At 37.4% G+C, this 72,089-nt stretch overlaps 4 protein-coding genes and 1 long non-coding RNA gene across 12 annotated transcripts; 3 read left to right on the top strand and 2 right to left on the bottom strand.

Annotated features, from left to right (window-relative positions):
• The first annotated feature begins 24,634 nt into the window (after positions 1-24,634).
• Positions 24,635-28,227, top strand: LOC111878109 (uncharacterized). Of its 4 annotated transcripts, none has more exons than XM_023874629.3 (11): positions 24,635-25,051; positions 25,290-25,350; positions 25,439-25,504; positions 25,571-25,687; positions 25,763-26,008; positions 26,232-26,581; positions 26,669-26,768; positions 26,851-26,910; positions 27,167-27,253; positions 27,335-27,463; positions 27,789-28,227. In XM_023874629.3, exons 1-11 carry the CDS (start codon positions 25,014-25,016, stop codon positions 28,086-28,088), a joined length of 1,554 nt encoding a protein of 517 aa, XP_023730397.1. In that variant the 5' UTR covers positions 24,635-25,013; the 3' UTR covers positions 28,089-28,227. The 4 variants fall into 4 exon arrangements, with proteins under 4 accessions (XP_023730397.1, XP_023730393.1, XP_023730408.1 ...); XM_023874625.3 differs by having other exon boundaries at positions 24,636-25,051; positions 25,427-25,504; XM_023874640.3 differs by having other exon boundaries at positions 25,050-25,188.
• A 5,085-nt stretch (positions 28,228-33,312) lies between these two features.
• LOC111878089 (plastid division protein PDV2) lies at positions 33,313-34,982 on the top strand. Its single transcript, XM_023874609.3, has 2 exons — positions 33,313-33,943; positions 34,275-34,982. Exons 1-2 carry the CDS (start codon positions 33,725-33,727, stop codon positions 34,896-34,898), a joined length of 843 nt encoding a protein of 280 aa, XP_023730377.1. The 5' UTR covers positions 33,313-33,724; the 3' UTR covers positions 34,899-34,982.
• Positions 34,983-35,086: 104 nt separating this feature from the next.
• LOC111878101 (uncharacterized) lies at positions 35,087-35,903 on the bottom strand. Its single transcript, XM_023874619.3, has one exon. The coding sequence runs from the start codon at positions 35,858-35,860 to the stop codon at positions 35,111-35,113; it is 750 nt and encodes a 249-aa protein (XP_023730387.1). The 5' UTR covers positions 35,861-35,903; the 3' UTR covers positions 35,087-35,110.
• Positions 35,904-43,352: 7,449 nt separating this feature from the next.
• Positions 43,353-48,124, bottom strand: LOC111878076 (uncharacterized). 5 transcript variants are annotated; one of them, XM_023874599.2, is made up of 3 exons: positions 47,941-48,124; positions 46,041-47,260; positions 43,353-44,637 (listed from the first exon to the last, which is right to left on the bottom strand). In XM_023874599.2, the coding sequence occupies exons 2-3, from the start codon at positions 47,251-47,253 to the stop codon at positions 44,591-44,593; spliced, it is 1,260 nt and encodes a 419-aa protein (XP_023730367.2). In that variant the 5' UTR covers positions 47,254-47,260; positions 47,941-48,124; the 3' UTR covers positions 43,353-44,590. The 5 variants fall into 5 exon arrangements, with proteins under 5 accessions (XP_023730367.2, XP_042758797.1, XP_042758798.1 ...); XM_042902863.2 differs by having other exon boundaries at positions 47,905-48,123; XM_042902864.2 differs by lacking the exon at positions 43,353-44,637 and adding an exon at positions 45,302-45,640 and having other exon boundaries at positions 47,905-48,123.
• Positions 48,125-69,858: 21,734 nt separating this feature from the next.
• Positions 69,859-71,416, top strand: LOC128126297 (uncharacterized). Its single transcript, XR_008224092.1, has 3 exons — positions 69,859-70,702; positions 70,782-70,912; positions 71,057-71,416. It is a non-coding gene; the product is annotated as an uncharacterized LOC128126297 (long non-coding RNA).
• Positions 71,417-72,089: the final 673 nt, after the last annotated feature.

Here is a 72,089-nt window from a genome sequence, read left to right as displayed (position 1 = left end):
CAACTACTCAAAGCTGAATTCAAATACACAAATTCAACAATTGAAAACATAGTTAAATGTACCAACTTAAAGTAAAAGTTATGATCTTCAATCACTTCTTCTTCCTTGGATGCTTAATGCTCGAATTCTTCGACTTGTTTTCCTTCAGAACTCGTTTTCTAAGCCCTCCAATCTCCTGAAGAACTCCCAAAATCATAAGTGCCAAGGATTTATATAGTTTTCGTAATTTTTCACTTCACGTCGTGAATTAGGGTGAATCCTTATCGGGCAAGGACTCTGACTTCCTATGCACTTATCTTCTAGAATCAACCACCCTACGTCGTGTAGGTGAAGTCCACGTCGTGAATTGAGCTTTTTGTTGGGATTTTCTTATTTTAATTCATCCAACCTTCAAAGTTTCGCTTCCTGTCGCTTTTGGCCCTTATTCTTCAAGATTGCTCCTTTTGACTACAAAATACCATTTATCTTTGCAAATAACCAGAATATGTATAAAAATGTATTCAAATATTGCCTAAAAATATGTATAAATATGACAATATCAGTAAGAGGTACTCCAAAGCCTTTAAGGTGTCCTTTAAGACGTTTTAAGGCATTTTAAGTCATAAAAATGCAAGGTTGGATCTAGATTTGTCCCTATGCAAGAGTTATGGTGTAGAAAAGGTTTGAGTAAGGTAGGTTTTTAGTGTTGGGCTTCTTGTAGCCATGAAAAGGCATAAAGTTTGCAACCATATGGCCTTAGGGGTCTTAAGGCATTAAGACCTTATCACAAGTTTTGCCTTAGGGGTGCATACACTGGGAGTAATTCCCAATACGTCGTGCGTACTACACCTCAGTCGCAATTCCTTCTGCTTCGATCGAGTACGTTGTGCGTACACTAGGAGTAAGTCCCATGCCTTTTCGGTTTAGGTTCTTAATGAATTAAGGTGTTGGACTTTGAGCGAACTCAGCGAGTTTATAGATAAACTCAACGAGTTGACTAGGTTTTCCGCAATATTTTCAGATGGATAGAGGAACTCGACTGTAACACTCTAAAAATTCCAACCAATTTAAACTTTTCAAAAACCACCTCAATTTCATTAAGTTATTACAAAAAGGTTTTCAATACATTTATTATCAGAGTATTCCCAGAACCATATCATAAAACATAAACATGAGGAGCGGTACGATCACGCATTTGCCTTGCCACGGTCTCCTGAAGTACCTAAAACGTTAAACCACAACCGTAAGCACGAAAGCTTAGTGAGATACCCCCAAAATACCAACCACATAACATGTCATATCATAATAGAACAGAACAGCCATGCACTTCGGGTCTACTGTGTGACTGTCCGCCGCACCGGGCCTACAGTACACCTGGTCCACCCTCCGAGTCTAGCCATATACATCGAGTGTACAATGTGATTGGTCCGCCCGCACCGGGACTTCAATCCAACTGGTCCACTCTCTGAGTCTACAGTATGACTGGTCCGCCCGCACCGGGCCTTCAGTCGGCCTGGTCCACTCTCCGAGCCTCGGCACGTCTGGTCCACCCTTTTGGGGCCTACAGTCTATCCGGGCCGCTCGTTGGGCCTTCGGGATAACCGGTCCGCCCTGGGTATGTTGGCCTACAGCACAAAGCAGGACCCGCCTCAACCCAACCCCAGTCCAACAACCATGTGCACATAAACATATAATCATATATCAATTCACAACTAATCAAACCGATCTTAGCAGATCACATACATAGCATATCCCTACCAGGATTCCGACCTAACCGGTCACTAGCATAGCATCATCCTATAAACCAGGATACCGACCCTAACCAGGTCTTTAACATACCCCATCCTAACTACCAGGATGCAAACATAACAAAGCAATAACATAACAAACAACTACCCAAATTTCCATCCGATAAAGGGTCGGCCTTGGTGCCTTAGACCCTGTTGATATAGTGAGGATAACTCACCTTGCAACTGCTGACTGAAAAGATAAGATCACGCTGCTCTAATCTCCGACACGAACTCCACCACTGTTCAATACCAAAAGACTGAACTCAATGAATACCAATAATTACCAAAATACCCCTGGAAGTCAACTGGTCAACTCTTGGTCAAATTCAAAGTCCTCAGTCAAAGTTAACCTTCCTGACTGACTCTACTCGCCGAGTCAACCCGCTGACTCGTCGAGTCCCTATACTCAGAAGCTCCCAATCCACGACTCAACTCGCCGAGTCACCCTAAGACTCGCCGAGTCCAACAAACTCTGAGTCCTTTCTCGCTCAACTCACCGAGTCGTCCTTCGACTCACCGATTCATAGCTCAACCAGAAAAGGTTAGGACCTCACGACCAGAATCGTCGAGTCCAAGAACAGACTCGCAGAGTCCAAGGCAATCATCAACAGACTCGCCGAGTTGTTCTTCCAACTCGCCGAGTCCATGCACATATTCATACAACTCGTCGAGTGCACCCATGTGACTCGTCGAGTCCAGACGTGACATCTTCATCCAGATGATTTCAGGCCATTCCAATGCTTCTAATACATAGATTTGGACTCCTAGGGCCATATTCACACGTAAAGTTTCCAACTTTACGTGCATGCAAGGCTCAACAAGCTCCAACAAGCTAAAAATGAAGGTTTAAGACAAGGACACTCTCAATCACGCCTCAAAGCTATCACTTTCTGATCTCATGGCTCCAAACCAATCTAGATCTGAAGTTGCAACCTCAGATCTAGTCTCTATACCCGAAATAGATCCCAACCTTTCTAAAGAACCCCAAATCACACACCATGGAAGAAATAACAAGGAAATAGCTTAAGGTAAGGTCCTCTTACCTTAGGGATGAGTCTAAACAGATGTAGACTTCAGACCCACAAGCTCTCTTGATGCTATCCTCAACTTCCTCCAACTTTCTCTTCACTAATTCCTTCTTCAAAGCTTCAATCTTCTCAACAATGGAGGCACACACGAGATGAGGGTTTCTGGATCTCAAATGGGTAGCAAAGAGGCTAAGGGTGGCTATAATGTGCTTTATATAGGGAAAAACTCCCGGAATTAGGGTTTTCTCCTTTCAGCACCAACTCGCCGAGTCCAGCCGCCGACTCGTCGAGTTGGTCACTTAACACTTGAACAGAACCGCGACTCGACTCGCCGAGTCTATCCATCGACTCGCCGAGTCGATCTCCCATATTTACACTAAGAACCCTGAACTTGCACCTCTGAACTCGGGGTGTTACAATTCGACGAGTTGATGGGTAAACTCGGCGAGTTGACTTAGGTTTTCTCGATCTGTGTAGATTGATGGAGAAACTCGATGAGTGGAAGGACAACTCGACGAGTTGGGTCAACTTGGACTGTTGACTTTGACTTTTGACTTATGTCTTTGACCAAGTTTGTCTCAAGGGGGTGTTTGTGGTAATCTGAATGTATTTAAGAAAATTATGGGATTAGGATAAGACCCATATGGGGTTGGGCCCAATTTGGAAATTTAGGCCATTAGTGGGCCTTAAAGGATCTTTTGGTTTTGGGCCTCAGTTTTGGTATATGTTGGGCCAGGGTTTAAATGGTCATTTTAACCCAAGTTTGGATATTGGTTTATGGCATGGAACCTAATTGATAATTGGGTGTGTTGTTGGTATCGATAGCTTGAGAAATCGACAGGGTAGCAGCTAGGGATCTCTTTTGGGGAGCTTTTGCATTCGAGGTGAGTCTTCATCACTGTGCTTATGGGTCGAAGGCACCAATGTCGACCCTTTTGGATTGTTATCCTGGTATATCGTATGCTTGTAGGCTATAGTGATCTGTTAGATCGGTATCCTGGTAGATAGGATGTTACTATGCTGTAATGATCTGTTAGATCTGCCTGTTTGTTTGTTTGGTTGGTTATATGTTTATTGTTATGTATATGTCGACATGTGTGTGTGGTTGGGTTGAGGCGATCCTGCTTTGTGCTGAAGGCCAACAAACCCAGGGTGGTCCGAATAGGCTGTAGGCCCTGCGAGGCGGTCCAGTTAGGCCGAAGGCCTGACGAGCGGTCCAGACAGGCTATAGGCCCGGTGAGGTGGTCCATACATGCTGAAGGCTCTGTATGCATGTTGTTATTTGTATATGTTATCTGTTTGGGTGTTGGTACTTTGGGGGAACTCACTAAGCTTCGAGTTTACAGTTTTGGTTTATGGTTTCATGTACTTCAGTGAATCATGGCAAGGTGAAGGCGTGGCGTGACCGTACACATCCTCGCATTTTAGACTTATGATTTATGGGAAAATTTAATAATGTGAATGTTTTGAAAACTATGTTGAAAGAGATTCTGGTTTTTAAATAATATGTTGGGAATAACGGTTTTTGTAAACCCTTCTATAGAAAAAGGGTTGTTTTGTAAAGTTTAAATTTTATGAAATTTTAGGGATTTTACAGAATGAGAGGATGTGATGTTCGAATTGTGCAATAGCAAATGATAAAAGAGAGTGACACAATTGTTTACAAGGAAAGCTCTCGATCCTTGCTAGGATATCCGACACAAAACCTTGGGAGGTGATAATGATCACCTGCCTTGATGATTTTATTAATGTAAAATGGTGATTATAGAGAATATCTTAGTAAGAACAAGTGAATAATTTCATAGAGTAATCTTAGAGTAAAAAATTGTGTGTTGTGTGCAAAGTACAAATGTCAATTTATAGTCTAAACTAGCTAACAAGATGTTCGATATATTCGGGATCCTCCATGACCAGCTTCATGAACGTTATTTGACTTAGTATTCTTGGTCTTTAGCATAGTTGAGACGAAACTCTATTGAGAATAAGTCTTCTCTTGACTAATTCTGCACATGTGTCAATTAATAACAAAATATAACCATTATAAATATTAGTCAAATAATGATAACGATAATAATCAAGATCCTAAGATAGTTAAGGATCCTGAATATCTGATGAGGGTTGAGGATCCTGGCCCTAACACTTATAATTTCAAATATAAAGTTATTAATCACTACAACTTAAAAGTTTTGTAACTTATGGTTAGTAATGGGTAGTGACTTTTTATTTTCCTCTCATTTATATACATTTTATCCGTATCATATCATATCTTATCATATCATATCATAAAGGAAACATTTTTTTCTTTCACCACATTCATTTGAAACTCTCATGAATTTTCCTTTCATCACATTCATTTGAAACTCCCATGACTTTTTAATTTCTTTCTAATAGTAATTATAAGTTTGATAATAAGATTAAATAAATATCAAACCAAAAGTGTAATCATATATAAACTAGATTTCAATATTAAAAGAATATCTTTATTTCTACTTATAAAGTTATGTTTTTTTTTTTTAACTTTTTACATATTATAGTTAATTTATTAGTTTTAATATATTGTTGGATGTAAACCATTATCATTTTAAAGCTACAACTTTTGAAAAATTTGTATAAAATATTTAAATTATAAACTTATATATAACATTACAGAACCAACTTAAATATAAATTTTAGTTTAACTTAAACAACTCAAATAATATTTTGTAAATAGTTAAAAATAAGTAGTTTACAAATAACTTACAATACCAATAGTTAAAAATAACTCTATATAAATGATTATATTGTTACCTTTAAAATCAAAAAACAATATATGATGTTTTAAATAATTATAATGATAGAAATTAAAACGTTAAGAAAGAAAATTAAAAAAATTAATTAACAATAACAAAAACTATAAATAACATTAAACCATATATTATATTTATTTTTATTCATGGGTAACTTGCGGAAAAAAGTCATTCAAACGGTTGAAATTATACAGTTATAATAGATGTATATATATTATCATATAATTCAAAATAATCAATATATTATATCAATTTAGTATGCAAATTATTATATCAAATTTAACAACAACGTTATTGTTATATTTAAAAAACATATATTTTTAAAGATTTCAACTATATAAGAGTTTCTGCGCAACGCGCGAGCATCCGCCTAGTTAGTAATATATAAATAAGTTTTTTCACAAGCAATTACGTGTTTTAAGATATTTTTAATTAAATATGAAAAGTTAAAAAAAAAGAATGTTTTGCCGGATCATGGTTATAACAATGCAAATTTTTTCTTGAAACAACAAGTATTCTTTCATAATTAGTTTAATGTTATTAATACTTTTTTGTTGTATGTCTTAAAGACATCAAACATGCTATAATGAGTTTTATATCAAATTCGTATAAATATAATTATTTCAAAGTTAATAATAACGATATGATTATTTCAATAACATGTATGTATGTGTGTGTGTGTATATATATATATATATATATATATATATATATATATATATATATAATATGTGTCTTCTATATATTTTTTGTATGATTTATCAGTGTTTAATAAGATTTTTTTGTTACAAAATGGTATAATAGACATTGTAATGTTTTTATGTTATTAAAAGTTGTAGTATTTATGTTTTTCATATATTTGTTATTCATTAAATACATAAATTAGCGTACAATTTATATACAATTTAGAAATCTTAAAATGATCAATAACATCATAAAATATTTATTTTTTATATTATTTGTTATTCGTTATATAGAAATCATTATATGTTTTATATACATTTATTAACATTGTTTTTTCATTTATAAATATTAAATCACAATCTATAGAATTAGGAGAAGGATTATATAATTGTGTGGATGTGTGTGGTTGCTGTTAAAAAAAACTATATAAATGTATTCTGACGTAACACGTGAGGATTCGTCTAGTTTATATATAACCACATGAGTTTTAATGGCCTCCTTCGTAGGGCTAACAATTCTCGACACGATCCGTGACACGACACGAAATAAATGGGTTTGGGTTGGGTTTTTCAACCTGCCAACCTGCCAACCCGCCAACCCGTTTATTAAACGGGTTATATATGAGTTTCTCAAAAAATAAACGGGTTAACCCGCCAACCCGTTTATATTTTTAATAAAAAACTATTTAAATAATTAGTTAAAAAATTATAATCATAAAAAAAAATATTCATCCAAAACTGAAGTGTTTTTATATAGAGTCTTAAGAATTAAATGACAATAAGACTAACCAACACTAAATTTAACATCATATTTATTTCACTATATAAATATTATTAGTTATAAATCTTTTGGGTTGTACTATAATAAACAAGTTGAAAATCATAGTAGTTTTTAACGAATAAGGTTTAAAATATGAATTTATCTTAACCACATAAGTATTAACGATTATAAATATATATAAATTTATACTTGGTTTCTTTGATTTATCAATATATTTTTATTAATGTTTATGTTTGCAATATTTGATTTAAGGGGAAAATACTAATCTAGCCAAATACACTAATTACCTATCTAAAATTAGCAAAAAAAAAAAACACATTAGCCAAAGTTAGCCCACAAAATAGTAGATAGGTTAGGGTTGACTACGGTCAACGAAGGTTGACTACGATCAACCTTCGAAAACTACTCTTTCGTCGCAATGGACTACTCTTTCGTAACCCGTCTACTGTTTTGTAACCAATTGACCCATAATATATAATGTCTTATTTGTCAGTTTATGTTACTTTTTCCTTATTTTTTCTTCCATTTTCTATTATTTTTTTCTCAATGGAGCACCCAAAGAACAACGAGGTACGTCCATTTTTAATCAAAATTTTACTGTATTGTTGATTAGTAGTAGTTTTGTATATGAGGATAAAATGTTTTTTTTATAAAAACCGAAAGAAAAATTAAAACCATAGGTTTCTTACGAAACCTATGGTTTTATTTTTATTTCGGTTTTTTCAAAAAAAGAAGTTATCTTCATATACAAAAACTACTCATAATCAACAATACGGTAAAATTTTGATTAAAATGGACAAACCTCGTTGTTCTTCGGGTGCTCCATTGAGAAAAATAGTTGACAATGGAAGAAATAGTGGGGATGTCAACGGGGGCAAACGGGGTGGGGAATGTATCTCCCGCCCCCGCCCCCGAAATTTTCTCGTTCCCCCACCCCCACCCCCGCCCCCGGAATGTTTAGCCTTCCTACTCAAACCCCCGCCCCCGAATCCCCTTTATTACCCCCGATCGTCGAGGTACATATGATGCAATCCGTCGACTTCTGGAAGAATAAGACCGGAGCTCTCAAGGGTGAGAAGCATGGTCTTCCAATTCTATTGCTGAGTAGTTCGCTGAGTTGTCCGGGTTGTTCTTGTGTCTCTGTAGGTGTTTAGACTGTAAGGCGATCTAGTTATAAGAGTCATATTGGGTTCTAAGTTTGTTCATATGCCAATGCAATTACTCGTACACTTGGGCAGTCTCCGTCCTGAAGTTCATATTAGAATTCATACATGGTTCAACGATCACAATCTCGTGTATACGAGTCGTATATAATTAAGATTGAAAAGGTAGTCGAATAACTGATTCTTCCTTCAGCTCACATCCCGTCGAGGGAAAAGAAGTTAAAGTGGAATCATCAATTCTAAATCTGTAGAACATTGATTATATATCACTCTCATGTATACATTCTTCAGTGATAGATCAGCCGTATGAATCTTTGGATTGAACTTGACGTACTGCACGAGTGATACTGCGGGGATTCCTTCGGAAAGGAAAAGAACTATAAGGTACTTCATGCATGAGTACTTCGGTGTTCTAATATGACGGCTTCGCTAAAAGACGTTTACTGAGAAAGAGATGTACTTATGAAGCTGGTATTGCGAGGATCGAATTTACTCGAGTCGTATGATAAAGTCGGAATCATATGGAAACTAAAGACATTAGATTTGAACATAAGGTGTTACAGACAAAACACAACAGTGCAATCTCTAACAGAGTTATTGTACTTTTAGATTTACTACAAGACTATTGATGCGAACAAGGTATACTACAAAATACAAGTATACGCAGCACGAGCATCCCTAAACGGACGGGATCTCGCAAAAGATAAGACTATGGTTGCACTAGTTTTGGATAGTTTATAAGTCTGTTACAACGAAACGCCTTAATTACATTAACGTGGGTCCGGAGTAGTCTCTCTTGCGGCGGTGGTCGGTAGCATACTTCCGTCTGTGCCAGCATTTGCTGCCTCTGGGCAGTTCCTTCTGTAGTGACCTACCTTGCCACAACCGTAGCAAGCATGGTTTACACTGGTGCTGGGCACTTGGTTGTTCGGCCTTGTTAGGCTCTTGCAGTAACGCATGGTGTGCCCCTTTCTGTTGCAGTTTGAGCACTGCATCTCCCCACAAGGTCCATGGTGGTGATAACTACATTGGATGCATTTTGGGAGATTTCCATCATATTGTATGGCTGGGTTAGGGACAATTGGGATACCTGAAGGGATGGCAGTAGGAGGTACCGATGTCGTGGCTGTGAAGGTTGTTACTGATGGTTGTTTCCTGTTCGCCCTTCGAAGCGATTTGTCCTTAGATTTAGCCCAAGACTTTCGTTTGTTACACTTGGTCTTGGGACTCGGGGTGTCGTGATAGTTTGCTGCTTGTTGAGGTGCTTGATTGTTATTTGAATTGGAATTTGTGTTAACAATCCCGCCAACATTTGCGTTGTTAGTGTTAAGGTGGGTCAGAATAGCTGACACGGCAGCCGAGACTGTAGCTTGAAAGGTAGCTGCATCAATCTGAAGAGTTGGTGTTCGGTTGAGGGGTTGATTGTCTTTCTTTGGCGACATGATTCTGTTACACGGAAAGAAAAATGAATTTGTCAGCGAGAATGGTTGAACCTAGACGTAGTTCGATCGCTCATGTAAAGTATAGAAGTATGTTCTCTAAGGTTTGACCTACATCCCTATGATGCAGTCCTAGTACAGAATGGAAGTATGTTCACGAAGGTTTGACCTACATCCCTATGATGCAGTCCTAGCAAAGATCGGAAGTAAGTTCGTACAATGGTCTCAAGATGTTTGTCGTTCTAGCCGAGGTATCGTTGGTTGGTGAATAACATGATCCAACCATTAAAAGAGACTTGGAGATGTCTCCGGAGTCAAATTACTATAGTCCAATGACTTGACTAGAGCATGTTTCAAATAGACTCTAATGAAAGTATGATAAGAGTATTTGAATAAAGAATGACATAGAAGTTAGCCGACTGTCAATATCTTTGATATTCATGACGTACAAGTTCGGGAAAATGACCTTGTAAAAAGCTCTTTCATCATATCCAGAGAAGATAGTTCTTGACAGCATAAAGACCTAACCAAAAGTACATACAGTACAAGATAGTTTCATAGAAAATGCCACATCAGGCATAGACAGAAAAAAAAAACGATTCCTTTCTAACAAGGAAAATAAAGTAAGTCATCTACTACTGGCGACGGTCATCCCTCTGGTGAACTCTCAGTTCAGCCAGTTGGCGTTCCACATCAAGTAGGTGTCTTTCGTACACCCTCTGGCGTACTTGAAGTTCTATGACTCCGGCTCGTGATTCAACCAGTGCTTGTAGCAGGGTTTCATGGTTTCTCTCAGATCTCTTACGAGCATCTTCTAGACGAATGGTGCATAGGGCATGCATTCTCGCATCGGCGACTACTTCAGTGATCTGATGTAGGGCTGTCTTGCCTTGAATCTCATTTCGGGCCACTCTGCGGACCAAGATTGGCAAGATTATGTCTGTTAAGCCCCCATTGCTCAGGTCATAGAAGCTTCGGTCATCATTAAATGGCATGGGCTGATCTTGTCATTGGCTCCACGTTTCCAAGCATTCCACCCACTCAGGCGTCGGGCCATGAAAAGTCGGACGAGGGTTAGGAATTTGAAAGGGAGCTGCCTGGGGTAGGTTCTCAACCTCGGGTTCGGAGTTAGCACCGTCCGAAAGGTCTTCATCATGGTGATCATTCACAGGGATAGGATGATCATTCTCTGGCTCTTCTTCAAACCATCCAACAATGACCTCGTTCGGAAGGTACGGGTTGCCGTGGGGATGGAGTCCAACCATGTTATCGACGCGAGAATTTGGGTAAGGAAATAACTATTAGACGAACTATCTAGTGTCATTGTCTTGTTTTGGAAAGCTGTTATGAATGCCATGTAAATCTTTAAATGAAACAGTTGATATAAGTATGAAAAACCCTAGAAAATCCCATATTTCCTACTAGTATGAAATATAGTCTTCTACTAAGACCCGAGTGTTTTGTTATGACAATGATAGTTTTTCCTTCTTTTTGACTATTACAAACAGTACTTAGTCTAACTCATCGTTTATGTGAATATATCACAAAATAAAGTAAATAGGAAAAGAATATAATCGTCTTCTACCAAGACCCGAATGTTTTGCTATGATAATGATAGTTTTTCCTTCTTTTTGACTATTACAAACAGTACTTAGTCTAGCTCATCGTTTATGTGAATGTATCACAAAATAAAGTAATAGGAAAAATATAATCATGTAAGTGTTATCCTTTTGTATTAGGATTAACACGACATCGCGATTTGCGAAATGTATAACCTTTGAACATCCGTAGATTTTTCAATTTTCCTCTGTAGCTACAGCAGGTGGGAGGAAGGGTTAGTCCCGTAAAAGTAGTCCTAATATAAGTATTAACCATAGGCATCCGTAGATGTTCATGAACCTCTGTAGCGAACAGTAGGCCCAAGGAATGGTTAGTCCCGTAAAGGTACTCATAGTATAAGTAATAACCGTAGGCATCCGTAGATGTTCATCAACCACTGGTGCTAACAGGTGGGTTTCGGAATGGTTAGTCCTGTCTAGACATCTCGTTGAATTGGGATAGGCAGGACAATTTACACAGAAGGTACTAATAAATCATCCTAGTGAATCGAGGTACAAGTATCCATGTAAATGTATACAGGAAAATGTATCTACGTAAAAGTACTCATGTAATGTATTCATGTAAGTGTATCCATGTAAGCGTACTCATGTAAGTGTATTCATGTAACATGTAATGTATAGTATAAACTCATGAATGAACTGACTTTGATGTAATTCCTTGTAATAGGAATAATGTTTTGTATCTTCTAACTATCCCTATAATAGTTAACTGGAAGGTAATTGGTTGTCCAAGCAGGTTTATACACCCTTGCTACACAAGAGTGTGAGAAATTGAATGAAGGATGAAAACTATAACATCAATAGATATATAAGAACATAAGTGTACAGATGTAGTTTTGTTAAAGAAGGTAAAAATGGTTTTGTAAAACATCTATGAGTTTTGAACAATAATTAACAATGAATTGATGTCATTTTAAATAAACATTTCAAAAGTAATACATTTGATAACAAAGTATTTTTAAGATAGAAAACCATTTCATGCATCACATTTTGAAGTATGTGAAATATGCTAGATGAAAACATAGTTATAAATACATATGAAAGATTTGATAACATGTTGTTTTCTACTTATATTCCCCCCCCCCCCCCATTAAAGCGTTTAAAATCATTTAAAGATTGATTAAGTGGTATGAACTCACCTGTAGATGGTGATTTGGATGAACTGAATGATGTAGGATAGCTAGGTGACAAGTGAAGACTTGTTCACACTCAATGATCCTAGTTAACATATAATCACACATATATGTATTCAATTAGACTTTAAACCAATAATTGACAAAGTTAAGACATCCTAAGGCATGTAAAACACCTTATTTAAGTGCTACAAGTCATAAGGATTTCATCTAAGTGCTAAAGGACTTTGCTATTGTGTTTGGGGTTCAAGGGTAAATTCCCTTGGAGTTTACAGTTTTCATGACCTTGACCTAATGAGTTTACGGTCGTAAACTCCTCTCTTTTTGACCATAAGTTGTTTTGAAGCATTTCTACTTGGTGGTTTGGCCTTTTGGAAGGGACTAGGGCAACAAAAACACTCCTTGGAGGAGTTTACGGCCTCATGGTCATTTCCCTTTGGGTTTACTACCGTAAACCCTTATGGAAAAGGGTATTGCCATGTTTTCAAGTCCTTAACACAACTAGGTAATTGTCTAGGTTAGTTTTTAGGCCTAAGGAAGGAATATGACCCATTTAAACACACTTTAGGGTGTTTACGGTTTTGGGAGATCCCCAAACCGTAAACTTCTATAAATGTTTGTCTTTGGTGTTTTTCAAGGCTTAAACACATCAATGGAAGGTTTAAAAATGTCAAGGTAATGCTTAAACATCAAACTAGGGCTAAACAAGGGACTTAGGCACACTTTGGTGCTATTCTTGGTGTTTACAGCCCAAGAACATTCTTGGACCGTGAACACCTCAAACCTTGTGTTCTTGACATATTTTCTTGATGTTTAAATGTAATACTAGCTTAATAACACTCAAGGATGGAAGTACTTACTATTAGGAAGCTTGATTTGAGCTAAAAGTCCAAGAACACTTAGTGTGTGTTCTTGGTGTTTTTGGTAATCTAATCAAAATACATAAATGAATGGATGAATAGATGTACAAACACTAGATTAAGTATTAAACCAACTTGAAATGGTTAGAACACTTACTAGTTTGAAGATCTAGAACAAAATCTAGGATGATACTTGAAAGGATACTATGAGTTTACTCTTTTGGTATTTGGGGAGTAAACACAAATGGCTAGTCTTGGGGAGTAAACTCATGGATAAGCATGAGTTCACAGATTTTTGGGATGATTTTTCGACCCAAACAAAATAGTTTGGCCGGGAACTTCTAAGACGCGAGGTGTTTGCGGTTTTTAAAAATCAAAACCCGAGACGACACTTTCTTTCACCCGTTCGTTTAAAAATAATATTAAAATAATCAAACGAACTAAGTTTTCCCCAAAACAAGTAAAAGTGAACTTGACTTATAATATGAAGTGATTGACTGCTAGGGTTTGACCGAATGAAAATTTCGAGTTGTAACATCATCCCCCTGTTAAAGGGAATTTCGTCCCGAAATTAGAATTTAGGTAAGGAAGTAAGTATGAATGATTGAGTCGAGAGGTTAGAAACTTCCTAATCGATTGGTTCTCGCGCTCCTAAGTGAAATCGGGTCCTCGGTTGGTATCCCAACGAACCTTCACTATTGGGAGGCGACGCTGCTTCGTCCGCTTGACCACTCGGTCGAGGGTCACTAAGGTTCTAATACGAAGGCGATGATCTCGTTAATCTCGATCTCGTCGAGTGGGCTTATGAGAGTCCTAACGGAAAGGTACGTTTTCAAGATCGAGACGCGAAGGGTAAAAATGTACGTTACTGAGTTCGCGGAGTAGGTCTAGTTTGTGAGATACAGGACCGATTCTGGTAAGAATCTCGGAGGTCCTAACTATATTGGATTTAGCTTTCCACGCTTTACGAAGCATATTAAGCCATTCCCAAAGTGAGATTTCCTAAAGAATTTGGTCTCTCACTTGGAATTCCAGTGGTTCTTTCTCTTGCTTAACTTCCCGGTCAAGGGCCACCCCTTGCCGAGTCAAAGTCGAAAGGGTTTCTGTGATTTGCGAGGAGTTCTGATTGGACTACGATAGTAGGTCTGCACGACCTAGAATTTGGCGAATTTCTGTCGGCGTCTCTGGTGTTGACAAATTCTCAACGGTTTTGACAAATTGAAAGAGTACTAAAAAATTCCCACAACACTAACAGGGTGTCTTAGGAATCCGACTCTTCAATTTCAAAACTCGTGTTTAGAGAACTTCGCGAAAGTTCCTCTAAAGGTAAAGTTTCCATGGGTTCTTTCTTACTACGAGGGTAGACAAGTAAGTCATTACATGGAGAAATGACGAACTGATCCCAGTAAGAAAGGCGTACCCTATTCATTTAGCTCATGAATACTATGGGCGTATTGGTCCTATCCGAGGGGTATCACTACGGACTCGAAGTGTCCGCATCGAGTTCGGAGGGTAGTCTTCAGGACATCCTTACCTAACACTCGAATTGGTGATATTCGGATCTCAGGTCCATTTCTGAAAGTAATTCTTTCCCTGCGTTTGCTAAATCAACTCATCTATGCGAGGCAGAGATAACGATTTCTAAAGGAAATCATAACGGAGTCCCCAATCGTCGAGGTACATTTGATGCAATCCGTTGACTTCTGGAAGAATAAGACCGGAGCTCTCAAGGGTGAGAAGCCTGGTCTTCCAATTCTATTGCTGAGTAGTTCGTTGAGTGGGTTGTTCTTGTATCTCTGTAGGTCATTAGACTGTAAGGCGATCTGGTTATAAGAGTCATATTGGGTTCTAAGTTTGTTCCTATGCCAATGCAATTACTCGTACTCTTGGGCCGTCTCCGTCCTGAAGTTCATATCAGAATTCATACATGGTTCAACGATCACAATCTTGTGTATACGAGTCGTATATAATTAAGATTGAAAAGGTAGTCGAATAACTGATTCTTCCTTCAGCTTACATCCCGTCGAGGGAAAAGAAGTTAAAGTGGAATCATCAATTCTAAATCTGTAGAACATTGATTATATATCACTCTCATGTATACATTCTTCAGTGATAAATCAACCGTATGAGTCTTTGGATTGAACTTGACGTACTGCACGAGTGATACTGCGGGGATTCCTTCGGAAAGGAAAAGAACTATAAGGTACTTCATGCATGAGTACTTCGGTGTTCTAATATGACGGCTTCGCTAAAAGACGTTTACTGAGAAAGAGATGTACTTATGAAGCTGGTATTGCGAGGATCGAATTTACTCGAGTCGTATGATAAAGTCGGAATTTATATGGAAACTAAAGACATTAGATCTGAACATAAGGTGTTACAGACAAAACACAACAGTGCAATCTCTAACAGAGTTACTGTACTTTTAGATTTACTACAAGACTATTGATGCGAACAAGGTATACTACAAAATACAAGTATACGCAGCACGAGCATCCCTAAACGGACGGGATCTCGCAAAAGATAAGACTATGGTTGCACTAGTTTTGGATAGTTTATAAGTCTGTTACAACGAAACGCCTTAATTACATTAACGTGGGTCCGGAGTAGTCTCTCTTGCGGCGGTGGTCGGTAGCATACTTCCGTCTGTGCCAGCATTTGCTGCCTCTGGGCAGTTCCTTCTGTAGTGACCTACCTTGCCACAACCGTAGCAAGCATGGTTTACACTGGTGCTGGGCACTTGGTTGTTCGGCCTTGTTAGGCTCTTGCAGTAACGCATGGTGTGCCCCTTTCTGTTGCAGTTTGAGCACTGCATCTCCCCACAAGGTCCATGGTGGTGATAACTACATTGGATGCATTTTGGGAGATTTCCATCATATTGTATGGCTGGGTTAGGGACAATTGGGATACCTGAAGGGATGGCAGTAGGAGGTACCGATGTCGTGGCTGTGAAGGTTGTTACTGATGGTTGTTTCCTGTTCGCCCTTCGAAGCGATTTGTCCTTAGATTTAGCCCAAGACTTTCGTTTGTTACACTTGGTCTTGGGACTCGGGGTGTCATGATAGTTTGCTGCTTGTTGAGGTGCTTGATTGTTATTTGAATTGGAATTTGTGTTAACAATCCCGCCAACATTTGCGTTGTTAGTGTTAAGGTGGGTCAGCATAGCTGACACGACAGCCGAGACTGTAGCTTGAAAGGTAGCTGCATCAATCTGAAGAGTTGGTGTTCGGTTGAGGGGTTGATTGTCTTTCTTTGGCGACATGATTCTGTTACACGGAAAGAAAAATGAATTTGTGAGCGAGAATGGTTGAACCTAGACGTAGTTCGATCGCTCATGTAAAGTATAGAAGTATGTTCTCTAAGGTTTGACCTACATCCCTATGATGCAGTCCTAGTACAGAATGGAAGTATGTTCACGAAGGTTTGACCTACATCCCTATGATGCAGTCCTAGCAAAGATCGGAAGTAAGTTCGTACAATGGTCTCAAGATGTTTGTCGTTCTAGCCGAGGTATCGTTGGTTGGTGAATAACATGATCCAACCATTAAAAGAGACTTGGAGATGTCTCCGGAGTCAAATTGCTATAGTCCAATGACTTGACTAGAGCATGTTTCAAATAGACTCTAATGAAAGTATGATAAGAGTATTTGAATAAAGAATGACACAGAAGTTAGCCAACTGTCAATATCTTTGATATTCATGACGTACAAGTTCGGGAAAATGACCTTGTAAAAAGCTCTTTCATCATATCCAGAGAAGATAGTTCTTGACAGCATAAAGACCTAACCAAAAGTACTTACAGTACAAGATAGTTTCATAGAAAATGCCACATCAGGCATAGACAGAAAAAAAAAACGATTCCTTTCTAACAAGGAAAATAAAGTAAGTCATCTACTACTGGCGACGGTCATCCCTCTGGTGAACTCTCAGTTCAGCCAGTTGGCGTTCCACATCAAGTAGGTGTCTTTCGTACACCCTCTGGCGTACTTGAAGTTCTATGACTCCGGCTCGTGATTCAACCAGTGCTTGTAGCAGGGTTTCATGGTTTCTCTCAGATCTCTTACGAGCATCTTCTAGACGAATGGTGCATAGGGCATGCATTCTCGCATCGGCGACTACTTTAGTGATCTGATGTAGGGCTGTCCTGCCTTGAATCTCATTTCGGGCCACTCTACGGACCAAGATTGGCTAGATTATGTCTGCTGAGCCCCCATTGCTCAGGTCATAGAAGCTTCGGTCATCATTAAATGGCATGGGCTGATCTTGTCCTTGGCTCCATGTTTCCAAGCATTCCACCCACTCAGGCGTCGGGCCATGAAAAGCCAGACGAGGGTTAGGAATTTGAAAGGGAGCTGCCTGGGGTAGGTTCTCAACCTCGGGTTCGGAGTTAGCACCGTACGAAAGGTCTTCATCATGGTGATCATTCACAGGGATAGGATGATCATTCTCTGGCTCTTCTTCAAACCATCCAGCAATGACCTTGTTCGGAAGGTATGGGTTACCGTGGGGATGGAGTCCAACCATGTTATCGACGCGAGAATTTGGGTAAGGAAATAATTATTAGACGAACTATCTAGATAATTATTAGAAGAATCTTCATTAGTTATATCGCTATTTGTAAAGTGCATATCAGTTCTATGTAATCAACACAGGATAGGCCTTCGAATAAGTGACCTTAACTCTAAATTCACAAGGAATAGGGGTAAAGCAAAATTTCACCGATTCTAAGTCTATAACATCCTAGTTACATATAGACTTAGTGTATCCACTTAGCAACTATCAACTTAGTAATGAAGACCCTTTTTAGTTCTCAAGTAAGTAATTATGGTAACACAAAACACCCTTATGGTATTTTAGACTAGGTTCTGTTATAATGTTCTCATGGTGGTAATGTTGGTAAGTTTTTAGACTTGTTGCCATATCACAACCATTCTTGGGCATATGCTAATCACTCCTCGGACCAGCATAGTTGATCAGGCTATGCCATTCCCAAGACTGACCATATATCCCTAGGCTTACTTGTGATATTCAACAATCGTAATACTTTTGTTCTTGTCATTGTAACACTGATTTTAGTATGAATGCAGGCACGTATACTTACTTAAATAATTTATTATTTAAAAGTATAACTCTTAGACAGAGTGTTTTAATCCGAATGTATTTATAGTTAGTATATCTTTTATGGGTTGATATACTTAATTCACTATAAATAGTGCTCTGATACCAATCTGTCACACCCCAAAACCAAGAACGGCGGAAACGTTCCGGGGTGGAAGATGTCATGTGAAGTATCATAACAGTGTTAAGTAGTAAACAAGCAACAACATCATCCATTGCATTAAAAGTAAAGTTTTAATACATGTGTGTTCTTTCATAATGTACAACAATAAAATAAATAATCAAAGAAGACGGGTCTTGTTTGTGCTCCGTCTTCTCAAAACCTGGCCATCGTACCTGTCTAACTGGTGACCTGAGAATACAAGTTATTTTGAAAGAGAGTATCAGCCTAAAGCGGGTGAATTCATAAGTATTTAAGTGTCATTGTCCTGTTTTGGAAAGCTGTTATGAATGCCATGTAAATCTTTAAATGAAACAGTTGATATAAGTATGAAAAACCCTAGAAAATCCCATATTTCCTACTAGTATGAAATGTAGTCTTCTACTAAGACCCGAGTGTTTTGTTATGACAATGATAGTTTTTCCTTCTTTTTGACTATTACAAACAGTACTTAGTCTAACTCATCGTTTATGTGAATGTATCACAAAATAAAGTAAATAGGAAAAGAATATAATCGTCTTCTACCAAGACCCAAATGTTTTGCTATGATAATGATAGTTTTTCCTTCTTTTTGACTATTACAAACAGTACTTAGTCTAGCTCATCGTTTATGTGAATGTATCACAAAATAAAGTAATAGGAAAAATATAATCATGTAAGTGTTATCCTTTTGTATTAGGATTAACACGACATCGCGATTTGCAAAATGTATAACCTTTGAACATCCGTAGATTGTTCAATTTTCCTCTGTAGCTACAGCAGGTGGGAGGAAGGGTTAGTCCCGTAAAAGTATTCCTAATATAAGTATTAACCGTAGGCATCCGTAGATGTTCATCAACCTCTATAGCGAACAGTAGGCCCAAAAAATGGTTAGTCCTGTAAAGGTACTCCTAGTATAAGTAATAACCGTAGGCATCCGTAGATGTTCATCAACCACTGGTGCTAACAAGTGGGTTTCGGAATGGTTAGTCCCGTCTAGACATCCCGTTGAACTGGGATAGGCAGGACAATTTACACAGAAGGTACTAATAAATCATCCTAGTGAATCGAGGTACAAGTATCCATGTAAATGTATACAGGAAAATGTATCTACGTAAAAGTACTCATGTAATGTATTCATGTAAGTGTATCCATGTAAGCATACTCATGTAAGTGTATTCATGTAACATGTAATGTATAGTATAAACTCATGAATGAACTGACTTTGATGTAATTCCTTGTAATAGGAATAATGTTTTGTATCTTCTAACTATCCCTATAATAGTTAACTGGAAGGTAATTGGTTGTCCAAGCAGGTTTATACACCCTTGCTACACAAGAGTGTGAGAAATTGAATGAAGGATGAAAACTATAACATCAATACATATATAAGAACATAAGTGTACAGATGTAGTTTTGTTAAAGAAGGTAAAAATGGTTTTGTAAAACATCTATGAGTTTTGAACAATAATTAACAATGAATTGATGTCATTTTAAATAAACATTTCAAAAGTAATACATTTGATAACAAAGTATTTTTAAGATAGAAAACCATTTCATGCATCACATTTTGAAGTATGTGAAATCTGCTGGATGAAAACACAGTTATAAATACATAAGAAAGATTTGATAACATGTTGTTTTCTACTTGTATTCCCCCCCCCCCCCCCCCCCATTAAAGCATTTAAAATCATTTAAACATTGATTAAGTGGTATGAACTCACTTGTAGATGGTGATTTAGATGAACTGAATGATGTAGGATAGCTAGGTAACAAGTGAAGACTTGTTCACACTCAATGATCCTAGTTAACATATAATCACACATATATGTATTCAATTAGACTTTAAACCACTAATTGATAAAGTTAAGACATACTAAGGCATGTAAAACACCATATTTAAGTGCTACAAGTCATAAGGATTTCATCTAAGTGTTAAAGGACTTTGCTATTGTGTTTGGGGTTCAAGGGTAAACTCCCTTGGAGTTTACGGTTTTCATGACCTTGACCTAATGAGTTTACGGTCGTAAACTCCTCTCTTTTTGACCATAAGTTGTTTTGAGGTTTTGCAAGTCCTTTGAAGCATTTCTACTTGGTGGTTTGGCCTTTGGAAGGGACTAGGGCAACAAAAAACACTCCTTGGAGGAGTTTACGGCCTCATGGTCATTTCCCTTTGGGTTTACTACCGTAAACCCTTATGGAAAAGGGTATTTCCATGTTTTCAAGTCCTTAACACAACTAGGTAATTGTCTAGGTTAGTTTTTAGGCCTAAGGAAGGAATATGACCCATTTAAACACACTTTAGGGTGTTTACGGTTTTGGGAGATCCCCAAACCGTAAACTTCTATAAATGTTTGTCTTTGGTGTTTTTCAAGGCTTAAACACATCAATGGAAGGTTTAAAAATGTCAAGGTAATGCTTAAACATCAAACTAGGGCTAAACAAGGGACTTAGGCACACTTTGGTGCTATTCTTGGTGTTTACAGCCCAAGAACATTCTTGGACCGTGAACACCTCAAACCTTGTGTTCTTGACATATTTTCTTGATGTTTAAATGTAATACTAGCTTAATAACACTCAAGGATGGAAGTACTTACTATTAGGAAGCTTGATTTGAGCTAAAAGTCCAAGAACACTTAGTGTGTGTTCTTGGTGTTTTTGGTAATCTAATCAAAATACATAAATGAATGGATGAATAGATGTACAAACACTAGATTAAGTATTAAACCAACTTGAAATGGTTAGAACACTTACTAGTTTGAAGATCTAGAACAAAATCTAGGATGATACTTGAAAGGATACTATGAGTTTACTCTTTTGGTATTTGGGGAGTAAACACAAATGGCTAGTCTTGGGGAGTAAACTCATGGATAAGCATGAGTTCACAGATTTTTGGGATGATTTTTCGACCCAAACAAAATAGTTTGGCCGGGAACTTCTAAGACGCGAGGTGTTTGCGGTTTTTAAAAATCAAAACCCGAGACGACACTTTCTTTCACCCGTTCGTTTAAAAATAATATTAAAATAATCAAACGAACTAAGTTTTCCCCAAAACAAGTAAAAGTGAACTTGACTTATGATATGAAGTGATTGACTGCTAGGGTTTGACCGAATGAAAATTTCGAGTTGTCACAAGAGATGAACGTTAGTTATGGTGGGTTGAAGAGAACCATCAAAATCGGAACCTATCAAACGAATCATAAATCTACGTGAAGCCATCAAAGGAAGAAAATGGTGGAGAGGAAATAATATTGGGTAAAAATAGTGGAGTCGGTTTAATGCAGTCGGTTTAATGGGTTGAAGAGAACCATCAAAATCGGAACCTATCAAACGGATCATAAATCTACGTGAAGCCATCAAAGGAAGAAAATGGTGGAGAGGAAATAATATTGGGTAAAAATAATGGAGTTGGTTTAATGCAGTCGTGGAGGATTTAAGGGGTTAAATTTAAAATTTGAAAAACGTTGTGGCAAATGTTTAAAACATAGAAAAATTTGTGGTAGAAATCTAAATCCTAAAAGATTCTTGTTCATCAATTTTTTAACAATTAATAATATATATACAATAAATAATGATTATGCAAAATGAAGTTCGTTCAAAAAAAAATTATTTAATTTGCATACTCATTATAAATGATGTTTTAGAAGTTCAAAAAAAATCTATTTTGTTTCTTTTTTTTTTTTTTCAAAATTTACATACTTTGAAAATAATTGCTTTCATATTTTTTCTTAAGACCTTTAACCGAAATTAAAATAAAATATAATTAAACTTATTTTAAACGGTTATTAATTATTTAACTTTTATATATATATATATATATATATATATATATATATATATATATATATATATATATATATATATATATATATATATATATATATTAAGTTTTAAAAAGTTAGTATACGTTAAACTTCAGTTTATTTTAACAGTTTGCAGACTTTAAAAACAATCTGTATTCTTCTTGCAAACTGCACACGTTTTGTCCAACTTTTCTTCCACAAATATGGCATGTAGACTACAAACATTTTGTATCTTAAAAAACAAACAACGCCTAAGAGACTTAGAGGTTGTTTGTTTTAAGAAAAACTTGATCACTTTTGGCTGCGCCACGCAAACGCAACACTTGACCCTTCATGGTTGTTTGGTTTTTAAAAAACTTCCGACTTAAAAACCGTTGCGCGTGTGCTATGTAGCGCATCACTGACCCTCATTTTCAAAATCTTAGTTTATGTTATACTCCATTATTCAACATAGATTTGTTTTAATTTTTTTAACATGTTTATTATTTTAATAATATTATGAAAGATATTATAAACAATTCAAGTTTATATTACGTAATTTCAAAACTATTTGGCAAATTTCATATAAATATTTTTTTTATGTTACATTGTTTATAACCAAATATTAATAAATTATAAAGCTAATCATTAAAATTACAAATTTATTGAAGCTAACCGAAAAATAACAATCGTCTTCGAAAATTTAAAAAATGAACATGTTGTTCGCTGAATTAACAATTTTATTTATTGTTATTTAGCAAATATCATGTTTAATTATGTTATATAAATGTCTTTAAAAATCATATAATCACAATGATCTTTATATTTGATTTGGATATGATTAAACTAAATAAAATTTTGATTTAGAATAATTTTTAACTATTGTATGGTTAATTTTTGTTTATTGCAACATTCTGTAGATGTTAAAATACAAACAAACTTCTTATTACATGTTGCAGTAGTTTGGTTCATCTTTTCTGCTGCAGAGGGTTACATGTGTGGTTTGCAAACTTCAGACGTTTTTATTTCGAAAAACAAATACTACCTTAATATCAGAGATTGTATGCAAGAATGTGCACCCGTGTATATACATGCACATGTGAACAAGTTTTTTTAAAACGAATGTTCAAAACGATTGAAACATATTCCGATTTTGGTGTATCGATAGAAAATTTTCATCAGGAAAAAAATTATTGGGTTCCTATAAACATTTGAGTTCTCATTTGCTTGCTTGATCCTAATGAAATTATACCTATATAATCACATAGAGATAAAATGTGTTCAAAATAAATCAATTTTTAGATAAAAATGTGTGGTAATTGCCAACTATATGTTCTATTTTCTTGGGAGATGATATGAAAAACTTTAGAAAGCTTTGTTGGTGTTTTCCAGCCCATAAAAATGGGACCTTGGTGCACCATTATCCCATCCAGACCCTAGTGGAGTCTGGAGACCTTTAACTTGGAATTAGACAAAAAAAGGCTACACCACCACACTAACCAGTCAACTTCTTTTCTTTTTAACCAATTCTTTTTTGCTTTCCATTTGACTCTTCGACTTTCACCCCTTTTTAGGCTCCTTTTTTGTTCAATTAATCTACAGTTAAAACCATAATGCTACAGAAACCCCATACTAAATCTCAGCAAATATCAAGATTGGTTTTACCAAAAGATAAAGTCAACAATACATGTTGGTTTTAAAGATTCTAAATTAGCATATATTCTCGTAGCTTTTTGTCTCCCATTTTCTTTATATCTTGGTATCTTTTATATATTTTAACATAGCTATAGCCTATAAGATCTGTTTACGTAAAAAGATTAATTCTTTTCAATTTCAAACTCTGTTTAGTTTGACACTCAGAAGTCAAACTTGTTATGTGCCCTTTTGAGAACGATTTTTGTGAGGTTAGATTCACAATATGTTTGTGTTTGTATTTATCAACATCCCTCATCAAATTACTGTGGTTTGGTTAGTTAAAAATGGAAAAATTACTTATACAACCAGTTTCAAAATTTCATTTGACCTTTTTCTTACAGGTGGGGAGGTCAAAGTTTGCATTCTTGAAAATAGAGGGAAAAAAGAAAGAAATTGCAAAATTAGTTTTAGGTTAGAAGCATATTTTCAATCATTGAATACCAAACACTACAATATTGAATTTTCCATCATGTGTCGATTTTTTGGACTTGGATTACTCCTTTTGATGCAACAAAACAAAAGCCAACACTTTGCAAAAGGCGCATACACAAAGGTAGCATCACTTTCGAAGACTAGTGACTGATCAAATATATTTACATTTGTTATAGTTTAACTTTAACACATTAACATTCGTGTAAATCAAAGTAACTGTAAATATATTTGATTAATGTAAAAATGATGATATAGTTCAAGAAGACATACATGAGCTGCCATTGTTACAGAGGAGGATGGCATGTCATTCAGAAGCTTCATTGTTTTAATTATTAGTGACTTTAGATAAAACCCATTTGAATTATTAGTTAAAAAGTCAAAATTTTGGAGAATCAATAATGGTTTTAGGCTTACTCTGTTTCAAAACACGTCCTCTGGTCTTGAGGGATCTTGATTTTGTTGTCCTTCTTGTTGTAGTTGATGATGTAATGTTAAGAATATGTGGTCTTTATCGCAATTAATGATGATTCATTAAAGTGGGTCCATCTCCAATTCTCCTATTTCTTTTTTGAAGTTTGAAGCAAACATGGAATCATTTGTTTACAGGCACGAGTACTGTAAGAGGTATTCTTCAATCTTCACACGTGTGCACACCTACTGTTCGATGATTTTCCTCTGCGACTTTCTTTAAAATGTGCTTTGTTAGCGACAATCTACGTATCAAAAAGCTTGCGTTTTTCTGTTTATGATTGAAACCTTTTGTATGTTTTTAATACAATTCACATTCCAGATTTCATTTGTTTGAAAATTTTGAAAAATCAAGTTTTTCTATTGAACCTATTTCTCTTCTTTAAATGTATAGAGAGCGAAGAATCTATGACCATAAGAACACAAATTTCACAGCTCCTCGGCATATGAAAATGGTGAGATTTATTGATTTTTTTTTTTTAGTATTTCAATCAGTACAAGTCTTGATTTTAGTATTGAATCGTTCGATAGTCAATGAAACAGGAAAAACATCGCAAAGAACACGGAGAAATTCAATTCCAGAACACCAAAGACTCGCTAAACAAAGAGGTAAAAATTCGAACTTTCATTAATTCTCTTACGTTCAATAATCATCTATTTGGGATCTTTTATCAGATTTTACAACTTCAAAAGGAACTCAAGGATCAGTTCATAATACGCAAAGAATTGGAGAAAGCAACAGTTAATCAACCTCATTTACATGATCCCATCAATCAAGATTTACTTCCGAAGGTAAAAAAAAAACTCATTTTGCGCATATATTTATCAAAAATTCATTCTTTTAAGATCGGTTCCCCTGCTAATCAGCCCGTTAAAGATCTGATCAAGGAGATATCTATACTGGAATTCGAAGTTAAGCATTTGGAAGAGCATCTCCTCTCAATGTACAGAAAAGCTTTCCAAGAATACATAAATCCATCACCAAAGAAATCAATTGAGGATTCTCATGTTCTTCGAAGCCACTCTTCACTTTCCTTAAGAGCCAAAGCTCTTGAAAAAACTGTTCATGAAGCTCTAGAGTCGTACCATTCATTGCCATTAGCAATGCTAGAGGTAACTTAACAAGCAATCAATCTTTAAGGACTAGTCAGAAGGACAAAAGTTGCAGCTTTTGTATCCTCCCCAAAAAGGTGAACAATATAGGACATGAGCAGATGAACTAACTCTAGAGTCTACACGCTACTCAAAAATTGCAATTTTTTTTTTTTTATCTTGGAATCTTGAGTCAAGCATTACAATTTGAATTCTTATATATATCATAATATTGATTTACCAGCGTTCTACGGATGATCTTTCAAGTGTTAGTCTGGCAGAGAATCGTGATATTTGTATGTCTGCAAATCGGCTTTCTGAGGAGATGGTGAAATGCATCTCCACCATATACTGTCAAATTGCTGATCCACCATTGTTGAGTCATGGGTTCCTTTCGTCGCCTACTGGTTCTTCACCACAAGACCAGTTTGTTTTATGGAGTCCACAATGCGAAGGTGAAACAACATGGGTACATAAGGATTTTGAAGCATCAATAGAGTTCAGTGAATCTTGGTCAAGTGTGGTTGAGGTGCAAGGTATTTGCAGAAATGATCAAAGATCGAGTAATGTTGAACATCAAGAACGAATCTTTAGGCGAGTTTCAGACACCCTTTAGGTTTTTTTATCCGAACCCATGTTTCTTTCATGCCTAATGATCTGAAAAGTGAGATCTTTTTGCAGGTCTCTAGTTTCGCAATTGGAACAAGTTGATCCTAGAAAGTTGAAGCCTGAAGAAAAGCTAGCTTTCTGGATCAATGTTCATAACGCGCTAGTGATGCATGTAAAAATCACAAATTTTTGTTTCAAGCATTTATGTGATTCTAGGGAACTTGATCCATGACAATGCTCATGTTACATTACAGGCATTCTTGATTTATGGAACTCCACGTGGTGCTTTGAAGAGGATCTCTTTGGTCTTGAAGGTAAACCTATAAGTCTTGTTTGTCTTTTCGCATAAAAAAATTAAATGATGTTCAAAAAATATTTAGGAAAATAACGACACGCTTGAAGGAAAAGTTTAATGATGATAAATTTGTAGAAGTTTTAGACTTAATGGGAAAACCTTATTTCCCAAATTTCTTGCTCTTTGTACATTAAGTCAAAAATAAAAACTTATAGTATATTGTTTATGAGATTAAGTCCGACCTCATTAAGTCCATGTCTTTATACGTGTTTCAGGCTGCATATAATGTGGGTGGTCATGTCATAAGTGTTGGTGATATCCAAAGAATGATACTAGGATGCAGGTTACCTCATCCAGGACAAGTAAGCTTCACCAATCATTAAAAATTGAAGTGTTAATCTTATGGTTCCCAATGAAACTAATGGCATTTTTCTTGCTTGTAGTGGCTTCAATCTCTACTATTCTCAAAGCCTAAGTGCAAATCCAATGGTGCACAAAAAGACTATGCGATAGATCACTCACAACCTCTCTTATATTTTGCACTTTGTTCTGGAAGCCATTCTGATCCCATGGTATGCAATTTTCGATCTTGAATTCCTAGACTGGACTGGATGAGACTGGACAAGCTTTCTAAGGCTAAATTTGATGACGATGAAAAGGAGAATGAGGACATTTATGTCCTTTTCACATACAAGAGATTGCAATCCAGACCTTGTCGTCCTATGTTTTTGGACGAGACAAAAAATTGTAACTTTTGTCCTATTTACATGTATAGTCTCAATATTTTCAGTTCAATGCATGTCAAACACAATGCAACATTTTCTTCTTGTATTGTCATGTCTTGTACTTGGTAATCATGGGCATTATTTATTTATTTATTTTTTACGTTATTTTCAGGTGCGAATCTACACACCAAAGAGCGTTTTCCAGGAACTTGAAGTGGCAAAAGAAGAGTACATTTATACAAACATTAGAATAAAAAAAGGGCAAAAGTTGTTTCTCCCAAAGCTTGTGGAAATGTACGCGAAAGAATCAAGTTTGTGCATGAACGGGTTGATGGACATGATTGAACACTATGTCCCCGAGTTTTACTTGAGGAGCTTCAAGTTGATTCGAACGGGTAAATCTTCAAAGAAGATCGAGTGGGTCCCGCATAACTTCAGTTTTCGTTATTTAATTTTCTCACAAACTGTATAAGCGAGATTACTATGCTTCTTTAGCTTATATGATCTGGAGTTGTTTATGTTTCTCTTGCATATGTAAATTTTTATAGCAAGAGATCAAAACATGAAATTGCATAATTAATTTCTATATTAAATATTTTGGTATGGTGAAAGGTGAGTTGTCTTTCTCCTTAAATTTATTGAATGGTTATAGACTTTTAGTTGCAGAGATTTGTTTTTCCTCAAAGGGGTGCAAATGGTATTTGTGTTTGATCTTAGTTCAACGTTTTTTTATTGTCCCTTGAATAACAATTTCAAAAATATTCACCGTTTATTAGAAGCCTTGCCAATGCTGTTGTTTCATCTTAGAACCCAAGTGTTTCTAATCTTTGATAATAAAATTTTCTCATATTTTTCTAATCTAGATGGATTAGTTGGTGGTGACGTTTGTTATGTGTTGAGCTTTTGTTCTAGAATCTCATTCTATGAGAAATAGAATGTATGATTATATGTTGTTCATGTTGTAAGGTTTCCATAGAATCACAAAAGTTTGATGGTATCATTACCAAGTGTTCAGATTATTTTGTATGTTGGTTGATCTTGATTGTGGTTACTAATCTATGTGTGGAATTATTAATTATATCTTCAAAAATGATAGTACTTTATTGTTGAAGGGCTAAAGTCATCAGTCGGCAAAAACTTTACTAAATGTTCCACGTGGGGATCACATTTATATTGAGAGTTGCTTTCTTTTCTTTGGCATTAAGCAAGGCCACGCAAATATGGCTTTTTTTTTTTTTTTCTAACCCTAATAATCCAATCATCGTTAAGGGAAGAAGGAGTCATTTCCACTGAACCCACTGCCACATCATTTTTTCTTTTTTATTTTTCTTCATCTTTTCGAACCTACAACACACGGAAACCTATCTTTTTGAACCCACTCAACACATTCAATTAAAAAAAAATACAAAACAATCAAATGTAAAATCTTAATTAGCAATAGAGTTATCGGCGGTACCACTCCCGTTTCAATGAGTGGATTGATTGGTTTCACTAACCCACTTCATCACATTTCTCTACTTTTTCTTTCTTAGTTTCTCTTGTACCATGTGTTTTAAAACTTATACCTTAGTTGATTTGTATTTTTTTTAATTGAGTGGGTTCAAAAAAGATAGGATTTTTGTGTGTTGTGTGTTGGAAAAAATGAAGAAAAATTAGAGACAAAAATTGATGTGGCAGTGGGTTCGGTGGGTTGAGAGGGAACGACTCCCTCCACCCTAAGAGCTTACTATAATCTTTTTGTTTAAGCTGCGTAAACTCTGTAAGTTTATAGTAGATTGACTCCTGGAAGCTTCCAGTGTTCGTAGCTTTGCATGTAAATCTTTGGTGGTGTCTTTGACAAAAGCTCTTTTTGACACTCTTATCTTTACGGTAGGAAATACATTTGAAGAGACTTATTGTTTTTCATAAGACAAAAGACTTAAAATATCTTTTTTCAAAAAAAAAAAAAAAAAAAACTTCTTCTGGTTTTGGAAGATATTTTCCAAAATTCTAACCCTTCCCTCACATGATATTTCTGATTTTGAAAAATATTATAAAATGTTTGGATCCATTGGGTATATTTCACCCACGTTTACAACAATTGGTATCAGAACTTCTAAATTTTAGTATTAGTTTATTGAGATTGTTTTATCAAGTGATTCATCATGTCTACGATGAAGCATGATATTCCCCAATTTGATCGACACATTAGGTGTCCTTTGTGGAAAGTAAAGATGATAGATGTACCGATAAAATGGATTTACACAATTCATTTTTGGGTTTTGAGAAAATGACCGCTAAATGGTCTTAAGAGGAAAAGAAGATGAAAATTTTTAAGGCTTTATGCCAAATTCGTTTGCACTTGTCAAATGATGTCTTACAAGATGTATTCAAACTTGTGGCTCTTTATGGCTAAAGTAGTTGGTTCTGATAAGTTTGACAAGTTTTCACTTGTCGAACTTCAGTGACTTCCTCGTAGCTAAAGTTTGAGTAAGTATTGATGATTAAGAACTTACCAAACAACTTCCATTTGAAGCAATGATTTAAATCTCAAAATGAGTGAAATGAGCTCTTTAGCTGAACACATATCCACATTCAAAGAGTTAGTCGATTACTTGAAGAATATGGACGTTGGATATGGAGATGAAGGCTTGGCATGTTCTTATCGTCATTATTTCACGAATCATATAGTCATTTTTATGATACTATAAATTATAGTCGTGACAGTCTAGTTTTAGATGATGTTTTGACAACTTTTTGATTCAAAAAGAGAAATGAAACATATTATAGATGGTGGTTCAAGTGTTGTGAAAGCCAAATGTTTAAATGCCAAAGTAAGAATGATAGACAAAGGTAATTACTAAGGTTGTAAAAAACGTTCGATGTTAGTTTGTCGGTGGACTAAGGTTAAAAGATTAATCTGTTAGGCGAGGATTAATCAGGGGATTAAGTGAGGACCTTAAATTGATATTTCGTTGAATTTTAAAAATTTAAATATGACTAATATCATAACAAAGTTCGTGAATACCACTAATATCGTAAAAAATATGTTAATATGATTATTGCAACCCTAATTATTCCTCAAATAGTTTCTTTTGCGATATATATATTTTTTTCAAAGTGTTAGAATTTTATCGTTTGGTGTTGTTTTGCTCATTTTGTAGACATGGATTAATCGCCAGACGCCTCTAGTCGGTTAGGTAGCGTCTAAGGATTAATAAGAGATTAATCGGAACTCAGTCAAGATTTTTTATAACACTGGTAAATACTAGAGTAAGAATGATAGACAAAAAGAGAAATGAAACAATTGTCGGATGAGAGCTATGGACATAACTTTTGGTAATGGAAATGAGATATATGATTTTTCATACTTTTAATAATGTATCATTATAGTTTGAGTTTTGAAGCGCCGATCAAAAACTGTAACCGCTCCTCGGATAGTAGTCAATCATCCGACTAACCTCATTCAACATCAACCAATGAAGATGTGACACCCGATTCCCAATACGCATTTTGATTAAGTCTTTGATTTTATACAAATGAGACTTGATTTGGGACTGGATAGCGGTATGCCTGCCATGTGGAAAAGCATGACACACTTCATTTAGGGCATGACCTGCCTTAGCTGGCAAGTTAAGGCACTAAACCCTAGAGATTTTCTCATAAAGATCCCCCTTTGCAAACCCTAGCCTCCTTTTGTGTTCTTGAGTTGATTTCATCCTTTTTATGAAACTTGAAGGTTAAGGAAGTTCTCTTTGGTGGAAGGAGGGTTGATTCCGGACTAGATCCAACAAGTTCACCATATTTCTGGACCATTATAAGTATAAAGTTCCAATCTTGATCTCTACTTCTTTAGATTTATTGTTTAGTTGGTGTTTTGATCCCTTTTTGTTCCATTTCATAATGTTCTTGGAGTTTGAAAAACTCCATAACCATATGAACATTTTGGATTGCTCTCTAGACTTTTAGAAGGTGGAAAAATGGAAGTTCATGCATTTCCATTAAACCATGCATGGGATTTTTGTCTTTAAGGTTCCATTATGAGTTAGGGTTTGAGATTTGAGAAGTTTGGACCATAGATCTGGATAAAGTTGGAAACTTTATCCATTAAGATCCTTTGGAGTTTCAGATTTGAAGGATTTAGCCTTTGGCTTGAAGGATTAAGGACTTAATAAAAAAGAGTTTGTTAAGCCATAAAACACAACACACTTTTAGAGGCCGCGACGCGCTCCTGTAAGAATCCAGACTAGTTTATCGTTTTTTGGGGTGTAGAGTTCCAGTCAAGGTTAGAACACGCCTGCCGTCGACCATTGAATTTTTGATCAATTTGACTTTTGGTCAAACTTGGAAGGATTTGAGCTGTAGACTAAGGTTAGACCTTTGATATGTTTAGGTAATTCAGATAACTGATACTTGAGCATTCACATGTGTGTATCTTAGCTTTTTTATCAGTTTTCTCATTATATCGTGTTTGACATTGTATGTATAATGTGGTAGGTTGGATGGGTACTGTTAGGGTATGTTTGTGTGTTTAGGCTGGTTAATCTACATGTTTGGTATGTGTTGGAACCTAGGGGAAGTTGGTTGTAAGCCTTCAAGCCCACTAGGAAAATGTTGGTACCTAAGGGAAGATAAATGTAAGCCTTCAAGACCCACAAGGAGAACGATTGGAAGTTCAACATGTCTTTGGGATAATTGCTTTGTGCTTATAAACCCACTGAAGTGTTGACTATGAGCTTTGTTTGTAAGCATTATTTATGTAATGTGATATATGGTACTTTTGGGAACTCACTAAGCTTTATAGTAGTTCTCGATTAAATATTTTCCAGGTAGTTCTGTTGATCTTGGAAACGACCCAATTTGACTGTACGACGTATGCATCATTACTATTTTATACTTTAGACTTCCACCGTTTTCGATGATTCTGATACATTGGATTCTATGTATTGGTTTTGTGGTTTAAAAAAAACTTGGTATTTCTATGTTTATGGAAAATGGATGCTTTACTTATGTTTTAAAAATAAAATTTTGATTTGAAATTTGGAACTTTATAGAAGAAACAATGAGTCCCCCTTGATAGGAGGTACGCATACCCACTGTCCGAACGATGTGATGCAGAAATCGGTTAAACGGACCATGATAACTTTTACCTTATCGACATTGGTCTTAGTATTCATTGACACGTGATATGACTACGACACATGCTACATTAGCAGATAATTGTTACATACGAGCAACCAAATCAAAATATTGAATATTTCTAAGGTAATTTAACTATAACGTTTTTAAAAAAAATATTGAATTTTTTGCATGTAACTTTATAAAATATTGAAAACATAGATTTTCACATACGAAACATTTGCTAAAATGTATAGTCGCATGCTAAAATATCCTACAAAATACTATAGTTTCTAATTTTCATGCTAAAAATAATAAAAAACATAGGTAGAGATAAAAAAAAAAAAAAACCGTTGGGAAAGATCCTTGTTATTTATAATAATTTTTTTAGAGAGAATTTTATGGTATTTTGTGAAAAAAAACAGTGTAAAAATGAGAAAAATGATTTTTTTATTGGTTTTTATACTCTTCCACTGGATGAGGTCTTGACCCATAGATTTTTGCAACCGACCATAGTTTTCCGCAGTCAACATGTTTAAAACGATCGTTTTGGCCAAAATAATAATAATTTGGATGATCTTTTTTTTTTTTTTTTTTTTTTAAAGATGATCATTTGTGAAAAATTATGGCTATTTAGATCATTTTTTATTTTTATAGCTATATGATTGTAAGAAGTTTTTAAAAATAATTATTATAGTCGATATATCTATTTTGAACTTTATAGTGTATATATATACTCTTGTTTCACAAGTATAAACCAAATTTTGGCCAAGCGCTAAACATGGCTACGCGTCATTACGTCAAGCATGCTATCCGTGGTCCGGGACTCCGGGATTCCGAAATTATTTTTCTTTTTATTTTTATTTTTTCTGAAAAATAAATGTTATCTGCTTGATAGGAGGAAAGTCGTTTGTCTATCTGTTGGGAAATCAGCAGAATCACTTGTATCCGTGTAAACCCTAATTTTGGCGCTTCAAAACCCTATCAACCATAGTCGAGAAGTAAATCAAGATGGAAGAAGACGGTATAGGTATGGTACTTGCTCGAGCTTCGGAGCTGCGGTCCAAGATCACCAACTGCATTCACAATGCATCATCTATTGATGCCACAACACTAGAGGGAGGAACAGAGTATAAAGAAGAAGCAGATGATGAAGAAGAAGAAGCCGAAAGCCTTTTGAACATCCGAGATTCCCTCGAGGTCCTTGAGGCTCAACTTTCTTCTTTGCAGGTGTGTTTGTGCTCTTTTCGATTGAATTTTTATGGGGATTTATAGAAACCCTAATTCTGGACTCCTCCACGAGCTTTGTTTTGATTTGTGACTTGAAACCTTGTAATTAGTATGGGTTTCGTTACAAATTTAGGGTTTGATTCAATTCTATTGGTAGTTCTTGTCATGACTCATGAAGTTAATGCAGATATCGCCAATGAATTCCAAAAGACCCTGTTTTGTTTTTTCGTACATCAAATCAATAAACGTAGTAATTCTGTAGATATATCAGAGTTGTTCCAAACAGACTCCATGTTTCTTACCAAATGTTCTCACTTTCCTCTAATTTCAGTCATTACAACAGCAGCAATGGTATGAAAAGGAAACATCTCTCACTGAGATCGATTACAGTCGCAAAAAGCTGCTACAGAAGCTAAAAGCATACAAAGGAGAGGACTTAGATGTCATACGTGAAGCCACTGCTTTTGCTAGCTCAACAGTAGAGAAAGAAAACAACGATCTTCTTCTTCCTCCATACCCAACTCGCCCTTCTCCCTCCCTTGATCCTGACACAGGTTACCTATCACATTTCTCTTTAACACCCAAAACGCTCACAAATGGTCCTCCAAACGGTCAACCAAAGGGAAGTTTCCATCATTCAGAACCCAAAACCTCGTTACAGGGGCTGAGACAAATTATTGTTGCAGCTGCAAAAAGGGTACTTCCAATTGTTGGTTTTATAGCTGCTCTGCATTTGTCTGGTTTTGAATTCGGTAGAAGAGGGAGTCTACCCAAGGTTTTGGGCATGTCTCAAGAACAAAGGAATCAAGAAAAAGGAGAAATGACGGTTGAATGTCCACCTGGGAAGGTTTTGGTTGTTGAAAATGGTGAAAGTCGATGCCTTGTGAAAGAAAGAGTGGAAATTCCTTTCAAATCTGTTGTCACATTACCTGATGTAAATTACGGGTGTGGTTAAGTGATATTCTTTTTTCATTCCATTGTTTGTATATCCAGTTTCTTATGGAAACCATGTTAGTAAATCTGCTTTTAGGATCAAGAATATGCTGAGTTCTTCTCTTCCCAAGATAATCTTCTTTATACATACATATATCATACCCTTTTGTACAATTTTATGTCACATATTTAGTTCTTAACTAAAAACCTTAAAAACATAAACTAGTTTATACACTATTCTGACATTAAAGCACCAACAACTCCTACAATTAAAGTAGTCGGATCACCAAGAACAGCTGATATCACAAATTGCAAAGCTAAACCAGCTATCTTACAACATTTCTTCATTCTCCCTTTAGTTTTTTTATGATAATTCTTCATAAGTGTCCCCTTCAAACTAGGAATTTTTATCTCCACATTCCAGTTTTGCCCATACATGCCACCACCATAACATATGTCATGCCAACTTTCCACCAACATCTCCTTTGCACACGACACATGCAAATTATACTTCTTGCATACCGACCTATAGCTCCAGCTCCGCCCTCTGCCGCCACACCGGTGGCAGGATGACCTCACTTTCCGGCACAAGTAGAGCTTAACCTCACCATCATCCAAGATTGTTGGAAGCTTTGCACAACATGGATGTAGGTCAAATCCGCACGCGTGGCAGTGGTAGACAAACCCTAAGATGTCTTTTTCACAGGCGTTGCAGTAGCGGGGTAGTGAGCCTGGTGGGGTGGGGAGGAATTGGAATGTGCATTTGGTGTAAAAAGGGTGGGAGATTGAAGGGGAAGGGGGAGCACAATGGATGTGTAAGTTGTGGTTACATGTGGTGCATGTATAGTTGGATCCTATTCCAGCTTCTTTGCAACCATTGCATTTGAAGGGGATTTGGGTGTAGTTGTGGTTGAGGTTATGTTCATGTTCATGTTCATGTTCATGGTGGTTGAAATTGGAAATGAAAATTTGATTGTATTTCATGGTGGATGGGTGGAAAGAAAATACAGATTTAGAATGTTGGATGATTTCTTTATAGATGTGAAATCTTGGATTTGTATATGTGTTCCTTTAAAGGCTTAACAACTAGTAATCTTGATTGTTAAAGAAGATCAAGTAAGAATAACTTTTTGATGAGAAATGATGGGTAAAATGGTAAAATGACTGAATGGTTAACGATTGTTTGGATAAAATATTGTGTACAAATAAATCGTGAATATGAATAAATGATTATTTTACCTTAAGTTTAAAAAAAATATATATATATATACAATATTCATTAAGTTAGATTTTTGGCTTAACCCATTAGGTCATTCTTTCTAAATCAAGTCAAAACAAAACAAAATGTAATGTTTAATCCATTAAATAAAAAAGAAAAAGAAAAAGCCGGTTAGCTTGTATTGTAATTGGGGTTGGCAAAGTGTGAAGCCAAATATTACTTTAATTTTCTTTAACTTGGAGATTTGTAGAATTAAGTTTGGAAAAGCATGCATGGGATGGGACATGACATCTCATGGCTTCATCTAGAAGACTATAACTTCATATTCCACAACCCTAAAAGCTTGAGAATTAGTTTTAAACATGTGACATAGTTATATGGCGTTTAGATTTTTACTTATAGATTGATCATGTGTGGAGATTTTTGCACTTGTCCTTTAAATGGGTTTTTAGGAAACTCGAACTAGAAATAACATGTTGCAACTTATTTAAACTAAATAAAATAAGTTAGTGTGGATGATATTGATTTTCATTTGTTTGTTAATTGTTAACGTTAAAAGGGTATTTTAGGTGCTTTAAATATTGGAGGATCCAAATATTTATTGTTTATGTTAGGCATTTTTATGTCTAATATTATGCAAATGAAGCCAACTCATTTGGTTTTGTTCGTTACTGTTTTGTAATTTAATATGAAATTTACATACAACTTAAAGCTACAGTATTTCAAATAATTATATTCAATATTTTTTTTAAATAAATATTAGACATAAAAAATGTAATATAACAAATATTCCGGTCCACAAAATAAAAATGAAAATTGAGACAAATTAAAATGCTATTAAATGATTTAGATGGTGAGCATTTGTTGATGGTTGGTACATACTATTTATTGTAATTTGTAAATACTTAAAAGACATTTGGTGTCTTATCGTCCTACACTATGATGGATTACTATGCAATGGGAACAAGTGAGAATGATTGAAAATGCGAATGCTCAAAATTCATGGGAAAAATCTTCGTTTGTTTTTTAGAATTACTTTTTTTTTAATTCTTATAAAAAAAAGTACCTTTTAATGTTGAAACAAATAGGATTTGATTTTGGATCGACTCCAATTTGAGACGGGTTCAACACCATTTGAAATTAGAAATTTCAGATTTTGGGTCAATAATGTTGGTGATTTAGGTGTTTGTTTTTTCAGAAGTAAAATGTCTACAATCTACGGAACACATCTACATACATTTGCAGTAGAAGAGGTGGGTCAAACGTCTCTAGTGTACAAGAAGAAAATTGTTTGTTTTCTAACGTCTGCAAGTTCCTAAAATAATAAAATTTAAATAAACTGATTAATTAAATTTAAAAGAGTTTTTCAATATTAAAATTTAAATAGTTCAAGTTTTATAAGACTGAAAGGTTCCATCAAATTCAAATTTTTTTCAATTTCAATTCATATAAGAGATTCAATAGGAATCATACGGACATTTTGTGGTTATTCAAAATTTTCTATAAAAAAATTATCTTTTGAACTTAGCACTTTTATGACTTTTTATAAATAATTCTAGATCAAATTTTATGTATTATTGTATAACACTTTCCTTTTTCATAACCAATTTTTTATTGTATTTCTTTTATATGACATTATGATTAATATATCTGTCTAAATTATTTTATATTTTAATGACAATAGGATAATTATGTCATTTTTTAAATAATATGTTGTAATATAAAAAAATAAAGTAAAATGGTATGATATGACGGATATGTTTGATATCTATTGTATTTCGTTGTAATTAAAATGAGAAAATATTACAAAAAAAGACATTCAAACAAAAAATAGTAATGTTTGAAGAAGTTACAAAAAAAACATTTGAAGAAGAAAAAAAATTGTTTTTAGGCTAGATAATGTATGAACATGTTAGAAGACTCTAGTCCACATCTAGGCCAAGAAGAGGACGCACATACATTTTTATGTTTGTTGTCTTCTAAAAAACAAATAATTTGTCAAGACTAATGTTTGTGCGTAGTCTGCACGGCGCAAACAAAAAAGGCCAAGAAAATATGCAGACAAAAAACAAACACCATATTAGTGTTATCAACATATGTTAGTGCAATTATAATTACTATCTAGACATGATGAGTTCGGTTTACTATTTTAGATTGGAGGTGCGTGGTGCACACTAAGAGTGATAAATGTGAATTCAAGAATATGGGGATCCGAGGGCAGCGCACCTCGGTACTGTGTTCCAAGGGGCAGCTCCCTTGGAGGGATCTAAGGGATAGAACCCCAGGCGGTGGTTCCGCTGACTGGTCAAAATAGGCTATATAATCATGATGATGTAATAGTTGGTTATGTATTATAACCACCATTGTAACCACCCATTTTGATGTTATTTTATGTATAATTACCTTCTTAACTGAATTTTTGGCGCCAAGAAGGAAGTAACCAACTTCCAACTACCATCTTCATTCTATAAAAGAAAGATGGATGTTCCATGAAAATGGTTAACACTTTTGATACCCGAAATTGATTATGTGAATCTATCAGTCTCTCAAAACGCAAAACAACAAGGTAATTTTATGTGTTTCAAATTTAGAAGTGGCCTAACTTCTAAATTGTCAATCTTGAAGTATCTTCATGATACCCTAAGCAATAGGGTCGAAATCATAGATTTTGGAACATGACTGCAATCACGATTCTAGAATTATCCAAGTTTATATTAATATTCTTAGAACTAAAATCTAACATTTAAAATTTGTTATTTGTGAAGAATATCAATGGCAGAATCTGTCAGGGACATGAGTTCCAAATTCGAGAAACCGGATAAGTTTGAGGGTAATTATTTTCGTTGTTGGTAAAAGAATTTGCATTTCCTTCTCACTACTTTGAAAGTTGTTCATGTTCTTAGCACTTCTGCACCAAAACCGATGGAAGATGAAACAATAGAACATACCAGAAGACAATTCAAGTGGGACAATGATGATTACATCTTTCTTGTACACATCTTGAATGGTATGCTTGACTCTCTCTTTGATCTCTGTCAAAATCACGAATCTGCAAAAGATCTTTGGGATGCACTTGAATCCAAATACATGGCAGAGGATGCTTCTAGTAAGAAGTTCATTGTAAGTAATTTCAATAATTACAAAATGGTAGATTCAAGGCATGTCATGGATCAAAACAATGAAATCATGAGGATTTTGGGACAATTTGAACAACAAAGATGCAAATGGATAAATACATTTTTGTCTTGAGTGTTAGTGACAAATTTGTTGGAATATATGTCTAAGGTCATTAACTGTTTCGTAATATTTCTAATAATAACAAGGTCATTTTGGGTTGGCCTCATAACACAATTAGCAATAAGGAAATGGAGAAAAATAAGTTGTTAATTTATTAAGTAATTAATAAATTAATTGGAAATTATTTTGGAATTAATTAAATCGTTTTAATTAATTGAAATGCTAGAATATTAATTAATTCTTAGAGATTAATTAGAATATTCCAGAAGCCTTCTGGAAAGAGATGGGGATGGTTTTGATGTCCTTGATAGGGATAAGGCAAGCTTTGAATAAGGTAAGGATCATCCTTGGGTATTTGGAAGTCAAATCAATTTATCAAAAGATAGTTAGTTGTTGAAGTTGTGGAAGGCTTCATTAGACCCTAATAAGCTCTTCTCAAAAATCAAAGCTTCGAAATTACTGATTTACCCCTCAGTCAAAACTAATTGGTTGTCTTCATTGGGTATACAAAAGAAAATATAAGTCGAATGGGAAGGTAGAAAGATGTAAGTTTAGACCCGTAGATAAGGGATATAATCTACATGAGGAATAGATTACGAGAAAACTTGCTCATCTGTTGCTAAAATGGTTACTGTTAGGACTATTATTGCTCTTGTTATTACTAATAATTGGGTGTTGTTTCAACTTGATATAAATAATGTTTTTTTGTATGGAACCTTAGATGAAAGTGTGTGTATGTTTTTACCACAAGGTTATCATACAAAGGGTGATACAAGGTTATGGACGCTGTTAAAATGCTTGTATGGCCTTAAACAATCCCTAAGGAAATGGAATGAGAAGTTGTGATCCTCCATATTTGATTTTGGTTTTGAGCAAATGACGAATGATTACTTTTTTATTTATGAGATCTAAATATTCTACACTTGTTATGCTATTGGGTTATATTGATGATATGATACTTAGTGGTAATAGTATTGATGGAATAGCAAGAGTTAAAGATTTTTTAAAATATCAGTTTTTCATTAAAAATATGAGCAAGTTAAAGTTTTCTCTTAAAAATTGAAGTAATTGATGTTTATGGAGGGTTTGACTAACTCAAAGGAAGTACTATTAGTTTGGAATATGCGAGTGTAACCATGTTAAAACCCTACTTGATTCTAATGTTGTTGCTAAACACGAAGGAATCGATAATAAAGAGGATTTGTTACAAAACATAACAAATTTCAGAAACTGATTGGAAAATTAATTTATCTAACAATTACTAGACTTGATATCTCTTATGTTGTACAAGTTTTAAGTCAATTTATGCATGATACAAGTAACTCAAATCCTAATATGGCATTGTAGTTATTAAGGTTTTTGAAATGTATCATGTAAAAGGAATTAGTATTCTTAAAACGGACTCTAAGGCTTTAAACAGGACATGTTATGCAAATGGGTTGAATGTTTGACAACTAGAGTGTTGGTTTTTATGAATATTTAGGAGGTTCATTGATTTCATGGAAAAGTAAGAAACAATATATTGTTTCTCGCTCTTCCATAGAATCTTAATACGGTGATATCGAATCTATTTCACATGAAATTACTTGGTTCTAAAAACAATTGATCTTGGTGTAAAAGTAACATTGGTTAATGTTTTTTGTGACGATGAATCTACAATAAAGTTCACACTGAACAAGTGTTTCATTAAAAAAAAAAAAAAAAAAAAAAAAAAAAAAAAAATTTTAAGGTGAATGTACATTTTATAAGAGAAAAGTATCAATAGAGGTATTAAAAATTATTACGATTGAATCCGAAGAGGAGATGCTGATATTTAAACCAATTTTTGGGTTCAATGCTAACATAATTTTCTTTGTGAAAAAATAGGATTAATTGATCCATTTCAAAAGGAATAATGTTTTTGTGTTTAGTTGGTGGGGATGTTGAAATATCTATTATTTCATTTATCTACAAACTAAACCAAGGTACAATAATTGTTTTATAATTCTAACTTGATTTGCTTAGTGTAGGTAACTATAGGGGCTGAATCGGACAAGTTGTTAATTAAGGATGAGGATTGAGAAAGGGATTGGAAGTGACAAGAGGGTGATTTTGCATGGAGTGCAGCTGAGAAGTTGTGAAAGGCATGCAGGTCGTCTCTACTCGATCCGACCCAAAACTAATCTGTCTATGACCCGGTATCAACCCGGTGGCATATAATGCTTAGGGATGTCAACGGAACCAAACGGGAATGGAAATAGTTGCCCCCGCCCCCGCCCCCGAAATAAGTTGTTTCCCTCGCCCCCGGATCTCCCGTTTACATAGCCCCCGGTTACCTCCATTGCCCCCAGTCCCCAGTTTATAGGCTTAAAATTCGATTTTTTTTGCTAAAAAAACTGCTTTGTTTTGGGCTAAAAGACTATTTTTAATAACTTTAAAAGCTTAAAACCTAATGTTTTAGAAACTAAAAAAATTAAAAATCCAACATTACAAATCGACAATTCCAACAATCTTACAAATACAAAATACGACAAATCCAACATTACAAATATAAAATACTTATATGTCCAAAAGTATATTCACTACATCTTCAATAACCATTAATTGAAAACGGAAAAATGAAACCTAACCTAAACCTAAAATTAGAAAATCTATTGTGTATATGTATTTTATATTAAATATATATTTTTTTACATAAATGTACAACCAGGGCCCCCGCAAGAGTACGAGACGGAAATACCAACTTCCGACCCCGGTCCCGAAAATAAACGGGGTTTAATTCTGCCCCGGCCCCCACTCCCGCTCCCGGATTTTTTAAAAATTTAGTCTCATACGATATCGGGGTCCCACGTGGGTTTTTGACATCCCTAATAATGCTTAAACTCTACGTGATCATATTATGTCAAGTTTTTAACATTTTTTTATTGAGGCTATACTTAAGATTCAAGCATCTCGAACAATAATGACAATGGATTGTAATAAACTTCTTAACGTCTGAGTCTTTTACATTCGCAGTTTACTACATTGTTAATTTTCTTAACTTTTAATTTTATTGTATTAAGAATTAAATTCATTTTAGTTACATTCTAGTTAATCATTAGATTTTGTGTTATATGTATCTATTTATATTTGAGATTTTTTATGCATGCTTCAAGTTATAATTAAAAATTAAAAAAAAAAATAAAAAAACAACTAAAAAAAAAACTATTTCATACAAAAAGTAGATCAAACTCACACACATCAAACCACTATCCTTACTAGGCATGCACAAACCAATTCATTTTTCAAAATGAATCGGTTCTTTAAACCGGTTCAGCCTCAAACCGGTTCACTCAAAAAATTTATCGAAGCTATCTAAACCGGTTACACCGTTCTACACCGGTTCAATCGGTTCTAAACCGGTTCGGTTCAGTTCCATACCGATTCCAAACCAGTTCACACGATATAAATCAGTTCTAAACCAGTTTCAACGGCTAAAATCTCGAATGGGTGTAAACCGGTGGTTCAGTTCACTGTGGACCGATTCATCGTAAACCGGTTTACTGGTTCTTTGACCGGTTCGGATCTTGAACCGGTTTTTTTGTGCATGCCTAATCCTTACTCCTTCCACACAGGGGGTTTTCCAACCCCATATGCACCCACCCATTTGTAGCCATCATCCCTATTTTTAAGAAGATACGAATCAAGGCTAAAGTTGATCTAGAGAATTCCTTAACATGCTCACAAAGTATCCTTATTTTCTAGACACATCTATCCCATGTGTCAAGCTCTTCGGCTTAATGATCTAAAGTTTGGATTTACTTTTAAGTTTTTTTCTTTTGTTGCTTCTGAAGGGAGCAGTGTCAAATTTGTCATGGTCCATATAAACGTCACATCAAATTTGTCACACTGTAGCAAAAATGTCATTTATATGGCTTGGGCTACCACACTTATCATGTTATTTTTTTTTCCTAAAATTAATTTATATTAAAAATAATCGATTTAACCAAATTATTTTAAAACTAAAATTTCATTAAACTTCATCGAAAATTACAACAAACAAACCCCCAAAAAAAACTTAGAATTTAAAAATAAAAACATAGAAATTAAAACTGCCAAACATAAATATACCTAAAGGACATCTTCATCGGAAAATTGACTGTCTAAATCATTGACCGGTTTCACATTAAGATCAATGTGGTTGACAATCCAAATATGTTTCATCAAGTCTCTACGAAGAACATGACACGTCTCAACATCATGAATTATTGCCTTCCTCACAAAGTACTCCTAGCTTCCAACCTCAAAAACTTGTGTCAGTGGAACGATCTCGTTTCGTTATACTCACATATTGCATTTCCTTCGTCTTCAAGAATCATATTATGCAATATGATACAAGTATACATCACCTCACTTATTTTCTTCTCCTCCATATGAGGTGTAAGATATTTAAGAATATGTCAACGTTTTCCCAGAATACCAAACGCTCATTCAACATCCTTTCTTGTCGTTCAACATCCTTTCTCACCTTCTCTTGAGCTCTCTTAAACTTCTACCTTTTGCGATCATTTAGAAAAGACAGTGACTTCACAAAACAAGCATGTTCCGGATAGATCTCGTCCACAAGATAATACTTATTTCTATATGACATTCCACACACTTGAATCGTTAATCGAATAACGAAGACACGTTAAGAACATTAATGCAATTGAAGGAACCAACAGAACCAAAGAATGTATACCATATCCACAAATCTTGTGAGGCCACCGCTTTAAGTATGATAGTTGGATAACCATGATCGTCTCGGGTGTATTCGTTTTGATGGGCATTCAGACAATTGCCTCATTCCCAATAGAGGCAATCTAGGCTTCCTAACATTTCAGGGAAGCCGTACCGTACATATTTGAATGATGATCATACAACTGTTGGACGTCATTACAAGTAGGTTTGCGCAGATATTGTGAACCATATAATCTCATGACATTCTTACAAAATTTGTGAAGGCTTTGTTGTGCAGTACGTCCGGACATCTTATGATTCTCATCTAATGCATTAGGGGAAGTGGCATACACTAATTGACGAAGTGTGGTGGTGCATATTTGTAAAGGAGTAAAACCAACTGTACCTCTAGCGTTTGAACGTCGTTGACGATACGCAAAAACAGAGGTTCATGCATACATAACCGTCGACGAAAGTAATATCCATGAAACGTCACATTTTCGTCAAAGTAATCTTGCATGAGCCGTTGACTAGCCGCCTCACGATGTCTTTGTATGTACCTTCTTTTTCTGCGACACACATTATCTGCATTTTGTTGCCGTAGTTCTTGGATCTTTTGTGCAGCCTCCTAAATGACATTTATGGTTATTTCAAGCAATGCATCAAGCATGCCCAACGAAGTCAATGAAGATGACATTTTTAAAGAGAATGTTTAAGAAGTAGAAGATGGTTTTGATGTGTTAAATGAATGAGAGTTAGGTTGTATTTATATGAATTTAAAACAAAAAAACAAAAAAATAATAAACCATAAAGAGCCGTTGCCCCATTGGTCCACTACACTCAGTAGAGTTCCACCGAATTGCCAAACCGGGCTCGGCGATCGGCTCGGTGAACTCCGAGGTTGCCGAGACTCAAACCAAAGCCATTGTGTCCAGTCTAGATTCACCAATGTTGGACCTTATCTTAAAGTTCAAAAAACACTTCACCCCATGTCATCATAATTTCTACTATATTTTATGAACTTAAATGGATATTTCGGTGCCACACCCCATCAAAAACCAAAATAGTTCGACATCGGTATCAAAAAACATTCCATCCAATGTCATCATAACTGCTACATTCTTCAATATACAATGTTGTAAAAAAAAATTAAAAAATAAAAAATAAAATAAAACTGAAAGCACAATGACATAATACAGAGAAGAAATTACATTGCTATTTTTAGCATTTAGCCTGTTAAGACAAAAGATACCATTATCTTCTTTTTGCTGCTGCTGAACCATATGAAACAATTGGTTTCAAGGCATTTTTATCCCATTACAACAATGTACTTTCATTTCTTTCTATTACAACATTGCACTTTTAAAAATCTACCAAATTACAATTTGTATTTCGATGACATTGCTATAACTGGTAGATTTTTCACTGTACAAAGCTGTAATAGGAAAAATTTAAAGACAATTCAAATTTTGCAAATGTGTTGTAGGTTCCTAGTACAAAATTTGACAAATCACTTCTTCTGTCACTGGGATCCACCCGAGTAATCTCCAATTTAATTTGGCATATTCCCAATTAGTCATCACAATATCTTGTAATTTACCTTCTGTATTGCCACCTACCTCCCTTGACTACTAATCATGATTGACATGTTAAATGATATTATTAGAACGAGAATCTAACTATTTTTTAAGAAAAGCATTTTTTAGGTTTTATGTATAATTTTCAATCCGTTTAAACATAAGTAGCAGAATGGAAAGAGAGTTGTTATTGATTGTCCAAAAGACATAAATACCCTCATCACCAATAGTACCGATGTCCAAGTATTTTGCTAATAATAATATGATTGATTATATTACACATGGCATAGATTAAAACTAAGTTGAAGATTCATTCCCAAAACATCCATTATGTTATATCCCTACTAAACCACAACCAAATACAAATCTTTATGCAGACCAAAAAAAAAAAAACATGAATATGAAATTATGAATTATTACTATTATTCCAAGGTTTTAAGAAGGCGAAACAAACCTGCAGCTTCTCGGATCCTAGAAAACTCGATACAAAAGGCCTGAACCTCAATAAACAAATCCTGAACATTAATGATCTTGTTGCGGATCAAACTCTGCAGGAAAACACACACGAGCCTCACCAATCGGTTCTGCATGTACTTATCCTTAATATTCTCACACGAGGATATACAATTGGTTATGTACATGTGGACAAACTCAGTCGGCAGTTCAACCGCAGTGGTCAACCGGTTGACCACCTCCATGGAATGCAAACTCATATCCATATTCACCAGAACCGTAAAATACTCTGAAATTTCCGGCGAGTTCATCAGCTTAATCAGCACCTCCACCGCAATCAGAGGGTTGTTCTCCACTAGCTCCGGCAGCTTCCGTGGTGTTAGACCGCAGTGGTACACCAGTTTCGGGTCAGAGGTCAACTCCAGTAAAACCTGTTCCTGTTGAGATGGAGCCAACGGGCCTTTTAAAGCTTTTAGGATTAGTTCACGGACGGCTGCACCACGGCTCGTGTCGGCACACATCCCGGTGTCCCAAAGCGGTTCGTGAGTCGACTCAGGGTTGACCCAAACGAGTTCACCATCTAGCACCGGGAGGCGAGGCGGTGTAGGGCGGGCCCAGTGAGGGTAGAGCACTTCCAATGATAAAGTTTGGATTAGACCGGTTATGGTATCTGGCGGCGGGAACTCCAACTCCGGCGAGCTGATGTCGGGATCCGGTATCGCGTTTTTTATCGCGGTGTTTTTGAGGAGGGAATTGAACGGTTTCGGATGGGGGTTTTCCGGCGGTGGTGGTGGCGGCTCCGGGAAGCGGTGAGATGAAGGATCGAATTTGGTAATGAAATCCGCTGGAGATAGTTTCATCACCGGAGATGGAGAGGATAAGAGATGAAGGATGAATGCACGTTCCAAAGTATCGGTTTTTTCGTCATTTGCAGTGTTTGTGAGCAAAGAAAGGTAGGGATTGGTAGAGGGTGATTTTAGGGGGGAATATGTGTGGTGAAGTAATGCAAATGCAACCAAACGTTCTGTGGATTTTAGGAATTTTGGGGTGTGAGTGTCATCCAAGAGCATGATAAGTGCTGATAAGATTTCATTATGCATTGATTTTGGGATTTTTGAGGAGAAATCGCTTATGATATCTTCAAGGGCTCGTTTTTCACCATCTTTAAGTAGGGAATATAGGATTGTTGTTGCCGCTTTCGTGATCATCTTCATCTATTATCTATTAATTAACAAAATAAACTACAAATTAGTCCACTTTATAAGCAAACTTCTGCATACAAATAGCAACATACTCTATTGATTTGAATATATTGAGACTAACAACCATGGACAAAAAGGTATCTATGCATCTAAATTAAACATCAATTCTATTAGATAAGTTAGATACTCTAATACAAACAGTAAGTAAAGCAAACAGTGGAGCAATGGAGCCAGGTAAAGAACTAAAGATGGACGTATTCTAATATGTCCTAAGCTAAGTAATAGATTGAACTTAAACGTTAGCTATTCAAAAGAAGAAACATGAATGTTGTATGATATATAATTATAAATTTAGGAACAAGTATTACATAGTTTCTATTCATGTAATATCCTATCCTATAGATAATAAACCACAACTTAACCTTACATCCTACGCCAATTCTAAAACTTTGGCCTCTGCTCACATTACTTCCATAAGCTTCTCAAGTATATCAGATTGTTCCATCAATCACCATCGTCTTTCATATTAATCAACATGGAGAAATCGAGAAGGCAAACAGATCGCAAACTAAAAACAGAAGGCAAACAGAAAGCAAACGCAAAATAGATGGAGAAATCGAGAAATCAGAAGCAATAACAGAAGATTGATGTCGAGAACTGCACCTGAACGAAGATAGATGTCGAGTTGGAGAGTGGAACCTGAGACTGAGAGGGATCGAGATGTTGCTTGCAGACCAACTCACTTCAGCTTAATCGATTGTTCCATTGACATTTGACAGATCGAGATCGATATTCCTCACTTCACGAATTCACTGTGTTCGTCGATGAGGAGAATTGAGAAATCTGCGATGCGAGACATTTAGGGTTACCGGTTATTTTTGCTCCAATTAATAATTAATAATAAATATTAAATAAAACAGAAAAATAGATAAAACGGGTCGGTTTTACACATAATGGGCGACGGGTTTAAATATAACCCAACTCAGTAGGATGTGTATATATTATGATATGTTTTGAATATTTCAAATATTTAAAGATCTAAAAGTAAAATAGGCTGGCTTGCTATCAAGAATGTAACTACTAATGTTTATAAGCTCTTAAACAAGGAGGTGTATGTCTATATCTCTATTTATATTTATCTATCTATCTATATCTATATTTATATATCTTATAAAGCTAATAATTTTTCTTTCACCATATTCATTTGAAATTCTCATATATTTTTTCTTTCACTATATTTATTTGAAACTCTCATGACTTTTCAATTTCTTCCTAATAATTGTTATAAGTTGGTTAATAAGATTAAATAAATATCAATCATAAAGTGTAATCATATACAAACTAAATTTCAATATTAATAGAATATTTTTACTTCTACTTATAAAGTTATGTTTTTTAACTTTTAACATATTATACTTAATTTATTAGTTTTAATATCGTGTTGGGTGTAAACCATTATCAATTTTAAAGTTATAATTTTTGAACAATTTGTATAAAATATGTAAATTATAAATTTAAATATAACATTACAGGATCAACTTAAATATAAAATTTAGTTTAACTTAAATAACCCAAATAATATTTTGTAAATAGTTAAAAGTGATAAATTGTAGTGTCTTTCTAATAATGATTATAAGTTGGTTAGTAAAGTTAAATAAATATCAAACCTAAAGTATAACCATAAATAAACTAAATTTCAATATTAAAATAACATATTTACTTCTACATATAAAGTTATGTCTTTAATTTTTAAAATATTATACTTAATTTATTAGATTAAGATGTTGTTGTATATAAATCATTATAAATTTAAATAAGTATACTGATAGAAATTGAAACATTAATAAATTAAAATTTAAAAACTAAATTAACAATAATAACAACAATAAATAACAATAAACCATATATTATATTTTATTTTATTCATGTGTAACTCGTGGGTCAAAGTCATTCAAATGATCAATATTATGCAGTTATAATAGATGCATATATTATCATATAATTCAAAATAATGAATATATTATATCAATTTAGTATATGAATTATTATATCAAATTTAGCAAACAACGTTATTTTTATATTTAAAAAAACATATATTTACAAAGACTTCAACTATATATGTTTTTATGCGCAACGCGCGGGCATTCACCTAGTTCATTACATAAATCAGTGAGGATCACACCCATCTCAATCAGGATCTAAAATTTTCTTTTTTTTCAATAACTTATATATAAAAATCATTTGGGAACTACTTTTAATATTTAAAATGACTTATCTTGTATTTTATACTAGGTGTAAGATCTATGTATTACATGAGTTCATTTAAAAAAATTAAATATAAAATTTTAAACTTTTGAGACGTGTGAATGTATAAGAAAAATTAGAAAAATATTAAATTATTAAAGTGTTTTTTCTCTTTTAAATTTAAACAAATATTTTAGATAAGTAAACAAAGAAAACTAATATACTTTAATTTAGAAATTTTGAAATTAGAAGGAAAGTCAACTAATGAAATTGAAATGTATTTATTATTATATTTACAATTGATAAATTTAATTAAATATTATGTAAAATTTAATAAAAATGAATCATCCACAAAATGTCATATGGAAAAAATTTAATTGAAAATAACCATAAAATAACATGTGCCAAAATCAAAGAGATTGTGACATGTGACAAAAAGTTCTTTATTTATTACGGAGGATGTTCGGCAACACGAATCCAGATTTTTTAAAGCTCGTGTTTTATTATAATAACCCAATGCAACATATAAATAAATAAAGAAAAAGGGGAAAATATCGATGTCAACTTATTTATTTGCAATTGATTATTTGTGATTAATAGATTAATAGTTATTAGTCTTAATTCTTTATTTATTTGCCATTGATTATTTGTGATTGTTGTTGTCAACTGTCGAAAACTCAAAAGAGTGATAGAAGTGATAGAAACTTTCATATTATGAATCTTTGATAATTAATACTTGGTAGATTACAATAGACTAATACTTCTTAATTATTTATTTATTTGCAATTGATTATTCGACTCTTGTTTGTGAATAATAATACATTGTAAATTGTAATAAACTAATAACTCTTAATCTTTTTTAAGGTTTATCTTTTTTTTTTTAAACTTACATTGATCTTATTTATTACGATGAATATTGAACACACATTTTCAGCAATAAATATCGTAAAGATTAATGTACGCAATAAAATAGGTGATCAATTTGTGATTGTTAGTTTAGTGTTATATACTAAAAAGCTAGCGGAAAAACTCGGGCTTTGCCCTGGGCTGTTTTTTGTGTTTTTTATGAAAAAATGTAAAATTTTTGATTGTAAGGAACAAAAGTGTAACACTGTAAAAATTTACAACCAATTTAAACTTTTCAAAAACAACTATATTCCTTAAGTTATTACAAAAAGGTTTTCAATTCATTTATTATCAGAGTATTCCAGAACATCAACATAAAACTGAGGAGTGGTACGATCACGTCTTCGCCTTGCCGCGATCTCCTGAAGTACCTGAAACAATACACTGAAACTGTAAGCCCGAAAGCTTAGTGAGTTACCCCCAAAATACTACATACAGCACATACGCCCTTCCAGGCCATAACAACACATACGCCCTTCCAGGCCATAACTCCATGGGATCTTCCAATCCGAATGTCTCAGGGGATTTCCATCCCATATCTCTGTTGACCTTCCGGTCCATACTCTATTGACCTTCCGGTCCATATCATATTAACCTTCCGGTCCTTACCATACATAGCATACATAGCACATACATAAATATCATATAACCGCATATAACATGATGACCTTCCAGTCCATAACATACTGCTCATATCGTAAAATAACACATACAGCTCTCATAACATCTAACAACATATATCTCATACTCTGCATAGCACATAAGACCTTCCAGTCACACATATACCATCCTAACTATCAGGATACCGACCTTAACCAGGTCCCTAACGTATACCATCCTAACTACCGGGATGCAAACATAGCAAAGCAATAACATAACAACAATACCCGGATTTCCATCCGATAAAGGGTCGGCCTTGGTGTCGTAGACCCTGTCAGTATAGTGAGGATAACTCACCTGCAACTGCCGACTTGAAGGATTAAGACCACGCTGCTCCGTCCACCAGCACGAACTCCACCACTGATCATTACCAAATAACCAAACCAATAAATACCAAAATACCCCTGGAAGTCAACTAGTCAACCCTTGGTCAAAGTCCAAGTCCTTAGTCAAAGTCAACCTTCTTGGTTGACCCTACTCATCGAGTCAACCCGTTGACTCGTCGAGTTCCCATACTCAAAACTCCTATATCACGACTCAAATCGCCGAGTCGCCCCAAGACTCGTCGAGTTCAACAATCTCTGAGTCCCATCCTGCTCAACTCACCGATTCATCCCTCGACTCACTGATTCACGGCTTAACCAGAAAAGGTTATGGTTCCACGACCAGACTCGCCGAGTCCAAGAACAGACTCGCCGAATCCAAGAACAGACTCGTTGAGTCCAAGGCAATCTTCAACAGACTCGTCAAGTTGTTCTTCCAACTCGCCGAGTCCACATAGGACTAATCGGACCAAACCCTACCCGATTCGCCGAGTCTTCTCCCAGACTCGCCGAGTCCACACGGGTTATTCCATAATCTGAAATTATAGAGCTTCTCCTTTGCTCCAAACAATAGATCAGGGTTCCTATGGTTCATTAGCAACATAAAGTTGCTACCTTTACGTGCTTCCAAGACCCATTCACCAGAAACCAAGCTAAAATGGAACTTAACTCATTAGGGTTGGCTTTTGCATAGTTAAACAAAGGGCTTTCTTCACATAAAATCCATATAGAACTCAGATCTGGAGTTTCAACTCCAGATCTAGCTCATGCATCAAGATCTCATCATAAATTCCTCCAAACAAACCCTAAAGCTCCATGAAAGGTGGATCTAGAAGGAATAAATCCAAGATGACGAATCCTTACCTCAAAACAACCTCCAACTGAAGAGTAAACCAAATCTCCTCAAGCCTCCTTGATCCAAGCTTCTTAATCTTTAAGACTTCCCTCATAAATCCACTTATCTAAGCTCCAAATTGCTCCCAAGGCTCTCACTTATGATTTTAGGGTTGCTAATTCTCAGGGGAGTAATAAGGGGCCGTAATGGGGGCTTAAGTCTCCTTAAATACGGTGCAAACCCTAGGAATTAGGGTTTCTCATTCCAGCACGGACTCGTCGAGTCCAGCCTCCGACTCGGCGAGTCCGGTCACTTAACATGTGTCCGGCACACGCTTAGACTCGACGAGTTGCAGCTCCTACTCGCCAAGTTCCTCTTTTCCAACTTACACTATCCCCCCCCCCCCCCCCAAACTCTCAATTCTGACTTGGGATGTTACAATTCTCCCCCACTTAAATTAGGCTTCTCCCTCGAAGCCTACTACAGCACACAATTCCAGATAATACTCCCACAATGCACCTCTTGGTATCAATCGACCCAGGTTCCTCCGAACACTGCTATCAACCTCTATAAATTCCAACTCTTCCCTCACAGAATCATGACAACTGCTTCAAGCCGACCACCGGCTTCTTTCTATGACAACCATACTTATCAACCAATGGTCACCCGATGATACTTCCATCCTTCCCAAATCACACAATCACTTGTCTCTTGAAAAAGTAGATATTACCATGAACCACCGGGTCCTGATTCGGTACCAACTGCTATCCCTTTCCTCGTTTGTCGTAACTTTATCGAATTTACTGTCGGGACTTATCCCGCTTCCTTTCCGAATCCAACTCTTTTCTTTCCGTGCTGACAGGATGACACACCCTTCAGTTCCTGAGCAACTCCCATGAGTTCTCCTTTGCAATCATATACACATGCTGATCCTGCTCTACATCCTCGGGTTGGAAAAACCCGACACACTGACGATACCATCAAACATCCCCAGGATGAATTACCACTATATACATAACCCATGATCGCTCCCATACCTGGATTCCAAGGACCTACCCTTGCATCCCTTCCGGACTCCTCAGGTCCGATGTCACCGGAATTCCTTCCGCGGCCTCTACAGACACCCAGTCCGGATGTGCTTCCAAACCAGTGGCACAATCACGGTGCTCAACAACCATAATTGAAAATACTCTCAATCATCCATTCTCACTACTGCTTTCACTTCCGTGATCCAACACTCCCTCCCGGAGTTACATACCTTTCCTTTTTCCTTATCCAAGGAAATCTACTTGCCGACCTTGTCACTTCAGACAAGTGCCACGGTGCTCACACTCCACTATACACTATCCCTTGTAGAGTAATCGCTATTTTATGCATCACATATACTCTGAATCTGATGACGAGGACTATCGAAGTCCATACCCCACCTTTCACTAACATGATCAATACCCGGGGCCAGACCTACTGTCTGCTATTGCATGGCGACATAATCACCCATTCTCCGCATACAGATCCACTAACACATACAGAGTCTCCAGTATGACTGGACCGCCTTACCGGGCCTTCGACCTGACTGGTACGCCTTCCGGTCTGACCGGTACGCCTTCCGGCCTGACTGATACGCCTTGCGACCTTCAGTCTCCCCAGTCTGCTCAAACTATCCATACATCATCCCGAGCTATTCCTCCTGGGAATCTCTCCCATACATACTGTTCTAGCCCTCTAGGGGTTCCAAACTCCAACTCCATTCCATATACCCAGATCCCGGCCTAATCCTAGGCCTCATAACAACCAATCACCTTATCCGGAATCCTTGGTCTGTACTCCGCCCCATCGATCTGTCACTCACTCATACCAGCCCACACTCTTGGCTGACTAAAACACTGTTGGATCCCAAATAGCTAATCAAACTCTACCGCTTATCGATCCTCCTGAGAATTTTCCAATTCTCCCCACTTAGAGCATTGACTTCCAACCACCGGTGTAACGACCCAATTTTCACGTCCAAAAATTTCATTTTTGATTAAGTGATTTGCAAAACGTTTGTAACAAAATATCATCCGATCATATCATTTAATAAAAACATGTCTCGTATCAGAAAACCGAATCGTAAAACATAATAATGTCAGAGTACAAGTCCCAGAATATCTCGTGGTGTGGAAAACAAAGAGCGTCTGTATGATGCGTCGCTACCGCGCCAGCTCCTTCCCCTTTGCTGAAGAGGTACCTGAAACCAAAACTGAAAACTGTAAGCACGAAGCTTAGTGAGTTCCCCCATCGTACCACATACCATACAATCACATCATATACATACACCCAGGCATTTCTGGGGTGCCCGACCTACCCGGTATGGCCATTATGGGGTGCCGACCTACCCGTGTCAAGCCATTCTGGGGCTCTGACCTACCCATGTCGAGCCATTCTGGGGTGCTGACTACCCTTCGGTCCTAAGAACCGAACCTCGGGGACTAGTTCACCCCCTACTACTACTATCACATATATCATAGCATAATCTATTGTCAGACATATCTGGGGTGTCCGACTTACCCTTCAATCCTAACAACCGAATCTTGGGGACTATTCCCCATCCTACTACCTCTATCTCATATAACATATCATGCTAGCAGCTGAATATATCATAACATACTGTTAGGAATATCTGGGGTGCCTAACCTACCCTTCGGTCCTAACAACCGAACTCTATCACTATCACATCTCATATCACGCTAGCATATAACATATCAGGTAGTAGCAACACAGATGAATATCACAAAGACAAACATCTAACATACGATCCCTACTGGTGGGCCGGCATTGTGGCCGTAGACCCACCACTACTGGAAGGTAACTCACCTCGAACAAGTAGCTGCTGATAATCCGTGTGGGAAGTCTCTGCCTGCTGCTGCTCCGGAAATCCTCCGGCTACAATCCCCACAAACACTTAGTCAGAAACTGACATCTACTCTTAGGGTAAAATGACCATTTTACCCCTGAACAGGTCAAACTCAAAGTCAACTTCTAGTTGACCTGACTCGCCGAGTTGGCTCGCCAACTCACTAAGTCCCTATCCTTCCATTAGACCTCATACTCGTCTTTAATCGTCGAGTTAGGCGATGACTCGATGGGTTTTCCTTCTAAATGAACATCGACTGAATCCTCATCCGACTCGCCGAGTTGTATGAACAACTCGTCGAGTTCATCATCAACTGATACACAGGTCCTGTCCTTGACTCGCCGAGTTGTATGAACAACTCGTCGAGTTCATCTTCATCCTTAGAAGATTACCTTGGACTCGCCGAGTCTGTTCATGCACTCGCCGAGTCCCATGAATTTCCAGAACAATGGATTAGTCCAGAACGTTGGGTCACTCCCTGGGACACCCTTAAAAATTTTCCACACTCAACTGGGTCCTTATGACCCTCAACTGATATGGGACAGAACCTTGGACTCGCTGAGTCTAAGAACGGACTCGTCGAGTTGGTCACAACCACTCATTGGATCTTCGATTTCTGACGTACAACCTTTGATCAAAAGATAGATCTAAGCTTCTACAATCGATCTAGCACATAAAGTTATAACCCTTACGTGATTGCATGGGACTTTGAGCTTAAAAGGTCCTTAAACAAGCCCTCTCAAATCATGGGGCCTTCTTTGAGTGCAAGAGCCACTCCTTTCTGCCTTGTAACCCCTGTAAGGGCCTAGATCTGAATCATCAACTCCAAACCATGCTTGCAATCATGGTTGGTGACCAAAATGGCTTAGAAAAGCCCTAAAACTTCAGAAAATGGGATCTAGCAAATGGAAGAGCAAGGTACAGGCTTTTTACCTTCAATGAGCTGAAAATGGTGCACAAAATCGGATCCCTTTAGCCTCATCTTGTTCCTTCAAGCTTTTCCTTCCATCCTTGGATCACAAAAGCACCAAATTCACTCCAAATGCCTTAGATTGCTTCAATAACGACTAGGGTTTGCTATGGGGGTCTTCTGGGAACAAATGGGACGAAGGAGGCCGAGTTAAGGTGTTTAAATAGGGTGCAAACCCTCGGATTAGGCTTTTTATCCAAACAGGGTCTACTCACCGAGTCCCTCGCTTAAGCCCCGCATCCCTTCTCGCTTCTACTCGGCGAGTTGGACCTTCAACTCGCTGAGTCCAAGGCCAAAATGCAAAGTATTTAACAAAAGAATATGTACCAAGAACTAGGTGCTACAAATCTCCCCCACTTATTTTAGACTTCGTCCTCGAAGTTTGCTGCTCGATCCTGAAACAGCTCGGGGTAATGTTCCATCGTCTCATCCATCGGCTCCCAAGTCCACTCCGACCCCTTCCGGTGCTGACATTGCACCTTCACGAGTTCCACTCTTTTGTTCCTCAGATCCTTCGACTTCCGGTCAAGGATCGCTACAGGCCGCTCGATGTAATTCAGGCTGCCATCAACATGAATGTCCTCCAAGGGTACCACTGCTGAGTCGTCCACCAAGCACTTTCGCAGCTGAGAAACATGGAAAGTGTTGTGTATCTGACTGAGTTTGGCTGGCAAATCCAACCTATATGCCACCTTGCCCACCCGGGCTATAACCCTGAACGGTCCAATGTACCTGGGGCCCAACTTTCCCCGTTTCCTAAATCGGATAATGCCTTTCCATGACGACACCTTCAGGAGAACCATATCCCCGACCTGGAACTCCAGGTCTGATCGGCGCTTATCGGCATAGCTTTTCTGCCGACTCTGAGCAGTCTGAAGGCTGCTCCGGACTTGCTGGATCTTCTCTGTCATCTTGAGCACTACCTCAGTGCTCCCCATCACCCTCTGGCCAACCTCGCCCCAACATATCAGGGTCCTGCACTTCCTCCCATACAGCATCTCGAAGGGAGGACGATCAATGCTCGCATGATAACTATTGTTATAGGAGAACTCTGCTAATGGAAGGTAGGTATCCCAACTACCTCCGAAGTCTAATACGCATGCTCGCAGCATATCCTCCAGGGTCTGGATGGTCCGCTCGCTCTGACCATCCGTCTGCGGGTGAAAGGTGGTGCTAAAATTTAGACGAGTACCCAGATCGTCATGAAACTTCTTCCAAAACCTGGAAGTGAACCGCACATCCCTGTCTGAAACTACCGACACTGGCACCCCGTGCCGTGCCACTACCTCCCTGATATGGATATCGGCCATCCTTTCGGCCGAAATACTCTCCTGAATCGGGATAAAATGGGCGCTCTTGGTCAATCGATCGACGATGACCCAAATCGAATCCACTCCCCGTGCGGTCCTGGGAAGCTTTGTGATAAAATCCATCGTGATGTCTTCCCATTTCCAAAGCGGAATATCCAACGGTTGCATCTTGCCGTGAGGTCTCTGATGCTCAGCCTTGACCTTCCTGCAGGTCAGGCACCGCTCCATAAACCATGCCACATCCCGCTTCATGCAAGTCCACCAATAGTCTAAACGAAGATCCCTATACATCTTTGTCGCCCCGGGATGAATGGAAAGCCGATATTTGTGCACCTCCTCCATCAGAACCTGGCGCACACCCCCGAGGTATGACACCCACACCCTACGGTGTAGTGTCAGTAATCCCCGGCTGTCATAGTCGAAGGAGGAAACCTGCCCCACGATCCGCTCGCTCTTCCAATGTTCCTCCTTCATGGCCTCCTGTTGGGCCTCCCGAATCCGCTCCGACAACGGAGTTACCAATGTCATCCTCAGACAGATATCCCTGATTGGCACTGCCTTGCGGCTAAGCGCGCCGGCCACCACATTGGCCTTACCCAAGTGATAAAAGATCTCGCAATCGTAATTCTTTACCACGTCCATCCACCGACGTTGCCTCATGTTTAGATTCGACTGATCCATGAGGTACCTCAAACACTTATGGTCCGTGTAGATGGTACAGCGAACCCCATAGAGGTAATGACGCCAAATCTTGAGGGCGAACACAACAACCCCCAACTCTAAATCATGCGTCGGGTAGTTCGCCTCGTGAGGCTTCAGCTGCCTCGACGCGTAGGCGATGACATGCCCTCTCTGCATCAATACTACGCCCAAACCTGAGATGGACGCATCGCAGTACACAACAAATTCCTCCATGCCCTCTAGCAGGGCTAAGATTGGCACCTCGCACAATCTCTGTCTCAGTGTCTCGAATGTGGCCTGCTGCTCAGGGCCCCAACGAAAGACCACGACCTTCCTCGTTAGCCTAGTCAGCGGTATGACTATCTTGGAGAAATCCTGGATGAATCTCCGATAGTAGCCGGCTAATCCTAGGAAACTCCAAATCTCAGATGGAGACTTCGGAATCTCCCATCTCATCACGGCCTCTACTTTGGCCGGGTCCACTGAAATCCCATTCTGGTTGACGAGATGCCCTAGGAACTGCACCTTGCGTAACTAGAACTCACACTTGGAGAACTTAGCATACAATTTCTCCCTCCTCAAAGTCTCCAGAACCTCCCACAGGTGCTCCTCGTGCTCCTCATGCGTCTTGGAATAAGGCAAGATATCATCAATAAACACTATCACAGACCGGTCTAAAATCGGTCTACACACATGGTTCATGAGGTCCATGAACGTGGCAGGAGCATTGGTGAGCCCGAAGGGCATCACCACAAACTCGTAGTGGCCATAGCGCGTCTGAAATGCAGTCTTCTGCACATCCTCCTCTCTGACCCTCATCTGATGATATCCTGAACGCATATTAATCTTGGAGAACCAATATGCTCCCTGTAGTTGGTCAAAGAGGTCATCAATCCTCGGGAGTGGGTAACGGTTCTTCACCATTACCTTGTTCAGCTCTCGGTGATCTATACACATCTGGTGCGACCCGTCCTTATTTCTCACAAACAGAATTGGGGCTCCCTAAAGGTGAACTACTCGGTCTAATGAATCCCTTGTCTAACAGCTCCTGCAGCTGTGTAGACAACTCCTTCATCTCAGGAGGAGCCAACCGATACGGTGACTTGGCTATCGGAGCCACACTAGGGACTAGGTCGATCCTAAACTTCACCTGCCTCTCCGGAGGTATCCCTGGCAACTCCTCGGGGAATACATCCGTAAACTCCCGCACCACGGGCACATCGCCCACTGTCTCCTTACCCGCCTCCTGGGTATCCATAACATAAGCGACATATCCTGCGCAACACTGCTGAAGGTAACGCCTAACTCTCGCTGTTGAACATAATGTTGGTCCTTGCTGTGGCCCTCTCGCCCTGAACTACCAACTCTCCCCCACTTGGGGTCCTGATCCGAACCAGCTGTTGTGTGCAATCTATCACTGCCCCATTGGGGCTCAACCAATCCATGCCTATAATCACATTGTTCCCTCTCAACGGAATAGGAGCCAGGTCCACCAGATAACGCTCCTCTAATAATCTCAACACACAGTCTCGGAATACCGTCGATGCTCGCACCGATCGGTCATCAACAATCTCTACCTCTAAAGGGCAATCCAACATGCCTGAAGACTCAGGAAACTTCTTGCTAAGCGCAAGAGAGACAAATGATCGGGTCGCACCCGAGTCAAATAGTACCTGAACTGGGATACCGTTCACATGGAACGATCCTAAACAGAGCACATACATAACATATCAAAATCACAACAGCATATCATAACAGCATAAATAAGAAGTCATACCCGTCATCACATCGGGTGCAGTGCGTGTCTCCTTGGTAGTCAACTGGAATGCCCGACTCCTCACCATTGGAGCCTCTGCCTTGCCCTGCCGACCATCATTGATCTGCAGGGTCGCTGGAGCTGGTGCCTTCACTGGCACTGATGCTGTTGTCAACTTGGATCAATTGGCCTTCTTGTGGCCCCTCTGGTTGTAGTGGAAAGACAGCAACTCAGACGTCTGAATAACCGGTGCAGGGGCAGTACAATCCCTGCTGAAATGCCCCGTCTTGCCGTACTTGTAGCAGCCCGACGATCCCGGTCTACACGCCCCCTCATGTGGCTTGCCGCATTTCCTGCAGCGGCCCGGTCCTGACTGGCCCTTCGGCCTACCATCTGATCCCTTGGGCTTCTTCCCTGAAGCTCCAGTCGTCTGACCCTCCTCAGTCTTCCTCTTCTGGACATGCTCCAGATCAATCTCCCTCTCCCTTGCCCTGGAAATCATGGAATCCAGGGTAGGGCAAGCTGAAAAACTAACATGCTCCCGAATGTCGGCTCGCAACATGTCATGATAGCGGGTCCTCCTCATATCCTCATCTCCAGCATACTGGGGCACCAGCAATGCCCTCTCCCGGAACTTGGCGGTGATCTCCGCCACAGTCTCCATAGTCTGTCTCATGTCCAAAAACTCTTTGGCCAGCTGTTGAAGCTCTACCGCTGGCGCAAACTCTGCTCGGAACCGGGTCACAAAATCCGACCATGTCATAGCCTCAACAGCCGAGGCTCCCAATGAGTCACCAACAGACTCCCACCAGTCTCTAGCTCTGTCTCTCAAACACCCTGTTGCATATCTCACCTTCGACCCCTCGGGGCAGAAGCTGGTCAGCTGTGCGGACTCAATGTCCGCAATCCATCGTCTGGAAACAATGGGGGGCTTCGCCCCATGGAAATCCGGCGCACCACTGCCCCTGAAGTCCTTAAAGGACAGTGTGCGAGATCCTGACTGGCCAGATGCCATGTCACTCCTGAACGCCCTGAGGCGGTCCTCCATCAGCTCAACTATCCCTTCCTTGATCGACCCGAAAATGATGGGGGTCGACTCAAGGATGCCTCTGGTGATCTCTGACGTGATGAACTCGCGTAGCCTCTCATCTACTGGCTCGGAACCTGATCCCGAGCCCGATCCTTCTCCTGAACTGCCAACTGCTGGCCTCGGACGTAGTACCACCATTATGCAATACATACATGCAACCTTTAGTGATACCGGTACCTCTAAGGGGATCACATCTACTACAAGTTCCTTGGTCTTGCCTCAGCCCTCCTTAATTCGGGTACGAATCCTCTGCTTTCAGTAGTATGGGCCCATACTACCTTCCACATCTATCCGTACCTTTCTCAAGGACAACTTTGACTCCACCAGATTCCTTTCACCACTGCTGATCCTCTGCTATTCCCATTCTAAGCTTGCCCTAGGGAAAATCTCTGACTCCACCCAAACCGGTCCTCAGCTGCTGAAGGCCTCCTTGTAATGCCAATTAGCCATTACCTGAATACCATCACATGTGATGAGGCTCAGATAATCCTTCGAGTAACATACTCGTCCCTACAATGGTTAGACTCAAACAAGAGTTGCGCAATAGGGCCAAATCCAACACTCTGAGATTATTCAATCCTGATCATATGTAATGTGACGTATTCACCTAATGACTAACTTCCATCACTCAGAGTCCCACAAAGCACAAAAGCAAGCAGCATTCGGACGCAGGAAAACTACTCAAGCAAATCTGTCCTCATAATGAGAAGTTGAACTTACATATAATGCTAAGCTCATACCACCAGGCATAACCTAACTAGGCTATCCTACTACTGTCTACTCAATACTAGCATGCAATTCTCATAAGCTGAAGCACATCAAGCAGGCACATAAGGCATCATTCCTAGATCCTTAGTCCTATTCTAGCATGTCGTTCTACTGAATCTGATAAACATAGTATAACATTGTATGGGTACTTTGGGGAATACTTACTTGAGTTCGGCCGGTCGCGTACATCACACTTGTTCTTTCTCAAAAACTCTTCTGTTTTATTCTTTAGAAAACCACTTTCTTATAAAATCTTTTAATCCCTCAGTTTGAGTCCAGACGCCCCTGAAGGTGTGTCCGAATCCCTCAAACCAGGGATCCAATACCAACTTGTAACGACCCAATTTTCACGTCCAAAAATTTCATTTTTGATTAAGTGATTTGCAAAATGTTTGTAACAAAATATCATCCGATCATATCATTTAATAAAAACATGTCTCGTATCAGAAAACCGAATCGTAAAACATAATAATGTCAGAGTACAAATCCCAGAATATCTCGTAGTGCGGAAAACAAAGAGCGTGTGTATGATGCGCCGCTACCGCGCCAACTCCTTCTCCTTTGCTGAAGAGGTACCTGAAACCAAAACTGAAAACTGTAAGCACGAAGCTTAGTGAGTTCCCCCATCGTACCACATACCATACAATGACATCACATACATACTGCCAGACATTTCTGGGGTGCCCGACCTACCCGTACGACTATTCTGGGTTGCTGACCTACCCGTGTCAAGCCATTCTGGGGCGCTGACTACCCTTCGGTCCTAACAACCGAACCTAGGGGACTATTTCACCCCTACTACTACTACTATCACATATATCATAGCATAATCTATTGTCAGACATATCTGGGGTGTCTAACCTACCCTTCGGTCCTAACAACCGAATCTCGGGGACTATTCCCCCTCTTACTACCTCTATCTCATATAACATATCATGCTAGCAGCTAAACATATCATAACATACTGTTAGGCATATCTGGGGTGCCTAACCTACCCTTCGGTCCTCACAACTGAACTCTATCACTATCACATATCATATCACGCTAGCATATAACATACCAGGTAGTAGCAACACATATAAATATCACAAAGACAAACATCTAACATACGATCCCTACTGGTGGGCCGGCATTGTGGCCGTAGACCCACCGCTACTGGAAGGTAACTCACCTCGAACAAGTAGCTGCTGATAATCCGTGTGGGAAGTCTCTGCCTGCTGTTGCTCCGGAAATCCTCCGGCTATAATCCCCACAAACACTTAGTCAGAAACTGACATCTACTCTTAGGGTAAAATGACCATTTTACCCCTGACCAGGTCAAACTCAAAGTCAACTTCTAGTTGACCTGACTCGCCGAGTTGGCTCGCCAACTCACTGAGTCCCTATCCTTCCATTAGACCTCATACTCGTCTTTAATCGTCGAGTTAGGCGATGACTCGACGAGTTTTCCTTCTAAATGAACATCGACTGAATCCTCATCCGACTCGCCGAGTTGTATGAACAACTCATCGAGTTCATCATCAACTGATACACAGGTCTTTTCCTTGACTCGCCGAGTTGTATGAACAACTCGTTGAGTTCATCTTCATCCTTAGAAGATTACCTTGGACTCGCCGAGTCTGTTCATGCACTCGTCGAGTCCCATGAATTTCCAGAACAATGGATTAGTCCAGAACGTTGGGTCACTCCCTGGGACACCCTTAAAAATTTTCCACACTCAACTGGGTCCTTATGACCCTCAACTGATATGGGACAGAACCTTGGACTCGCTGAGTCCAAGAACGGACTCGTCGAGTTGGTCACAACCACTCACTGGATCTTCGATTTCTGACGTACAACCTTTGATCAAAAGATAGATCTAAGCTTCAACAATCGATCTAGCACATAAAGTTATAACCCTTACGTGATTGCATGGGACTTTGAGCTTAAAAGGTCCTAAAACAAACCCTCTCAAATCATGGGGCCTTCTTTGAGTGCAATAGTCAATCCTTTCTGCCTTGTAACCCCTGTAAGGGCCTAAATCTGAATCATCAACTCCAAACCATGCTTGCAATCATGGTTGGTGACCAAAATGGCTTAGAAAAGCCCTAAAACTTCAGAAAATGGGATCTAGCAAATGGAAGAGCAAGGTACAGGCTTTTTACCTTCAATGAGCTGAAAATGGTGCACAAACTCGGATCCCTTTAGCCTCATCTTGTTCCTTCAAGATTTTCCTTCCCTCATTGGATCACAAAAGCACCAAAGTCACTCCAAATGCCTTAGATTGCTTCAATAACGGCTAGGGTTTGCTATGGGGGTCTTCTGGGAACAAATGGGACGAAGGAGGCCGAGTTAAGGTATTTAAATAGGGTGCAAACCCTCGGATTAGGCTTTTTATCCAAACAGGGTCTACTCACCAAGTCCATCGCTTAAGTCCCGCATCCCTTCTCGCTTCTACTCGGCGAGTTGGACCTTCAACTTGCCGAGTCCAAAGCCAAAATACAAAGTATTTAACAAAAGAATACGTACCAAGAACCAGGTGCTACAACTGGTGACCCAAATGGCATCACTTAAACAACCCTACTCAATATATTCCCCTTATCCATGAACTGATTCCCCCTAAGATGAGCACCTCCACAAAATCACTCCTATGACATCATACATCTCGAACTCTAAGGGAGTTCGACTCTCGGCCGAACACTTCTCAAATCGTAATTGCTATATCCGGCAACAAGACCATATAACCAATTTCTGACCCTCAAATTGTGACAACCCGAAATTTTCGTTCGGTCAAACCCTAAAATTCAATCACTTCATATTATAAGTCAAGTTCACTTTTGCTTTCTTTTGGGAAAAATAAGTTCATTTGATTATTTTAATAATTAATCTTTAAACGAATGGGTGAAAGAAAGTGTCGTCTCGGGTTTTGAAATTTAAAAACTGCAAAAACATCTCGTGTCTTAGAAGTTCACGACCAAAATTTTATGTTTGGGTCGAAAAATCATCCAAAAACTTAAACTAATGCCTTAAGCATGAGTTTACTCCCCAAAAACTAGTCATTTGTGTTTATTCCCCATTTACCAAAAGAGTAAACTCCAAAAATCCTCTCAAGTATCATCCAAGTTTTGTTCAAATATCTTCAATCTAGTAAGTGTTTCTAGCCCTTTCAAGTTAGTATATCACTTAATCTAGTGATTTTACATCCTTTAATCCATCCATTTATGTGTTTTGACTAGTTTTTCCAAAACACCAAGAACACACACTAGTGTTCTTGGACTTTAAGTTCATTTCAAGCTTCCACAATGTAAGTACTTCTATCCTAGAGTCATTTAAAGCTTGCTATACATGTTTATATCAAAGAAAAGTCCCAAGAACACCAAGATAAAGGTGTTCACGGTTTTGGGAGGTCCCAAAACCGTAAACACCAAGAATAGGGCCAAAGTGGTGTGTTAGGGTGCCTAGATGCTTCACCATGCCTTAGGGACTTGTCTAGATTCATCCTTGATGAGTTTATCACACAAAAAGCACCAAAACCTTACATTTTTATGTGTTTACGGTTTGGGGATCTCCCAAAACCGTAAACACCCCAAAAGGTGCTTAAAATGTCCCATAAAAGTCCCATGGTTGTTCCTTATGTCTAATTCTAACCTAGACTAGTGCCATGATTGAGCTAAGGACTTGAAAACCCCCAAATACCAAACTTGTGAGTTTAAGGTAGTAAACTCATGGAGAAATGGTCCTTAGACCATAAACTCCATTTAGGAGTGTTTTGATGCCACACAACACTTCCTAAGGCTTAAACATGAAGTAGGAATGTCTGGAATAGCTTAGTAGACTTCAAAACATCAAATGGTCAAAAGGTTAGGAGTTTACGACCGTAAACTCAAGAGTTTACAACCGTAAACTCAAGGAGTGTTGGTCTTTAGGGAGTAAACTCATTTTAGGAGTGTTCCTTGAACCCCAAACACACTAGCCTTTCCCTACAACACTTAGATGCACTCCTTAGCACTTATAACACTTATACAAAGTGTTTGCCATGTCCTAGAGTGCCTTGACTTGTTTATTAGTTGTTTAAAGACTAATTGTTTATATACATATGTCCTCGTATGTAATTAGGATCTTTGTGCGTGTCTAAGTCTTCACTTGACACCAAGCACTTATCTGACACTTCCATCCGATCCACTCGCAACAGGTGAGTTCATACCCCTTTAAATAAACTTTGAAATACTTTTAAATGTTTTAAATGCTTTTATGGGGGGGGGGGATACAAGTTGAATACTTATAGTTATCACATCAATCACATGTGATTAATAACTAGAAAACGAATGATTTATTACTGTTCAAACTGTTTATCAAACTGTTTTACAAATTCTTTTACTTATCAAATACTTTTACTTAAACTCTGTTATACTTATTATCAATTGCATGCCTATATATGTATAGTTATATAAGAAATGTTTAAAAGACTTAGGAAGGATATCCACCCTATTTCCTTTTCACGCTTGAGATGTGGTCTGGTGGGACATCGGGTATCCGTCCGAAGGTTGTTAAAATATTAGTTGTATATCATATGTACATATATAGTCATAAAGGTCCTTCCAGTTCATCCAATGCCCTTGGGTAGCAAGGGTATACATCCATGTTCATACGTACCAGTTAAATTACTAGTAAGTTACCATATGGGTAGTTTAGGAAGATACTAGAACTATTACTAGAACGCGATATCATACAACGAGTCAGTTCATTCATGAGTCAATACTTGCTAGATAGAGAGAACATACATTACAGCTAGTACACACAGTACATTACTATACATGCTAGATAAAAAGAGAACACACATTACAGCTAGCACACGTAGAACATTACTCTACTATTACATAGATATGTTTACATGATTACATTTACATAGATACATCTAGAAAGAGAACATATACAACTATACTAGAAGAAGAACATATATAACTATACTAGAAAGAGAACATATACAACTATACTATAAGAAGAACATATACAACTATACTAGAAGAGAACATATACAACTATACTAGAAAGAGAACATTTACAACTATACTAGAAAGAGAACATATACAACGATACTAGAACGATTAACAATACATTACATATACATGAATACGTTAACATAATTGTGATCCATTGTATCGGAGCATGCCTTCAATGTCATGGACCGAGTTGTAGCCATAGTCTCTTGGAGGGAGAGCATGAGTTTGCGTAGAGATCTATACTGGATTGACTATCCTACACCTTGCTGCTAGCTACAGCCGGACCTGCAGGTCTGCGGGTGCCAAACGTCATACCTTATTACGACCTACATTGTCGTGTTACCTAGTCGATAGTATGGTACAATTTATCACATAATACCTTAATATAAATCCGGTTTAAGGTAGTTAGTACAGTAGTAGTTCCTATAATACAACACTACAGTACTACATTAATTTACCCTTTACATATATTTAGTGATCATTTCACTTAAACATTAATGTACAAACTATATTTTGTTAATGATAGTTACACTTGGGAAAATTACACACTTTTACAAGAAACGAACATATAAAACAGTTACGTCTTGGTAGAAGATTACATTTAGAACAGTTAGGTCTTGGTAGAAGACTCCATTTTAATATAGTAGGAATCATAGGGATTTCTAGGGTTTTTCAAACGTTTACAGTTGTTTTACAAACATTCTCATACTTACATGAACTCTCTTTCAAAACATTTTCCAGTCTTTCATTACATGTCAAACACATACTTACATACAAATTAAGACACATTAATACTTATGATCTCACCAGCTTTAAAGCTGATACTCTCTTTCAAAATAACTTGTATCCTCAGGTCAACAGTAGACAGGTACCGATGCAAGGTTTAGAGAAGATGGAGCCCATTCAAGACTCATATTTCATTTTGTTTATACTTTAGTGTCTATTATAATTTGACAAAACACTTGTATTAAAATTATATTATCAATGCAATGGATGATGTTGTTGCTTGTTTACTACTTTTCATTGTTGTGATACTGTACATGACGTCCTCCGCCACAGAACGTTTCCGTCGTTCTTGGTTTTGGGGTGTGACAGATTGGTATCAGAGCATTGTTTATAGTGAATTAAGTATATCAACCCATAAAAGATATAGTAACTATAAATACATAGGGATTAAAAATACTCTGACCAAGAGTTTATACATTAAATAGTAAAATATTTAATTTAGTATACGTGCCTGCATTCATACTAAAATCCGTGTCACTAGGAAAGTACAAAAGAATTATGATTGTTGGGCAACATAGGTGGACTTAGAGACATATAGTCAAAACTGGAATGATATAGCTTGATCAACTATATTATTTGAGGGTTGACTAGCATGTGCCTAAGTGTAGTTGTGTGGTTGCAACAAGTCTAAAATCTTACCAACAATACCACAATGAGAACAGTAGAACATAACATTAAACTTAAAATACTATAGGGGTATTTGGTGTTACTATAAGTACTTATACTTGAGAACTAAAACGGGATCTTCATTACCAGTTGATAGTTGCTAAGTGGATACACTAAGGCTATATGTAATTAGGATGTTATAGACTTAGAATCTGTGAATATTTTACTTTACCCCTATCCTGTGTGAATTTGGAGTTAAGGTCACTTATTCGAAGGCCTATCCTGTTTCGATTACTTATAACTGGTATGCACTTCACAAATAGTGATGTAACTAATGAAGATTTTCTAAATAATCATCTAGATAGTTCGTCTAATAATTATTTTCTTACCCCAATTCTCGCGTAGATAACATGGCTGGACTCCATCCCCACGGTAACCAGTATCTTCCGAACGAAGTCATAGCTGTTTGGTTTGGAGAAGAACCAGAGAATGATCATCCTATCCCTTTGAATGATCACCATGATGAAGAACTTGCAGATGATGCTAACTCCGAACCCGAGGTTGAGAACCTACCCCAAGCAGCTCCCATTCCAATTCCTAACCCTCGTCCGACTTTTCATGGCCTGACGCCTAAATGGGTGGAATGCTTGGAAACATGGAGCCAAGGACAAGATCAACCCATGCCATTTAATGGTGATCAAATCTTTTATGAATTAAGCAATGGGGGCTCAGCAAACAGAATCTTGCCAATCTTGGTCCGCAGAGTGGCCCGAAATGAGATTCAAGGCAGGACAACCCTACATCAGATCACCAAAGTTGTCGCCGATGCGAGAATGCATACCCTCCGCACCATTCGTCTAGAAGATGCTCGTGAGAGATTCGAGAGAAACCATGAAACCCTACTGCAAGCACTGGCTGAATCACGAGCCGAAGTCATAGAACTCCGCGTACGCCAGAGGGTGTACGAAAGACACCCACTAGATGTGGAACGTCAACTGGATGAACTGAGAGTTCACCAGAGGGATGACCATCGCCAGTACACTACAAGAAAAATACCCTTTTATGACGCACAAACCACGACACTCATTGATTTATGTTACGCAAATGAGAGAGACATTAAAAAATTGTCATCTCTTCAAAAAAAATTAAAAATTTATGTCACGCATTATTGAGTGCCCTTAAATTAGTGTCTCTTGAAAAGAAACTAAAAACACGGAGGGCGCTTTATTTTAAACGAGCGTCCTCTATACATGTCACTTTATAATTTTAATGAAACACACGTTTAGCAGAGGGGAAACGAAATCCCCAAAATTTTGAAAACCCCTCTTCTACCTTCTTTCTATCTTTCATCTTCACAGTCTACTCTCCCCTCTCCCTCCTTCTCTCTTCTCTCCGATCCGATTCTCCGCCACTCCTTAATACCTTGCAGGAATCTAAAAACTAGAAAAACTCGTCCTCACAAAGTCTAGGAAACTAGGGTTTTTTTAACCCTCAAAGAATGACCCACATCCTCCCTAGATCGATCTCTACCGCTTCATTTCTCACAAGATATTGAACACTTTACATCGGCCATAAAATCGACTATTGCTTGAACTAGGGTTTCGATTTTGTATCACATAACCCTCCCTCAATCTGTTCTCCTTGTTCAATCGATTCGTTGATTTTGCTCGACTCCCACTCACGCCAACCATCGATGTTCAATCGTCGACTATCGCCGCAACTATAAGTCTTTATCGAAGGTTTAATCGAAGGTTCATCTGTTATGTAAGTCTTTATCGATGTTCAATCGTCGCTCACGCTGACCATCGATTTATGTGTACTCAGAATTCAAGAAGATTGTAGAAGCGGGTAAAGGCAGAGAGAGAGAGAGAGAGAGAGAGAGAGAGAGAGAGAGAGACTTTTCACTTCTCCATCGATGACGTCTGATTGTGTTAAGCTTCCTCCTTAGGACGAAAACCCTGTTGATTTTGTGCATAAGCATCGCATGGATCTTGAGAGTGAGCATGTCTCTGTACATTTACATGAATGGATAGATCTCATATTCGGGTGAGCCCTAATTCATTCATATTCTAATATCGGTGGGTTTTATTTTGTTTTGATGCTTTTGACTTTGTAAAAGGTTGAAATAAATCAATTTTGATATAGATAAACTGATCCAGTAAGTCTTATGTTAGTCGATTAATTAAATTCTTTTTTAATGTTTCTTTTCTTGATTCTTTTCATACACACATAGCAGGCACCATCGGTTTTGGTCCTTCCATTTGGTGTAAATCAGGTTGCTTGTGGACATTCTCAAAAACTTATTTGCACACAAGATGGTAAAATCCATGGTTGGGGTTATAACAGCTATGGCTAAACAGTTAACCAGAAATGCACTTATGCTTGGTACCCATATCCAATTGATTGGTATCTCTCTCTCTCTCCTTTGACTTGAAGGTTTGACTAATGAATAATCGAAACAGGTGTTTGGGGGAAGTGAGGAAGTTGGCAGCTGGTGGGGGCCACTATGCTGTATTAATAGATGCGTGTTCATTAAAAGAGTTGTGTGAGTTTCAAATTGCAGCCTGTGTGACAACATGGAATGCTTCTATGATTGAAGATGTTGCATATCGAACTGGGTCAGATGCTTTGGTTCGTCTTTGTGAGAGGTCAAGGTATTTATATATTAATGTTGTAACATGTTTGACCATAAAAGTCAACTATCTTCTGAACCAATTTGTTTTGTCATTGTAGGGAAGGTCATTCTGATGGTGGAACTTGCAAATGTTAAAATTGCTCCTATAATCTGACATTCATATGTTGGTTACTTTGAACAAACCCCTCACATAAAAAAGATGCCACCTCCAGATGTTCTTCAAATGCAGGTAAAGTTATTAATGTTGTCACTAATATAATTTCCATAGCCTTTGTATATTCCTAAGGACAAGCATTTGTTTATTACACTTCTACTTTTTCCTATTATAGTATTGTAGAAAAATCTACAAAATTAACATATTTTGTTTTTACAGGATAAAGCAACTTCTGGAAAACAGGGACTTGGTATTAGCAAGGGTTCGTTTTCAAGGGACAAAAACGTCTTTTAGTGTTAGTGAGAGGGATAAAAATAGCAGGGGTTACATTTGCTAGTGATTTGATTAATCAGATGAATGAGATTGAGCAACAGATAATATTTTCTTATTATAATAATGTTCTACTTATATAAAACTACCCACAAGAATTTTTTTTTACTGTTTTCTTTTGAGCATTTTATTTATTCACTTGCATTCAGGTTCCAGCTACAAAAACACTCATAACTCCTGTTCAATGCAAATCATTGTGGAGCCAATTTCAAAAAGAAACCGAATATATAATCACTCAAGCAATTGCTTCCCAAGTATTTCTTTTAAAATCTTTGATATTTATTTAGATTGAATTGTGAGGGTAGATTGGTAATTTTGTCTACCATGGTTTTTTCAGGAAGATAATAACGCAATAACAACTGGTTACTGATGGGTTTTTGCCATAAGAACTTTCCTATGTGCGCATGCAAAACCCTAATGCTTGGATCTAGGCTTTCTAATAAACATGCTTTGAATCCAAGACTTCTAATTACTAATTAGGTTAAACAAGAACATTGAAACAGATCTAGAATCATACCTTTGAGTTCCTTGTTGATCTTGAGGTCTTGGAGCTTCTAGAGTCACAAATGTCACTCCTCTAATGGCTTACAAACACCAAAGCAAGGAGGATGATTTAGGAGAGAGGAGAGGGGAGGAATTCGACCAGAGTTCTCTTGCTTTTTCAGAAGTATCGAATTCCCTATGCCATGGGGTCTATTTATACTTGTAGATTCCTTAATGATTACAGATAAGTCCCTATCAGATAATCCTCTCTTAAGGCTATCCAAATCCATTCCTAGATAACTCTAATGGACGATTTTAGCAATCCTAATCCTCTTAGAATTCGTCCATAGTATATCCAAATGGATTTACAGTTTAAAGCTTAACTATCAAACAATTGACAATTTATACCCCTTTATTTAATTAATCTCTTTAAGTCACC

Source organism: Lactuca sativa, chromosome 5 (assembly GCF_002870075.4).
Source record: "Lactuca sativa cultivar Salinas chromosome 5, Lsat_Salinas_v11, whole genome shotgun sequence".
NCBI classification, from domain to species: Eukaryota; Viridiplantae; Streptophyta; class Magnoliopsida; order Asterales; family Asteraceae; genus Lactuca; species Lactuca sativa.
Note: the sequence above shows the minus strand (reverse complement) of the source record. Positions and strands in the feature narration are given on the sequence as shown.

Excerpts from the sequence above, each read along its gene's own strand:
- LOC111878109 (XM_023874625.3), top strand. The coding sequence starts at position 25,014 with ATGGAATCATTTGTTTACAGGCACGAGTACTGTAAGAG. Across the intron at positions 26,009-26,231 it reads TGCCATTAGCAATGCTAGAG|CGTTCTACGGATGATCTTTC; the intron begins GTAACTTAACAA and ends TTGATTTACCAG. Across the intron at positions 27,464-27,788 it reads GAAGCCATTCTGATCCCATG|GTGCGAATCTACACACCAAA; the intron begins GTATGCAATTTT and ends CGTTATTTTCAG.
- LOC111878089 (XM_023874609.3), top strand. The coding sequence starts at position 33,725 with ATGGAAGAAGACGGTATAGGTATGGTACTTGCTCGAGCTTCGGAGCTG. Across the intron at positions 33,944-34,274 it reads CTCAACTTTCTTCTTTGCAG|TCATTACAACAGCAGCAATG; the intron begins GTGTGTTTGTGC and ends CTCTAATTTCAG.
- LOC111878101 (XM_023874619.3), bottom strand. The coding sequence starts at position 35,860 with ATGAAATACAATCAAATTTTCATTTCCAATTTCAACCACCATGAACAT.
- LOC111878076 (XM_023874599.2), bottom strand. The coding sequence starts at position 47,253 with ATGAAGATGATCACGAAAGCGGCAACAACAATCCTATATTCCCTACTT. Across the intron at positions 44,638-46,040 it reads TAGGATCCGAGAAGCTGCAG|GAGGCTGCACAAAAGATCCA; the intron begins GTTTGTTTCGCC and ends AATGTCATTTAG.